Below are 72,089 nucleotides of genomic sequence, written 5' to 3'. Positions count from 1 at the left end.
GGTATAACTTGAGGAAAACTCACTTTGAAGGCAAGGTTAACAGTGAACTTTCCCAAACATCTCTAGTAGAAAATATATCAGATGAATACTGGAGGGGCCTCGTTAAACACTGGTCTGATCCGATGTATCGGGTACATTATATATATATATATATATATATGTGTGTGTGTGTGTGTGTGTGTGTGTGTGTGTGATCAGATCACATGTTGAAGTCCTATTTACGCATGTGCCACACAAATCTATCTTCTTGTAGGTGAACTATTCAAAGAACAAGGCCAACCGTATGAAAGTGAAATTCCATCAGACGACATGATCTCGTAGGTATATTGCACACTGTGAGGCTCGTGTAATTAGCTGCTATTTCACTCTTTTCGCTATACCATATTATCAGATCTATATTGACTTGTTCCAAATGCAGAGGAAAGCCCGCAAGGACCAAAAAGTACCTGAACCAAATGCTGTGGAAATCTTCAAGGACTGTCACACCAGCAAGAAGAAGGGCATGACTACACCAGTCAAAGCCGCTGTTGTAAGTCCTTAATCCTCATGCCTTTTAACTACTACTTACTCTGACTTGTGCCTTGAACTGCATGGTTTGCAGCCAATGTCTATTACTCTTTTCAATTTTATACACAATTGTCTTAGCGTATCATTGCACCTTACAAGGTTTAAAAGAGAGGAGTGATGTTCCTTTGATCTTGACCCGTAATCTAGTTCCGTGCTGGACTTGCCCACACAATGTTACAAATGCATATTTGTCTGTTCTCAGTTGTTTTGTGATATGAATGATGTCATAATATGCTTGCCGTATTATAAACTTTGTCTCTTTATCCTTAGCCCTCAATACAATGTGAAGAAATAGACAATACATTAGCGATGGTACATGGTCATATGTTTGGAACCTGGTTTTATTATGTACTTTGCAATAAAATACAACTAATATTTTACATGTGTTCACCAGAATAAGTTCTGTATATAGACCAAAGCTATTTTGTTTGGTTTTGCTGCCTCCTTAATATCTTCTGTTCTGGTACTACTAATGTAAAAACTCAACTTTTCAGCGAGCTATGGAAAAAATGGTGGACCCGCTGCCTTCTGAAGGTGGCGAGGCAACTATAACCGCAATGTCAGCTCTTGGTGCAGTGGGTCAGTACCTATCCACTAACAGTCCAAAAGCACATTCCTGCATAATACTGGGTTGGTTGTTAAGGCAATCTCGTCCAAACTGCCTCATGATCAAGATATGCAAGCTCAAAGCAATGTTGTATCTCCACTCCAGACACAAGTCCATTCCCTAACAGAGACCCTTTGTGAAACAAGGAGAGACATTGTTCGATGTCGTCAAGATATGCATGGTTTTGAAACCAGACTATCAGACATTTGCTATGTTGTTCACGAGCCTAGGAGAAATGAAGGCGAGGGTTATGGTGCTCCATCGGACAATACATCATGAAAACGTATCAGTCAGGTCAAATGAACTGAGCTTCTGAACTTCTGGTGGTGCATTTATCTGCTAGACTGTTAAGTTTTATGCCAACCTTCCTTTTGTTATATAGTTGTAATTTGTTTTGGTGTGATACAAAATTTGTTCTTAACATGCAGCCACCGGCTGAAGAAAACAGCAAGCTATTTTTGTATAGTGTAGGGTGTTCCCTATATTTGCACTGGTGGCGATCTTTGATGCCGAGTGGATGTAATCTATGCAATTGCCTTAATAGCCTAGCGTTAGTTTCGGCCTTATTTATTTCCTAGTCTTCTTTCCCCCTGGTTTGCTAGTGGCTGCAACAACCATGGGCCATATACGGGCCATAGGATCCATGGGTCTCCTATGGGTCGTCGATAAATGGGCCTCCAACAGGGCCGTAGAATCGTTGGGCCTCGTGCCGTCGGATAAATGGGTCTACATGGGTCGTAAACGGGCATAATTGGTATCGGCCCAGCACGGTAACGGGATGTTAACAGGCCGGAGGACAACAAAGGCTTAATTCTGTCACAGGCATAACGGGTCGTTAATGGGTCAGAATATAGGACGGACTGGAAACAGCGCAACGGGTTAACAAGCCAGAAACGGGCCGACTCATGCCATGAGCCGAATTTGGCCCATTAGGGGAACAGGCCAGTAACGGGCCGGAAGTAATCAAGGGCTGGAAAGGAGCCCAAGAACGTATGGGTCGTCAATAGTCCGAAAGCTAACACGGGCTGGAAACGGCCCATGTGAATCATGGGCCGTTAACGGGTACAAAGAAAATTACTGTTCATTATGGGCTAGAGTCACCGTGGGCCTCTAAAGGGCCTAAAGATATGAAGGCCTCATATGGGCCGAAAGACGTCATGGGCCATACATGGGCTGAAAGTGAAATGGGCTGGTGTTATATTCAACAGCCCACATGACGTTGTTGGGCCGATTTCCGTTAGGGCCTAACTGGTCGTGAGTTACCGGGCTATAAAATGGGCTATTTGCGAAGAGATTGTTAACAGGCTTTTCATGGGCCACCCTGTTAACTTTTGACCAAGTAAAACGGGTCGGCTTTGTAAGCTAAATGGGCCAGTGGTGGGCCATGGCATATGTAGACATATCATAGGTGCCTATCTGACCCACTGACAAGCTAACATGTGTTTCGTCCGGCCAATAAGAATTTTACACGTGGAAATTTCCCATTGGTCTGGGCTGTTAACGGGTTACCGGATCCAAAAACCGACCTGATAGCTTAACGGTGTTCCGTTACAGTGGATGCCACGTGTCAGTCACCCTTGACGAAAGCACTTCTGTGATGCGCGATTTATCATCATGGAAGTGGACACTTCCGTGATGATAATTTTGGTAATGTCATGGAACACTTCTATGACAGCACAGGTATGACTATCTTGATTATGTCATAAAATTGTCATGGATGTACATGCATGACAAAAAACGCGACCTACTGTGACAAACACGTATCATCATGGAAGTGTATTTTTTTGTAGTGGAAGAAGGATACATGCCGGCCAGCCTAAGTGTTTCGAGGCAGTAGCAAGCCGCCATGGCTCAGTGGAAGCACTAGGAGACATTTCCCCATAAGAGAGGCTACCAAGAATAAACAACTAGGTTGTTGGATCCCACACATATCAAGCATTTCAATAACATACACATAATATGCTCGATATGTGCAAATACAACATGGCATCACAAAAAAAACTCTAGACTCAGAGTATTTATTCAATAGGCTCTGAGGAGCCAAGTATTACAAACATGGGTCTCATGACCCAACATTCAGAGCATACAAACAACGGAAGCATAACATGTCTAAGTACAGACAAATACAAATGAAAAAGGCTGAGAAGCCTGACTATCTACAAGACCCTCCCAAGGGTACAAGATCATAGCTGAGTAACAAGCTAAACATCGAAGTCCAGGCGGAACTACTAGTGAGACTGAAGTCTCTCTGCAAAAACATGAATTAAGCAAACAGGAGTACAAATGCACCTAGCAAGACTTACATCAGAACTAGCTACATATGCATCAGTATCAACAAAGGGGGGTGGTGGAGTTCAACTGCAACAAGCCAGCTTTCACTTGGTGGCTATCCTGTAGTACGACTGTTGGTAACTCTTTTGAGGTGGCGCACATGAGTCCACATATTCACCATATCAATACAGCACTATGGATTCGCTCCCGTCACCCTACGAGAAGGCCATCCATAGCACTCATGCTTATCTTGCGCATTTTAGAGTATCCGCTTTCACTTGTCTATGAACTATATAGGGAACCCAGAAGTCCTTTACCGCGGACGCGGCTATTCGAATAGATGATGTTAATCCTGCAGGGGTGTACTTCTTCACACATGCTCTTGCCACTTACCGCCGTTTACATGTCATGTATCTCGGCAACCTTCAAGCGGAAGCCTGGCGAGGGTGTCGACCACGACCTGACTAACCACACAAGTCTCTAGTCCAGGTTTATCGCCTATTCAGGTTCCATCCGCAGGGAGTCCAGCTGAGGTTTCCACTATGGCCCGAATGATGTGTGCAGGGTTCCCGAGCCCACCAACGGGTGCCCCTTTACACCGTGCCACGAGCCTACCGCATCACAGCCCACCCCTAGGGTCAGCGCTGCGCACAACCTCCAGCATACTACAAACACAAGAAACTACTTGCAACTCCTGGACAGAGGACAAGGGCGGTCAATAAGTTGAGAGAGTCAATTAAGGATCCCAATGTGTGGTAATAGCTATTCATGGATCACAAACACAGAACTCAGTTCCTGAGGACGGTTTCAATGAGACAACCCACCATGTACTCCTACATGGCCTCTCACCGCTACCTTTACCAAATCGTGTTCACACACTTAGCTCTCAACAGTAGGACATGTTCACAACTTTCCAATTCATCCCTGATGAATCAGACCTGACACAACTCTAAGCAATAACAGGAAGGACGAACAAGCAAGAATGAGTAGGCACATCATGGCTCAAACAAATACTACTCATGCTAGTGGATTTCATCTATTTACTATGGCAATGACAGGTCATGCAGAGGAAAGGGGTTCAACTACTGCAGCATGTAACAGATGAACCGTTGGTGTCCTAATGTAGTAAAAGAGAGCAGGAGCGAGAGAGTGGGATTGTATCAGAATGAAAAGGGTTTTTTTTTTGCTTGCCTGGCACTTCTAAAGATAGTATAGCTCTTCATTGGTGTCATCGAACTCATCGTCGGAACACGTCTACTGAGGGGGGACAACCACAGGCAACAGAGAACAAAACACAACCAATGCAATGCGCAATATGATGCATGCATGGTGAAATGCTGTGGTTTGAGCTAATGCAGCTAGCAATGATTAAAATGAACTTGGTTTCAATGCAAGTTTCAAATCCGAACTCCACATGTGAAATTCCAATGCCATTTATATGATTTGTCCTAAACAGCAGCCATAAGTTGTTCTAACATGCATGAAAATGGTACAAATGGAAAGATTGGGTTTTTTTCTGATCATTTTTCATATATAAATTATTTCATTTAGAGTTATGGTTGAATTTCTCTGAATTTTTTGAAGTTTATAACATTTTCTAGAATTTCCTGAATTATCTTTAATCCAGAAAATGGTTAACTGCGTCAGCACTATGTCATTGTGACATCATCAGGTCAACAAACCGATCCGGGTCAAACCTGACCAGTGGGGCCCACACGCCAATGACACAAGAGGTTAAACAAGGTTATTTTTTTGACAGAAAGACTATAAGGGAACCCCCTACAGTATAATTGGTGCAACAAACCCAAATTGCAGGTACCATGCCTTGAACCTGGGTGGGTGGGAAAGGATCAGCCCCTTCCACCACTAGGCTATGCCTTAGTCTTCTTAAACAAGGTTAATTAACATTAGATGAATCCTAAACTAATTATGTCAGTGGCAAGGCCACATGTCATCGACATGGGGCACTAACTAAACGCGATTAACACCTAAACTAATGGTGCCACATCAGCCAATGGCGTTGAACCGCCGGCGACGACAGACCACGGCGGTGCCCGCGTCGGGTTTGCTTTATGGCCACCGTTTGATGCGCGGAAGGGCGCGTTTGAAAGAGGGGAGTGAGATGCATATGTGGGTGGTCGTGGTTCGAGCGGGGGGTGGCTGGAGTCAATGATGGCGAACAAAATGTTGGCGGTCGGAGTCGAGATCGAGCGGGTGTGGGGCTGCGGTGCTCGAACGAGCAAACGGGGTGGCTATCCAGCACCTACGGGGCAGTAGAAGCACGCCAGAGCAACTGGTCTAAGCGGAGGGGCTCGTGAGCATGGAGCTGGCCGGCCATGGCAGACGACGGCGTCGGCTGCTTGCATGGTGGTGGCTAGAGCGCAAATTAGAGCATGGTGAGTGAGGGGGAAGATGGAGGAGCTCACTCGAATTCCAATGGAAGACTCAATGGGCTCGGGGAGGCACCGTAGACGACGAACGGGCGTCGGCATTCTCGATTTCTCAAGGTAGAAGACGACCATGGTGACGGTGTTCGGGGGCGTCCGGTGTCAAGTGACTCGGCGGAGATGACGAGGACATCGTCACGGAGCTCGTGGACCAGTCTAGGAAGCGAGGGGGAGGAGGTGGACATGATGGTGCTCGTCGGCGTTCTTGGTCACCCATGGCAGAGAGAAGGGAGGGAGCAGGAGGGGAGAGTGCTCGAGGCAGAGAGAGGGAGAGGTGTAGGGGGTCGAGGCGGTCCTGGGCGGTGATGCAGGACGTGGGGAGCAGCTACGTGGCTAGGAGGAGGTGGCCGCAGCTCGGCTGTGCGCACGCCACGTACAGAGCCAGAAGGCACGGGGAAGACGATGCGTGAGGAGGTGGGCTGGGCCGCCAACTGGGCCGGCTATGTAAGTGGCCCAGGTGGGCTTCCTCTCTCTTCCTTTTTTCTAGTTTACTTTTATCTGTTCTGTTGTTTGTATTTCTGGTTTTTTTTAAATGCCAGAGCACCTCTAAAAATCCTGAAAATAATTGAGGGCACTATTTGAATTATTCTCAACAGCCCCCAAATATTTTCGGAATTATTTGAACATTTGAAAATATTTGTAGTATTTAAATGTCCAAATGCAAATACTTATGTTTTAATTCAGTGACCCCAAATGACCTAGAAAAATGTGCACTCTTTTTGGCAGAGGTTCAAGACCAATCCAGAAAAGATGAACATTTTGTGAAGGGCATTTGGGTTTATTGAGACAATTTTCAAATGAACCTGTTATTATTAGGGGGGTGCTAGGGTTTGTCAATCCCCATTTCAAGTTTAAAAAGAATTTAAACATGATGCAACAAACAAGTGTTAGCCTAGTGCAAGGTAGAGCTAGGGCTGTGACAGCATAGATCTGGAGCTAGCCCTGTCTATTTATCTGTTCCAGGGATGTTCTTACCAACGCCTATTTCTCTTGTTTTATTTTCTTGCGGTAGATCTTTAGGATTCTCTAAGTTGTGACTGGTATGGTATGTAGATTTCCCTCATACTAGCTATCTGAGATCTAGGGTTCATGCGTGTTAATTCGGAAGATTAGATGAGTTATTACTCTGCCTTATGGTTTGTTGCAATTCTATCAATGATATCTTCCAAAAAGTATGCCATGGATTCCTTTGCTGCTCTCAAAAAACTTTCCGTTTTTAGTCAAAATGCTTTTGTGCATGTTTGTGACCCATTCCCGTTTTCCCTCGCATTGTTCTATTTTTCTCTTAGGTTGGTCATGGCACAAAGCTCGGAATAGCAGTTTGGTTCTGAAGTAGAAATCCCTCAGGTGCCTCAAATGGCTTAACAAAAGAGATTGACTGGTGTAGTAAAACCATCAAAGCCACCAAAGGTACTGAAGAAGAAATTCGAGTGAGGATCTGAAGAAGAGGAAGATGATATTCCCTTTGCTCATAGCCAACCCGAGGATGAACAGATGAATGATTCAAAGACTTTTTCTGATGGAAACCCCAAGAAGGGTGGTTGTGGTAGAGAAAGGAACACCGCAGCTGAGATGTCTAATCCTGAAACTTATAAAACTCCACCTAGAGTTGAAACCGCAACCGAACAAAATAACAGGCTACAGAGGATTCACTATCACTGGGCAAAGAAATGGTTGAACTATGAGAGTGTCAGAAGGAAATATCAGATCCTATTTGTATTCACTCCTCCATAGAATGACTGCATTGCTGAAGGCTGGCTAGGCCCATATGATGAAAAAGTCAGGCCACCTCCTCCGGCAAATGCTCACGCTGACTCACTGAAAACAACTACTGATTTTTCCAAAGAAGTGGAAAGGAGAGCCAAGGCCAAGCGTGATGCCAAGGCTGCGAAAAAAATCAAATTGAACAAAAAAACCTTGAGTTGACCCAGCAAGATGTTCGAGAGAAGAAGGATCGGGCCTCTGACCGAAAGGAAAGGAAAGCAAGAAAGTCAGTTTCCCCTCGAGCCTCCAGAAAGAAATCTATCGCCGGAAAATCCAAGAAAGCAGCTTCTGCCTCATTTGATGAGACCTCCGATGAAAATGTTGCTGATGAAATACCAATGTATGATAAACGGGCTCTTCTTGACAAGCCATACCAAACTCCCTCGCCAGCAAAAGTTTCACCTCCGTTGAGAATGTCACCAAGGATTGCACAAGCTCTAGTCTCAGATAAACATTTGGGTTCTACTGCCCCGTCTATAAAGAGAAAGCTGTTGCCCGAGGAGAAAGCTGTTGTTTCCATGAAGAAAGAAAAAAACAGTGCTCCTGCTTCCACTGAGGAACAGGAATATGACTTCAGCCTCAAGATTGATCTTATTGAAAGTGCTGCCTATGATGCTAAATCAGCTAACTTGAGAAGTTTGGGTCTTCCTGATGATGTTACCAAGCTGGTAACAAAACATTTCGCTGAGCTAGGAGAGATTACCAAGGAACTGAACCAAGTTGTCGAGTATAGGAAAACCCTCAAGAAAATGAGGAAACATGCCAGCATAGAATCTGAAAGGAAAAACCTGAACAAGGAAATTCTCGAGCTCACTAAATCTCTTACTGTTATGAGGAATAATAAGATTGAGTGGCACTCAAGGATGAAGATGGATGTTTCTCAGCTATGTGACCAAAGGAATGATGAGATTAAATGTCAAGTAGATCTTGCTCAATGAAGAATAAAAGAAGAAAAGCGTCAGAAGGCAAAGTCAAGAGCCAGCAAACCGGAGGTAATCTCAGATCGCCGTATTCAGAACATTGCAACCGATGCACCTATCGACTCAAGTGCTCCTCTGCAACAGATTCCACCATCTCCTCTTCACGAGGATGATCCCATGCAACAAGCTGAGCATGCGGTGGTTATCATTCCCCCCTCTGCTACTCAAGAGACTGATGTTATTGACATCTTTTTGAACAACCCTGATGAAGGAAATGTCCAACCCGAGCAACAAGCCCCATAAGAGAAAATTGATGAAGAGACTGAGGTTGAGAAGACAGGTCCATCGCCACTGAAGGATATGCAGGTTGAGCCCTCCGGATCCAATAAGAAGGATAATACGATTGAGGGGGAGCTAAATTCTTCCCGAGGAAATACTACCCCGGTCACCTGATATGGTGCCCCAACCTAGATGGAGGTTGATCCTGCTCCTGCTTCTGTTGCTTCGTAGCCAGAACAGAAAGAAAAGAGATATGAAGAGCCCGTGGCTCACAAAGGAAATGTTGCACCCGTTGTACCTGAGGAACTAGAGAAAGAAGTTGTTGTGACCCAGATGTCCAAAGAGGTTGTTGTTCCTCCGTCTATTGAAAATGCACCGAAAGAAAAGGCCCTAGTGCCTGGAAGTCAGAAAAAATGCTGAAGGAGTTCTAGCACAGGAAATTGAAGGTCAAATTAGTGCTTCAATGCCATCTACTCCACCGAAGATGAAAAGACCCCTTGATCCACTCAAGCCAATTGATGAAGATATGCCATCATCTGTGATGTTCGGCCCATGGAAATGTGTGATGAAGAAGTGCTAAAAAATCCCCAGGAATCATTTCCCCTATTCCTTGCTGAATTTGGCCCAAATGGTCATGCATTCAATGGGTAGCTTCATCTTTCAAAGCTAGCTTTCTTTGGAACAAGCCCGTACGAAGGAGAAAGAACTTCACTGTCATCAAGGTTTTGGACTGAAGAACAGGATGTGTACTATGCCCAGATTTTATTCAGAAAGAATCGCATTTTTAGTCACAAGATTCTGAACTTTGCTAAGCTGAAAGAAATACCCTGCTTCCACCATGCCATCGAGCATTTTGAACATGCATTCCTAAAGGGTTTTCTTCGCTTCAATCGCGGATGGAATTGAGAGGCAATCCATCAGTTCTATGCTACTTTGTACATCTCAGGAGAGCTTGAAGATAGCTCAACATGGATCCTCAAATGGATGACCGGAAGTGAAAAGATCAAATGCTCGGCAGATCAGTTTTTAGCTTTGCTAAATCTTCCTTGGTGTGAGTTTGAAAAAGGTCGTGAACACATGATGCAATACTGGGAAGTGTCCGAAGAACAACTTCACATGCTGATGGACCCCAACTTGGTTGGACATGAATGCGTTGATGTAGATCCCAAGAAGTTGGCCTATGACAACAAAGTGATGTTCATATCCTATGCAATTCTCTCACGCCAAAGAACATACCAAATTCTATCAATGGCATCATGTGAAATGCTCTTCTGGCCATCTCTCAAGGAGTTCGTGTGATGCCCCCAATTCAATCGTACACTAATCATACAAGCAAACGTGTACGATCAAGATCAGGGACTCACGGGAAGATATCACAACACAACTCTAAAAAATAAGTCATACAAGCATCATATTACAAGCCAGGGGCCTCGAGGGCTCGAATACAAGTGCTTGATCATAAACGAGTCAGCGGAAGCAACAATATCCGAGTACATACATAAGTTAAACAAGGTGACATAAGATGGCTAGCACAAACTAGGATCACTACAAAAAAAGATACATATGTGACATTTTGGGCCGAACGAAACTTTTTCTGTCATACTAATGATGCTTCTATGACGATAATTATGACAAAACCCGGTATCATCATAGACATGGTGGGCACCTACTTCTATGACAAAAAATCATGATAGAAAAATGGGCTTTTTGTCCTGGGCGGGCTGGAGATGCACCTGCATGACATTCTTTGGGTCGTCAATGATGGAAAAAATCGTGGTAGAAGCGAGGGCGAGGAAAATTTCGGGGAGTTCCTGGTTACGGCGGGTGGTCAGGGCCGAGCGATGCACGCAAGTTTCCGTGTGTCTCTCATGATGCGTATGTGCGAGGCGTTGGCTAACTAAATGTGGCACCCTGGCTCAGAGAAAACCGGAACGCCCCGCATTCCAGCCTAAAGATCGAGGAGAAGTCTTCTAGAATATGGCACTGCTTAACATAGAACAAACCAGCCTTCTATAATTACAAGAATATTAATACAAGGTCTCCGATATTACAATGAAGAACATCGGTACAGCGTCACTACGCCATCCTCGGTTGCTCTATGCAAGCAGCAGAACAACTTGATGCAGCGGATTAACTCTAGCAGCGGAACAACGGCGACGGTGGTGAACTCCACTCCGCAGGGACTCTGGCTAGAACGCTTATCCTAGCTCACACGAACGGAAACCACAACAAGCAAGCAATCAAATCCGGCATGACACTACTAGGAAAAGGCCTACTAATGGCGCACCAGTTTTGCCTACTAATGGCACACTACTGGTGCGCCATTAGTATCACGCCACTAGTATTTTTTACTAATGGCGCATCAGGGGTGCGCCATTAGTATCTGGTATACTACTGGTGCGCCATTAGTATAGGCCATGGTGCGCCATTAGTATTTTCGAATTTTGAAGGCGGGAAAATAGTAGTGGCTCACCGTCTAACCCCCACCGTGCACCATTGCTATTTTTGAATTTTGAATTTGGATCTGGATCACGATTTTTTTGCCCATTTTTTGCTCGTTTTTTTTGCACGATATTATTTCAAATTTTGTTCCCGTTTGTGGATCTTGTACGTTCTTTTGCCGTGTTCTTTTGTCAGAGAGGAGTTCGCCGGATAGGAGGAGGAGGAGGTGACCGCAGAGGCGCTCTCCTACATCGCCGGAGAGGAGGAGGAGGTCGCTGGAGAGGAGGAAGGAGAAACCGTGAGGGGATGGGAGGAGAGGAGGGAGGAGGAGCTCACCGGAGAGGAGGGAGGAGGAGCTCACCGGAGATGAGGGAGGAGGAGCTCACCGGAGATGAGGGAGGAGAAACCGTGAGGGGAAGGGAGGGGAGGAGAGGAGAGGAGGGAGGAGGAGGTCGCCGAAGAGGAGGAGGAGGAGGTCGCCGGAGAGGAGGAGGGTAGTATGGTGGAGGAGAGAAGGGAAGATGGAGTGGAGGAGTGGAGGAGAGGTGGAGTGGAGGAGAAGAATGAAGAGGTAAGGAGGAGAGGACACGCCTAGCCATATATACGGCATAGTAATGGCGCACCGTGGGCAGGTGCGCCATTACTATTTTTTTATTTTTTTTTATTTCAATTTTTGAAGGCGGGAAGATACTAACGGCGCACCATGGGCAGGTGTGCCATTAGTATTTTTTTCATTTTTTTTGATTTATTTTGAATTTTGAAGGCGGGAAGATAGTAATGGCGCACCATGGGCAGGTGCGCCATTAGTAAGTTTGAATTTTTTTTTGAATTTTTTTGCCTCTCCAGATCTTAAAAGCCCCGTATCTTTTTTCTGTTAGGTTTTTGAGGATTTTGAAAATGTTTAGCGGGGTAAATTCGGATGTAACTTTTCGAGTAGATGATTTTTCATATAAAAAACTTTTTCATCCGAGTTCGTATGCAAAAGTTATGCCCATTTTTACAAATTCTCGAGAGATTTTGCAAAAAAGTCGAAAATTCATGTTTGTAAATTTTGCTAACAACTAGACCACATATCACATGGGAATCTTATTTTCTTTTATTTTTTTAACATTTCTATCATTTTCTTTTATTTTTTTTGAAACTAAAAAGGCGGTCCACGGGGGGGGGGGGGGGGGGGGGGGGGTGCATTCGGGTGAATGTTTGGGCCAAATTACTAATGGCGCACCGTGGGATGGTGCGCCATTACTAGTTCAACTATTAATGGTGCACCACTCCCACGGTGCACCATTAGTAGTTTTGAAAAAATATATTAAATTTTTGTTTACTAATGGCGCACCGTGGGATGTGGTGCGCCATTAGTATTTGCACATTAATGGCGCACCAACACATGGTGCGCCATTAATATTTAGTAATGGCGCACCACATGTACAGTGCGCCATTAGTGTCCATCCTATCTATAGCCCTTTTCCTAGTAGTGTGACCTGCAAGCTGGCATGACACGCCAGGTCAGTACATTGAATGTACTTGCAAGCTCACAATAAACCAGAAGCATAGGCAGACAACAGCATGGCAATTACAGGTTAAACAGGAATTATCATGAGATCATCAGAATAACATGGCATGAACAACATAAACATGATACAACTATCCCAACATGAGCATATTACTCCTACAATACTAGCATGCAACATGATGACACCATATGCACCACTTATCCTGCTCGGGCTACCTTGTAACCATCAAATGCATCACTTACCGACCTCGGACATCACACGATCATCTCAGAATCAAATCAAGCTTGGTATAAACAATACCGTAGCAATCAGTAAATGAATACAAGGAGCTTGATCTTTACGCATGATTCTCGCACAACATCACGAATATACAACGACTCGGTATCCTTGATACCCTCGTGATCCTTATGGCGATCACAACCACGACCAACACTTAATCTCAAATTGTGATCCTTACAGCGATCACAACCCGACCAATACATGGCCCGTGATCCTTACGGCGATCACAACCCAACCACTAAATGGCCCGTGATCCTTACGGCAATCACAACCCAACCAATACATGGCCCACTTATCTCACTGTTATTATGCACACTATTATTATTATTAATGTTGACTCATGGTGTGATTCGAACTGGGCCCTTATCCGCGGGCATGGCTATCGATAGATTAATATACACTCTGTAGAGGTTAGTACACTGTACCCACACTATGGAACCCATGGCCTTGCACTCCCAATCGTGTGGACCAACGGCGTTCCGACAAAACCGATCTACTGCTATGACACTCTCCCGGCCACTCCGACTCACTCCTCACTGAGCTAAGTCATGGGTGGCCCCGTGCCTACCTCCAGACACAATGACCACCATCGTGGCCCAAAACATAAACGATCCCACACGGGGATCCGCCGACTATAACAACCACGGGCACACAAGGTTATGCTCCGCCTACCTGATCAGGGTAGCACGCGCCCATAACCTTCCCTCGTTGGAGGCACCGGCGAGAGGCACAACAATAGACCCAGTTAGGACCGTCCCATACCAGTAAGTGTGGTTGCACTGGTCAGCATCGATTCAGCGGCACCATGACTCAGCCAACATGTGTTCAAGTTCAATTTAATCCGGTTAACTTGAATGCAAATATGCTGAGCCATGATAAAATAACATGATGCCAACTATAATACATGAACATGATATCAACATCACCATGAGAGTATCACATAACTTTCCACCATATCAACAATAAATCATATCCGCTGAGCATCGCATACTGACTAGCATGACCATCTCCAACATCAACATGTACTACTAACAAGCATAAACATATGAAAGTTAATACTAGCAGGTATAACATGATCACAGAGTATAAGACAACATAGCACAAAAGTGAACATGCGAATCTGAACATCACCGGAACAACGATAACCATCTTTTTAACAAGCAAACATTTATTAAATATTCAAGTTGAAAACCATGGCTACTGCATGACTATCATGCAAGTGGGTATTGTGGCTTGCCTGGGGATGAAGAAGGCACCAGCGAGAAGTGCGGTGAAGCCGTGGAAAGATTCGCCGGAAATCGTTCTCTCTCGGAGGGGGCTTATCCATAACAACAGTGGCGGGGCTGACACGTGCGGGTCCCACAGGTGGGGCCCGGCACTTATCCACTTGGCGGGGCTCGGTCAATGCCGGATTGGCTGACCGGTGGGGTTCGCGGGCAGGGGGGCCCACCTGGCTCGTCTTCTTCTTCGTCCCGACGCCGCCCGACGGAGCAGAGGACGGGGCGAGCTCCGGCGACGACTGTCGATGCTATGGGCCACCATTCGTGGTGCTCGGACTACCGGAGAGATCGGGCAGAGGAGCTGCATCCATCCCGTCGGGGCACGGACGCTGAGAATGACCGGAGCGATGAGGGAGCGGACTCCGGCGGAGATGCTTCGGGAGGAGTTGGGCATCGTGGCTAGAGGAGCTCCGGCGAGGGGGAGAGGGATTGGGGATGATCGCCGGAGTCGTGGTGGTCTAGTGGTGGAGGAAGGAGTGAGGGAGGGGCTCAGACTCGAGCTAATCTAGCCGGGCCAAGGCGGCAGAGAGAGGTGGCGAGGGGCTCTGGAGCTCCAGGAAGAGGCCGGGAAGATTGTTGGAGGTGATGTGAGGCTGGTGGTAAGGTAGAACGGCCTCGGGGGTGTCTTAAATAGCCGCGGGGCGAGGAGATCGAGCTAGCACTGCCGGCGACGCGTGGCCAGTGCCACGGACGCATGCCCGCGCGCATGGGCTCGGGGGAAAACGATGCATGAGGCACAGGGGGAGAGCTCACGAGGCAGAGGAGGCCAAGGGGGCGCAGGGAGGAAGACGACGGCGACGAACGGATCCAAATCTCCACTGTGCTCTCATGGGCGTGCGGCGCTTTGTGTCGGTGAGGATGCTGCCGGAGGGGAAGAGGGGTCCATCGGAGCGGCGACGACGAGAGCTACCTACCGGCGCGAAGGCAGCGAGAGGGGGAGGGGTCCGAGCACAAATGGCCACTGGACGCGCTCATGGCATGCCAAACCGATGGTCACCACCAGTGCTGGGATGTCCGTGAGGCAAACAGCTGGCAAATGATGTCTAGTGGTAAGTCCTTCGAAGATGGGTTTCTACTAAGGTGGTAACTAGGTGAAAGAGGCTCTGGTTAAAAAGAAATAACCCTCTGAAGTTTACTGCAGTAAACTTCATTAGCTCAATGAGATCAACTGAGAATTACTGGAGGCCAAACAACATGTGTGGGATGTTTAGCTATTGAGGGACTATGATCCTGGGGGTTTTGGGAAGAAATGGACCAAGATAAATCATAGTTGCTTTGCAACTGCCAAACTGGTCCAGAGAAGAAGATCATGATGGTGCACCCACATGGAGTGTCCACTCGAGCTCAAATTGGGCACAACTTAGTGATTAGGTCATATGATGATGCTGTAAAAGGCTCATGCCAAATGGCCAAGCCAAAATGGCACTTGCTTCACAAACACCTCTGCTGACCAGAAACTTGGAATAATTATGGTGGTCAAATGGCTCAATGAAATGATGCAAAAATGGGTGGAGAGATGTTTTATGGGTAGAAGAAGGATCTGGTAATGTATCAGGATTTTTGAAGCAATATAAAATATACTTGATTCACAACCTGAAAATTTTGCCAGAAACAAAGATTTTCTCCTGTGCTCACATAGATGATTGGATGGGGCTGCAAATGGGTGGATAGGAGTAATATGAGCACATTAAGGAGTTTTAAAAAGTTCAACTCATGTGGGTACTCCTAGCTAGTACTTCCTTCACAAAGCTTTCTGTCTGACAAAAACTTTGAAAATTCATAGAGGAAGATTGGCTAGGAAAATAAATTTGAACCTGTGCATGAGACAATTATTTGGACATATAAACATGCCCAAAAAGGTTGTGACTCAATGGGAGAAATATAAATTGCACTTCCTTCATAAAGTGCCATTTAGGGTAGAATAGGAAATGAATTATTGGGGAATTATTTTTGAACATGGCAATGAAAAGTTTTGACATATTTGATCAAGATATGACCCAAACAATTTATGAGAATTATTTGGGAATTTTAGGAGTGATGGAAATATAGGTTGCTTCACAACCTAGGGTAATTGGAGTTATTCCTTTAATAGAAAAGGAATATTCCCAATAAAAAGAATATTGGGATATGGGCTAGGATGGAAACGACAGGGTCTAGGGAAATATTTGGGATTGACAAGCCACTCTGGAAACAAAGAAGAGGGCATCTTCTTCAGTTTCCAGACCACAATGCCACGAAAAAGAAAACCTCAGGCAAAAACCTCGTAAAAACAAAAGAAAAAGAAAGGGCCAAAAATCAGGCTGTGACAAACCTTACCCCCTTAAAGAAATCTCATCCTCAAGATTTGGTTGCTCAGGGAATAAGTATGAATATTTTGACTTAAGGAAACCGTTTCGAACTCGGGTATCCTTTTTCCTTTATTGTTGTTCCCATTTATCTGACTGGCCCTGGGGTGGTTTGCTTTACTGTATCCACATTCTGACAGATCCCGCCTGGCTTGCTCATGCTTATATAGGCTCCAAATTCTTTCTAGAGCTGCCGACTAGCTGAGTGTGATTTAATTATCACGGGTGAAATATACGTCCGTCTCACAAATCCAAAAGTGATTTTCGCTGGGTGTGCTATCCAGCATTGACAACCTTTCATGTAATGATGATCAGAATTTTCTGATGAAAACTCAAGCTCTGACTCATTGCATTGGGTCTCTCCACTAAATGCAGGTCCTTTGGGTGCCAAACAGTGAGTTAAAACATAACCATTTCCTGACAGATTCTGACTCATCGCAGAAGTTTCTGAATCATCTTAACTGGTTCCACTGCCGTGAGTATCGGATCCGTCCCAAATATTTGATTCTCCTGTCGTGGCCAGCATAAAGGGTTTGGCCTGTATGATAATATCTGCAGACTTGACTGACGGTGCTTCTGACGGAAAATTTTTGTTCACGATAGGCTATGCATGAGGATTCATAAAAGTGAGGACTCAGGCTTCCAGAGTGTCATTCCTCATGCCGATTACTCATGCTGTAGGCATATCCATGTGGATCAATACTGACTTAGGCTGTCCGGGGGATCTGCACCATGGGGTCGTGCAACAATTTTCATACCTGCATCACTGGTTTTGTTCTTTCATTATTGTTTTCTTGGTCTGGATCTTTGGCTGAAAGAGCTGGGCCATATTGCTTCTGCATATGACCATAGGTACTGTCGGTGCAATTTTTCGGCAATTGTAGTTTATCCTCATTTTTCTGACAGGGTAACCCATTAAATGGCAGGTTCAACACCTCTCATTTTCTGATCGTTGGGAAATGATCATCCGAAACCCTTGCAAGAAATCGGCAAATAAATCAGTAGCCACCAGAACGGTCTTTACAACTCAGATCTGGGACATTACTGAAATGACTCAACCACGTCTGAAGACGGCCGAAAAACAGCTCAGAGCATGAGACCGGGTCGATAAGAAGAAGGCGGCAGCTCCCTAAAATAGTCAAAAAGCAACTATAGGGCTATTGTCACAAAAAGAAACTCAACAGCTGTACGAGACAGCCGAAAAGCAGCTCAGACTCATGACAGTCGTTGAAGAGGGAAACAAAAATCGGCATCCACCCCGGATAGCTAGAAACAGCTCATATCACAAGCGTGGTGCCGTCATTGGAGAAAAAGGGGACAAGGGCTCCTCAGGATCATTTTCCAGGTTCCCGGGTACTTGTATTTATGTAGCGACCCGACCTCAGACGGTCAAGCCTCTGTGTTACTGTGCCATCCCTGGATCAGTATGCTGGCACACACAGTACATCAATGTATATATCAAAGTGCAATCACATGTATAAATAACGTAAAATGATATATACCTCATAATACTCAGCGGAAACAATCAAACGGGTGTGGAGTCCCATCAACGCCATCGGCAGGTTGAGTGTAGACCGTAACCCTGTATCGTAATTCTTACTCGTCGAGGAAATATCTGCAACATGATACGTTGCAGCTGTGTAGGTCAGTACATTGAATGTACCGGCAAGATCACAATAAAAAGAACAGATGATAAAACTATACTATATGCATTATGGCTTTGTGGCTTTGTATCTGAATTTTGTTTGCGTAAAAGCTGGTTTTATTTTACCTACATCAAAGGCAAAAGTGAAGTCTGTACTATGGAGTTTTCTATCATGACATGGTTCCGCCAACCGATGTCTCATAGCCCAAAATCATCATAGGTTGCCCACAATTAAGTTATCAGTCCAGTGTTGAGAGTTCCGAGATAGATCCAAGTCCAGATGCTCAAATTGTCCGTAACCGGGGACACGGCTAATCGATTAGGTTTAAACCCTCTGCAGAGGTTTGTACACTTTACCCGCAAGATTCGATCCCTCTCTTTACGTTCTCGCACTTCAGGGTGTTTGAGAACAAGATGACCGAAACATGGTCTTCCGAAGAGTTCCTCTGACCACTGTCCGGTGCTCATCCAATCCTACCGTAGTTCTACATCTGCTAGTACCGTCCCAGCCAGAGTCACAACTAAGGTCAACCAAGCCAGAGCCCATAATGACTTGCGGTTGCACAGGTAAGCTTCGGGGCGTGAAGTATTCTTCCGTCTCTTTGAGTCTGGGTGAAGCTTTCCGCAAGATGTCATGGCGCTTCTCCATGCATCCCGGCCAACCACTGGTTTCTCCAGGGTGCCCGTCAACCGTCCTTCACCCAGTAGTGTGTATTGAATTCTTGTCTTGAGTCTTGAAGTCTTGAGGCCTTGAAGATGCAGTCCTTGCAGATTCCATCATGGAGTTGTCGTCATTGACGTAGAGCCTCCGTTCTCACACCACTCCCGAGCACTCATACCAAACCCCGTCTACTATAGCGTAGCATTAAAATAATTAACGTCCCGGGCTTGGTAACAGGGTGATGGGTTCCTACCTCATGCATACTACTCAACTACAAGGATTTCAATAACACTACTGAGGGGTGGTTGTAAAGGTGCCACTAAATGCAATAAAACATAGGTAAGAAAAGCATGGTCAAAGTGAACTTGCGTGGTAATACTTGATGAAGATAACAACGCTGTCAGAAAATGACTTGGTAGAACTAATCGTCACTCCGTTTAAAATCTATATAGTCAAACATAGCATTCACATAAGCAAACATCCTAGCAAACAATTTTAGCACTCGAAATAAAAATCAAAACAGCAAGGAAAATCGATAATAAAACTCAAACAAAAATCAAAAGAAACTTCAAATAAAACTACAAAGAAAAACTACTAACGAAGATCTATGACTTTGCTACAAACATCTAATATAGTTTTGCCGTAAGTAAAAATTTAACAACAATTAAAATACTAAACTAATAAATTAACAGAAAATAAAATGTAAAATAACTAATTTAACAGAAAGTATTTTTTTCCATAAAATTTTATTTGCAAAAAGAAACAAATAAAAAGCTTTTATAAAACACTAACTATGACCTAAACAAGTTTTCATACAAAACTAAGAATTTTTTTTAAATAAAAACAAAATTTTCTTTTGTTGACTAACAGAAACAAAACTAAATTTTTCAAGAGTGAAAAAAAAGAAATAATTTGAAACTAATAAAAACAATAAAGAAAAGACTAAACCAAAACTATAACTAAAACAGTACTGTTTTGCTAAAAACCTAATTTAAATTAACCTGAAAATAAAATACTAAATACTACTGGATAAACAAAGGTCCTAGAGACCAGGAGCAAAAAGAATCGGTCGAAAATAATATTCCTAACTCAAAATATCTCAAATCTAGTGATTTGAGAAAATTCATACAAACACAAATTTAAACTGCTCAAATATGAAATACAATTGAACTAACAGAAACTTCATAAAATTTGTGATCCAAGGCAGTTGGAATCACTCAAAAATACCTCGTAGATAATTAACTATGGATTTTACAAGATTGAAACTATTCTGAAAAAAAACAGAACGAAAAAAAAAGTAGGTCGGGATTTACTGTAGCAGTTCCGATGATGGGGTTCTGGTGGAGCTCCGGTGACGTCCTCCGGTGGCCCTCTGGCGTCGGGGAAGGGACGGTAGGGTCGGTGGGTGGCTAGGATGGCCGGAGGTGGTGGGGCGGGGCGGCAATGGCGGCGGTGGTCCGGCGAACTCCGGCGAGGTGGCGCAGCGACGTGGGGTGAGGAGAGGAGAGGAGAGGTGTTGATTTGATGTGCTAGAGGGGGGGGGGTGCTTGGGTATTTATATTGGGGAAGGGAGGGTTTTGCTTGGGGTAGGGGACAAGAAATAGATTAGGATTAGGAAACAAAAGGGAAAAGATCTAGAAACAAATCGGAATAAACGAAACGGGATCAAATCCTACTAGTATTAGGAAAAAAAAGGAAAAGGAGCGGCTCCCTGGCTCCCTTGGTGCGGCGCGTGTGATGGCCTTGTGGCTGGCCGGTGGTTTTGGCGGCTTGGGCCTTTGGCCCAAGGCGCTGCGGTATTTTTTTTTAAACAAAAATTTCAGAGAACTAAAAAAAATGACTAAAACTTTTATATAAGCATATAATATACCAAAATTTGCAGAAAAAGATTTTCTACAACATGAACATTATTTTAGCTTCAAATAAAATTCACAAAAATTCTAATAATTCACACAGTGTTACTGGTCCAATAAAATCCAATAAAAATCATTTTTAACATACCAAAATGACTTCAAATTAATTTCTCTCCAATTTTCTGATGTAGGGAATCATGTTACCCTATTTTCCATATATTTTGTTTTTGGAGAAAAATAATTTGAATAAAACTCAAATAACTCCAAATTGAAAATAAATTCAAAAGAACTTTGAATTTAATTCTTTGAAACTCCCAACTCATATTTCATTTAATTTGAAGAAGTCATTTTATCTTCGCTCGTGAAAATCACTGAGTTGCATGAAGTTTATGAATTAGAAAATATTTCCAAATGAAATTCAAATATTTTCAACACCCCTTTTTCATTTAAATGGAAGAAGTCATGTTATCCTCTCTCCAGGGTTTTGTGATGAGAAATATTTGAATTCACGGAGATCAGAAAGCAAAAATGAAAGTTTGGGAAAGTCCTTTTATTCCCTCTCATTTAACTTTCAAAAAGTTTCAAATTTCACTCAATCAATCACACAACAATTCAAACAAACAAACGAATCTATCTATTTATTATAACATTCCAAAATTTAGAATTTTGGGATGTTACAAATCTACCACCCTTAAAATGAATCTCGTCCTCGAGATTCGGAGAGGCTAGCAAGAAATAGGTTAGGGTTTGGGGGTCTTCAAAAATCCATCGATCATCTCCGGGGTCTCGGGTGCTACCACCCTTAGAAGCATCGTTACAATTCCATCAAAACTCATATACTCCATCCTTATCGTTAACAGTGTTGGTCTTCTCAGATTGTAAGGATAAATCCTTCTCTGGGCTCTTTCGGTAGTGGCATAAGCTTTTCCTCAATTCTTTTGTCCTTTCATCTTGGTAAGGTTATTCCGAGATTGGGTCTTCATAGCCGATAGGTCTGGCGCCAATTCTAAACAACTATCGATATCTCATGGTGGTCAACGATTTATGGTTTCTCCTGCAGAAAACGGGTCTGGTTTGAACCTCACCGTATTTTCTACGGTTGGCAACAACTGCCTTGTACAAGGGGAAAAGAAATACCTATACCATTCTAAGGTTTAAACAAGGTTTTGATCGTTGTCTCTTTAAACAAGGCTCTGATACCATTTCTGTAGCGACCCGACCTCAGACGGTCAAGCCTCTGTGTTACTGTGCCATCCCTGGATCAGTATGCTGGCACACACAGTACATCAATGTATATATCAAAGTGCAATCACATGTATAAATAACGTAAAATGATATATACTTCATAATACTCAGCGGAAACAATCAAACGGGTGTGGAGTCCCATCAACGCCATCGGCAGGTTGAGTGTAGACCGTAACCCTGTATCGTAATTCTTACTCGTCGAGGAAATATCTGCAACATGATACGTTGCAGCCGTGTAGGTCAGTACATTGAATGTACCGGCAAGATCACAATAAAAAGAACAGATGATAAAACTATACTATATGCATTATGGCTTTGTGGCTCTGTATCTGAATTTTGTTTGCGTAAAAGCTGGTTTTATTTTACCTACATCAAAGGCAAAAGTGAAGTCTGTACTATGGAGTTTTCTATCATGACATGGTTCCGCCAACCGATGTCTCATAGCCCAAAATCATCATAGGTTGCCCACAATTAAGTTATCAGTCCAGTGTTGAGAGTTCCGAGATAGATCCAAGTCCAGATGCTCAAATTGTCCGTAACCGGGGACACGGCTAATCGATTAGGTTTAAACCCTCTGCAGAGGTTTGTACACTTTACCCGCAAGATTCGATCCCTCTCTTTACGTTCTCGCACTTCAGGGTGTTTGAGAACAAGATGACCGAAACATGGTCTTCCGAAGAGTTCCTCTGACCACTGTCCGGTGCTCATCCAATCCTACCGTAGTTCTACATCTGCTAGTACCGTCCCAGCCAGAGCCACAACTAAGGTCAACCAAGCCAGAGCCCATAATGACTTGCGGTTGCACAGGTAAGCTTCCGGGCGTGAAGTATTCTTCCGTCTCTTCGAGTCTGGGTGAAGCTTTCCGCAAGATGTCATGGCGCTTCTCCATGCATCCCGGCCAACCACTGGTTTCTCCAGGGTGCCCGTCAACCGTCCTTCACCCAGTAGTGTGTATTGAATTCTTGTCTTGAGTCTTGAAGTCTTGAGGCCTTGAAGATGCAGTCCTTGCAGATTCCATCATGGAGTTGTCGTCATTGACGTAGAGCCTCCATTCTCACACCACTCCCGAGCACTCATACCAAACCCCGTCTACTATAGCGTAGCATTAAAATAATTAACGTCCCGGGCTTGGTAACAGGGTGATGGGTTCCTACCTCATGCATACTACTCAACTACAAGGATTTCAATAACACTACTGAGGGGTGGTTGTAAAGGTGCCACTAAATGCAATAAAACATAGGTAAGAAAAGCATGGTCAAAGTGGACTTGCCTGGTAATACTTCATGAAGATAACAACGCTGTTAGAAAATGACTTGGTAGAACTAATCGTCACTCCGTTTAAAATCTATATAGTCAAACATAGCATTCACATAAGCAAACATCCTAGCAAACAATTTTAGCACTCGAAATAAAAATCAAAACATCAAGGAAAATCGATAATAAAACTCAAACAAAAATCAAAAGAAACTTCAAATAAAACTACAAAGAAAAACTACTAACGAAGATCTATGACTTTGCTACAAACATCTAATATAGTTTTGCCGTAAGTAAAAATTTAACAACAATTAAAATACTAAACTAATAAATTAACAGAAAATAAAATGTAAAATAACTAATTTAACAGAAAGTATTTTTTTCCATAAAATTTTATTTGCAAAAAGAAACAAATAAAAAGCTTTTATAAAACACTAACTATGACCTAAACAAGTTTTCATACAAAACTAAGAATTTTTTTTTAAATAAAAACAAAATTTTCTTTTGTTGACTAACAGAAACAAAACCAAATTTTTCAAGAGTGAAAAAAAAGAAATAATTTGAAACTAATAAAAACAATAAAGAAAAGACTAAACCAAAACTATAACTAAAACAGTACTGTTTTGCTAAAAACCTAATTTAAATTAACCTGAAAATAAAATACTAAATACTACTGGATAAACAAAGGTCCTAGAGACCAGGAGCAAAAAGAATCGGTCGAAAATAATGTTCCTAACTCAAAATATCTCAAATCTAGTGATTTGAGAAAATTCATACAAACACAAATTTAAACTGCTCAAATATGAAATACAATTGAACTAACAGAAACTTCATAAAATTTGTGATCCAAGGCAGTTGGAATCACTCAAAAATACCTCGTAGATAATTAACTATGGATTTTACAAGATTGTAACTATTCTGAAAAAAAACAGAACGAAAAAAAAAGTAGGTCGGGATTTACTGTAGCAGTTCCGATGATGGGGTTCTGGTGGAGCTCCGGTGACGTCCTCCGGTGGCCCTCTGGCGTCGGGGAAGGGACGGTAGGGTCGGTGGGTGGCTAGGATGGCCGGAGGTGGTGGGGCGGGGCGGCAATGGCGGCGGTGGTCCGGCGAACTCCGGCGAGGTGACGCAGCGACGTGGGGTGAGGAGAGGAGAGGAGAGGTGTTGATTTGATGTGCTAGAGGGGGGGGGGGTGCTTGGGTATTTATATTGGGGAAGGGAGGGTTTTGCTTGGGGTAGGGGACAAGAAATAGATTAGGATTAGGAAACAAAAGGGAAAACATCTAGAAACAAATCGGAATAAACGAAACGGGATCAAATCCTACTAGTATTAGGAAAAAAAGGAAAAGGAGCGGCTCCCTGGCTCCCTTGGTGCGGCGCGTGTGATGGCCTTGTGGCTGGCCGGTGGTTTTGGCGGCTTGGGCCTTTGGCCCAAGGCGCTGCGGTATTTTTTTTTAAACAAAAATTTCAGAGAACTAAAAAAAAATGACTAAAACTTTTATATAAGCATATAATATACCAAAATTTGCAGAAAAAGATTTTCTACAACATGAACATTATTTTAGCTTCAAATAAAATTCACAAAAATTCTAATAATTCACACAGTGTTACTGGTCCAATAAAATCCAATAAAAATCATTTTTAACATACCAAAATGACTTCAAATTAATTTCTCTCCAATTTTCTGATGTAGGGAATCATGTTACCCTATTTTCCATATATTTTGTTTTTGGAGAAAAATAATTTGAATAAAACTCAAATAACTCCAAATTGAAAATAAATTCAAAAGAACTTTGAATTTAATTCTTTGAAACTCCCAACTCATATTTCATATAATTTGAAGAAGTCATTTTATCTTCGCTCGTGAAAATCACTGAGTTGCATGAAGTTTATGAATTAGAAAATATTTCCAAATGAAATTCAAATATTTTCAACACCCCTTTTTCATTTAAATGGAAGAAGTCATGTTATCCTCTCTCCAGGGTTTTGTGATGAGAAATATTTGAATTCACGGAGATCAGAAAGCAAAAATGAAAGTTTGGGAAAGTCCTTTTATTCCCTCTCATTTAACTTTCAAAAAGTTTCAAATTTCACTCAATCAATCACACAACAATTCAAACAAACAAACAAATCTATCTATTTATTATAACATTCCAAAATTTAGAATTTTGGGATGTTACAATTTAGCTCATTGATGTCGTCAATCCTCATAATCCTTTGTCACACTGTGGTGTATACTGGCTTTCTTCTATTAACCATACTCATGTGGTTGTCAGATCCTCACCCGAGTGACTTGTAAGATCTTGGTGGTATGCTCCTTGCATATATATGAGGACCTGATTCCGAGACAGACGTGTATTCTTGACTGACCAAAATGTTGCGGATTTGATTCTTGGGATTCACTGCCACATGCTATCAATTCACAGCGTACTACCTTGTACCAATGTCTTACTGAGGAATATTTGCTAGGTTGTGCTCAAAACTTTCATCGGACAGCTTGCTGAAGAAGACTGGGTATCGTGCTTCAGAAGCTTACCCCCTTAAAGACTTTACTGGGGAAATACTCAGTACCTTACACTGGAAGCTTTTGCGGTTGCTTACTGAAGAAGGCAGAGTATCTTGCACGGAAAATCATCCATGTATCATACTGAGGAAGATAGATGAATCTTGCCTCGGAAGCTTCTCTGGTATCTTGCGAGGGAAGATTGGGTTGCTTGCACCAAAAGCTTCTTATTGTGACATGCGGACCGATTTCCAAATATATAACCATCTAGATATTTTTGCTATTGATTTCTTGTATGAAACCGGGTTTTACTGGACTATCCTCCTTTTTGAGTATATGTCATATTTTTGCTTGCTTCCAGGTACATCGAGTTCCAAAATCATCCTCAAAGAAAATTTAAACTTGTATCTGAGCCATACCTTTGATAATATTCTGTCAACCTTGCACACAATTTATCTTCTTGCTGATTTAATCACTTTGTTGTGATGTACGCTAATGCAAACTTGATAGTGACGGTCCATCCGGGATTTCTTTTGCATCCAGACGAGATATTCCAATTTTTATTGCAGTCTGTTGATAACTCCATTCTGTTTAGCTGAATTTCCAAATATATGCATTTCTTGCTGACTCTTCGGGTCCAGTGTCGGCTGACGAGCAACTTTAATAGGGGAAAAATTTGTAACACCGAAGGCCCAAAGAAAAGAACAACAGAAGCAACTAAAACAAAAACACACAAGCATTCTACTAATATAATTAATCAAGCAATCATCACATATTACTGCTACTCACACAATAATATGCATGCACAGCTAAGCACACAAATCTCGCGGAAACTCCGGCATTGCGGTCTAATATGCTGTGGTGGTGTGCACGAGGACAAATAAATGTGTGGAAGAATTGGTGTAAACAGCGCTACACCAAGTGCTAGCTTAGCCAGGTGGCAACCTGAACTAGATCGGAGGCGAGGGCGTACTTGGTAATCATGAAGTAGGACACGAAGGTCGCAACCACATTATTATCAAGCAGACGGAAAAAGATCCGTATTCGTCCAAGAAATATGATAGCGGGGGAAACTAAGGCTGCTGACATTGCCCTTTTTGATAACTGAGATCATTAAGGGTTGCCAACACGATAAAATAAAAGAACGATCCGGGATAGACACATGTCCATCACCGAAAAGATAGACGGGACTGAAGGAAAGACATCGATGTGATACCTGAGCACCATTTTTGCAAACAGTGTCGGGATCACTTGGCATCACTCTGCTGGGACAGAAATGACACCAAACACCGAAAGAAAAAGGAACTGGAGAAATGAAAAGGTCGATCTGTAGTGGATCCGAACCGATGCCAGCTACACTCAACAGATAAACCGTTAGTGCAAATACTGAGGCTATATGCATGCTATGAGACAAACAAATACAGCAATCAAGTGCAATAAATCAACTGGGGTCTATACTACCGCTTTCTAACGTTCGCGCGGTCTAGGGCATCCTACAGCCACACCTGCTTTGATACAAAGCCTGTGGCACCCCAGCTCAGAGAAAATGGGAACGCCCCATATTCCAGCCCAGAGATCGAGGAGAAGTCTTCTAGAATACGGCACTACTTAGCATAGAACAAACCAGCCTTCTGTTATTACAAGAATACGAATACAAGGTCTCCGATATTACAATGAATAACATCAGTACGGTTGTTGGGGAAGGTAGCAGAAATTCAAAATTTTCCTATGTGTCACCAAGATCTATCTATGGAGAAACCAGCAACGAGGGGAAGGAGAGTGCATCTACATACCCTTGTAGATCGCTAAGCGGAAGCATTCAAGAGAACGGGGTTGAAGGAGTCGTACTCGTCGTGATCCATATCACCGGAGATCCTAGTGCTGAACGGACGGCACCTCCGCGTTCAACACACGTACAGCCCGGTGACGTCCCCCATGCCTTGATCTAGCAAGGAGAGAGGGAGAGGTTGAGGAAGACTCCATCCAGCAGTAGCACAATAGCATGGTGGTGGTGGAGGAGCGTGGCAATCCTGCAGGGCTTCGCCAAGCACCTGCGGGAGAGGAGGAGGTGTCACGGGAGGGAGGGAGGCGCCCGGGACTCAGGTGTAGCTGCCCTCCCTCCCCTCCACTATATATAGGGGCAAGGGAGAGGGGGGGGGCGCAGCCTTGGCCCTTCCTCCAAGGAAGGGTGCGGCCAGGGAGGAGTCCATCCTCCCTAAGGCACCTAGGAGGTGCCTTCCCCTCTTAGGACTCTCCCTTTCCCTTATCTCTTGGCGCATGGGCCTCTTGGGGGGGGGGGGGCGCACCAGCCCACCTGGGGCTGGTCCCCTACCACACTTGGCCCATGCAGCCCTCCGAGGATGGTGGCCCCACTTGGTGGACTCCCGGGACCCTCCCGGTGGTCCCGGTACATTACCGATAAAACCTGAAACTTTTCTGGTGACCAAAACAGGACTTCCCATATATAATTCTTTACCTCCGGACCATTCCGGAACTCCTCGTGACATCCGAGATCTCATCGGGGACTCCGAACAACATTCGGTAACCACATACAAACTTCCTTTATAACCCTAGCGTCATCAAACCTTAAGTGTGTAGACCCTACGGGTTCGAGAACCATGTAGACATGACCGAGACGTTCTCCGGTCAATAACCAACAGCAGGATCTGGATACACATGTTCGCTCCCACATGTTCCACGATGATCTCATCGGATGAACCACGATGTCGAGGATTCAATCAATCCCATATTTAATTCCCTTTGTCTAGCGGTATTATACTTGCCCGAGATTTGATCGTCGGTATACCGATACCTTGTTCAATCTCGTTACCGGCAAGTCTCTTTACTCGTTCCGTAACACATCATCCCGCGAGCAACTCTTTGATCACATTGTGCACATTATGATGATGTCCTACCGAGTGGGCCCAGAGATACCTCTCCGTCACACGGAGTGACAAATCCCAGTCTCGATTCGTGCCAACCCAACAGACACTTTCGGAGATACCTGTAGTGCACCTTTATAGCCACCCAGTTACGTTGTGACGTTTGGTACACCCAAAGCATTCCTACGGTATCCGGGAGTTGCACAATCTCATGGTTTAAGGAAAAGATACTTGACATTAGAAAAGCTTTAGCATACGAACTACGATCTTTGTGCTAGGCTTAGGATTGGGTCTTGTCCATCACATCATTCTTCTAATGATGTGATCCCGTTATCAACGACATCCAATGTCCATGGTCAGGAAACCGTAACCATCTATTGATCAATGAGCTAGTCAACTAGAGGCTTACTAGGGACATGGTGTTTGTCTATGTACCCACACATGTATCTGAGTTTCCTATCAATACAATTATAGCACGGATAATAAACGATTATCATGAACAAGGAAATATAATAATAATAACTAATTTATTATTGCCTCTAGGGCATATTTCCAACAGTCTCCCACTTGCACTAGAGTCAATAATCTAGTTCACATCACCATGTGATTAACATTGATAGGTCACATCACCATGTGACCAACATCCAAAGAGTTTACTAGTGTCTTAAACTAGTTCACATCACCATGTGATTAAGTCTCAATGAGTTCTGGGGTTTGATCATGTTTTGCTTGCGAGAGAGGTTTTAGTCAACGGGTCTGTAACATTCAGATCCGTATGTACTTCGCAATTCTCTATTTCATATTGTAAATGCTGCTTCCACGCTCCACTTGAAGCTATTCCAAATGGTTGCTCCACTATACGTATCCGGTTTGCTACTCAGAGTCACTCGGATATGTGTTAAAGCTTGTATCGACGTAACCCTTTACGCCGACCTCTTTATCACCTCCATAATCGAGAAACATGTCCTTATTTACTCCAAGGACAATTTTGACCGTTGTCCAATGATCCATTCCTGGATCATTCTTGTACCCCTTGACTAACTCATGGCAAGGCACACTTCTGGTGCGGTACACAGCATATCATACTATAGAGCCTACATCTGAAGCATAGGGGACGACCTTCGTCCTTTCTCTCTCTTCTGCCGTGGTCGAGCTTTAACTCTTAACTTCATACCTTACAACTCAGGCAAGAACTCCTTCTTTGACTGATCCATCTTGAACACCTTCAAGATCACGTCAAGGTATGTGCTCATTTGAAAGTATTATTAAACATTTTGATCTATCTTATAGATCTTGATGCTTATTGTTCAAGTAGCCTAATCCAGGTTTTCCATTGAAAAACACTTTTCAAACAACCCTATATGCTTTCCAGAAAATCATTTCTGATCAACAATATGTCAACAACATATACTCATCAGAAATTCTATAGTGCTCCCACTCACTTCTTTGGAAATACAAGTTTCTCATAAACTTTTGTATAAACCCAAAATCTTTGATCATCTCATCAAAGCGTATATTCCAACTCCGAGATGCTTACTCCATTCCTTAGAAGGATTGCTGGAGTTTTGCATATTTGTTAGCGTTCTTCAGTATTGTCAAAACCTTCTGGTTGTATCACATACAACCTTTCCTCAAGAAAACTGTCGAGGAAACAATGTTTTGACATTCTATCTGCAAGATTTCATAAATAATGCAGTAACTGCTAATCCATTTCCAACAGACTCTTAGCATCTCTACGAGTGAGAAAGCCTCACCGTAGTCAACTCCTTGAACTTGTCGGAAAACATCTTAACGACAAGTCGAGCTTTCTTAATGGTGATTCTTGCCATCAATGTCTGTCTTCCTTTTAAAATCCATCTGTACCCAATGGCCTTATGACCATCAAGTATTTCTTCCAAAGTCATGGATCCTTTCTCGGATTTTATGGCCTCGAGCCATTCATCGGAATCCGGGCCCACCATCACTTCTCCATAGCTTGTAGGTTCATTGTTGTCTAGCAACATGACCTCTAAGATAGGATTGTGTACCACTCTGAAGTAATACGCATCCTTGTCACCCTACGAGGTTCAGTAGTGACTTGATCCGAAGCATCATGATCACTATCATTAGCTTCCACTTCAATTGGTGTAGGTGCCACATGAACAACTTCTGTGCCCTGCTACACACTGGTTGAAGTGATGGTTCTGTAACCTCACCAAGTCTCCACCATCCTCCCACTCAATTCTTTCGAGAGAAACTTTTCTCGAGAAAGGACCCGATTCAAGAAACAATCCCTATTGCTTTCAGATCTGAATTAGGAGGTATACCTAACTGTTTTGGGTGTCCTATGAAGATGCATTTTATCCGCTTTGGGTTCGAGCTTATCAATCTAAAACTTTTTCACATAAGCGTCGCAGCCCCAAACTTTTAACAAACGACAACTTAGGTTTCTCCAAACCATAGTTCAAACGGTGTCGTCTCAACGGAATTACGTGGTGCCCTATTAAAGTGAGTGTGGTTGTCTCTAATGCCTAACCCATGAACGATAGTGGTAATTCGATAAGAGACATCATGGTACGCACCATATCCAATAGGGTGCAACTATGATGTTTGGACACACCATCACACTATGGTGTTCCAGGCGGTATTAATTGTGAAACAATTTCCACAATGTCTTAATTGCGTGCAAAGCTCGTAACTCAGATACTCATCTCTATGATCATATCATAGACATTTTATCCTCTTGTCACGATGATCTTCAACTTCACTCTGAAATTACTTGAACCATTCAATAATTCAGACTTGTGTTTCATCAAGTAAATATACTCAGTATCTACTTAAATCATCCGTGAAGTAAGAACATAACGATATTCACTTCATGCCTCAGCACTCATTGGACTGCACACATCAAAATGTGTTACTTCCAACAAATTGCTATCTTGTTCCATCTTACTGAAAACGAGGCTTTTCAGTCATCTTGCCTATGTGGTATGATTTGCATATCTCAAGTGATTCAAAATCAAGTGAGTCCAAACGATCCATCTGCATGGAGTTTCTTCATGCGTATACACCAATAGACATGGTTCGCATGTCTCAAACTTTTCAAAAACGAGTGAGTCCAAAGATCCATCAACTTGGAGCTTCTTCATGCGTTTTACACCAATATGACTTACATGGCAGTGCCACAAGTAGGTGGTACTATCATTACTATCTTATATCTTTTTGGCATGAACATGTGTATCACTACGATCGAGATTCAATAAACCATTCATTTTAGGTGTAAGACCATTGAAGGTATTATTCAAATAAACAAAGTAACCATTATTCTCCTTAAATGAATGACCGTATTGCGATAGACATAATCCAATCATGTCTATGCTCAACGCAAACACCAAACTTGATGGTAGAGGGAGCGTGCGATGCTTGATCACATCAAGATTGGAAAACACTTCCAACATATATCGTCAGCTCACCTTTAGCTAATCTCCGTTTATTCCGTAGCCTTTTATTTCGAGTTACTAACACTTAGCAACCGAACCGGTATCTAATACCCTGGTGCTACTAGGAGTACTAGTAAAGTACACATTAACATAATGTATATCCAATATACTTCTTCGACCTTGTAAGCCTTCTTATCTACCAAGTATCTAGGGTAATCCTGCTCCAGTGGCTGTTCCCCTTATTACAGAAGCACTTAGTCTCAGGCTTAGGTTCAACCTTGGATTTCTTCACTGGAGCAGCAACTGGTTTGTCATTTCATGAAGTATCCCTTCTTGCCCTTTCCCTTCTTGAAACTAGTGGTTTCACCAACCATCAACAATTGATGCTCCTTCTTGATTTCTACTTTCGCGGTGTCAAACATCGTGAATACCTCAAGGATGATCTTATCTATCCCTGATATGTTATAGTTCATCACGAAGCTCTAGCGGATTGGTGGCAATGACTTTGGAGAAACATCACTATCTCATCTGGAAGATCAACTCCCACTCGATTAAAGTGATTGTCGTACTCAGACAATCTAAGCACAAGCTCAACGATTGAGCTTTTCTCCCTTAGTTTGCAGGCTAAGAAAATCGTCGGAGGTCTTATACCTCTTGACGTGGGCACGAGCCTGAAATCCCAATTTCAGCCCTCGAAACATCTCATATGTTCCGCGACGTTTCGAAAACGTCTTTGGTGCCTCAACTCTAAACCGTTTAACTGAACTATCACGTAGTTATCAAAACGTGTATGTCCGATGTTCGTAACATCCACAAACGATGTTTGGGGTTCAACACACTGAGCGGTGCATTAAGGACATAAGCTTTCTACTGTCCGCATAATCGCTACTGTCAACTTTCAACTATATTTTCCCTAGGAACATATCTAAACAGTGGAACTAAAGCGCGAGCTTACGACATAATTTGCAAAGATCTTTTGACTATGTTCAGGATAATTAAGTTCATCTCATGAACTCCCACTCAGATAGACATCCCTCTAGTCATCTAAGTGATTACATGATCCGAGTCAACTAGGCTGTGTCCGATCATCACGTGAGACGGACTAGTCATCATCGGTGAACATCTTCATGTTGATCGTATCTACTATACGACTCATGCTCGACCTTTTGGTCTCTTGTGTTCTGAGGCCATGTCTGTACATGCTAGGCTTGTCAAGTCAACCTAAGTGTTTCGCATGTGTAAATCTGGCTTACACCCGTTGTATGTGAACGTAAGAATCTATCACACCCGATCATCACGTGGTGCTTCGAAACGACGAACTTTCGCAATGGTGCATAGTTAGGGGGAACACTTTCTTGAAATTTTAATGAGGGATCATCTTATTTACTACCGTCGTTCTAAGCAAATAAGATGTATAAACATGATAAACATCACATGCAATCAAATAGTGACATGATATGGCCAATATCATATTTCTCCTTTTGATCTCCATCTTCGGGGCTCCATGATCATCATCGTCACCGGCATGACACCATGATCTCCATCATCATGATCTCCATCATCGTGTCTCCATGAAGTTGTCTCGCCAACTTATTGCTTCTACTACTATGGCTACCGGGTAGCAATAAAGTAAAGTAATTACATGGCGTTGTTCAATGACATGCAGGTCATACAATAAATTAAGACAACTCCTATGGCTCCTGCCGGTTGTCATACTCATCGACATGCAAGTCGTGATTCCTATTACAAGAACATGATCAATCTCATACATCACATATCATTCATCACATTCTTTTTGGCCATATCACATCACATAGCATACCCTGCAAAAACAAGTTAGACGTCCTCTAATTGTTGTTTGCATGTTTTACGTGGCTGCTATGGGTTTCTAGCAAGAACGTTTCTTACCTACGCAAAAACCACAATGTGATATGTCAATTGCTATTTACCCTTAATAAGGACCCTTTTCATCGAATCCGATCCGACTAAAGTGGGAGAGACTGGCACCCGCTAGCCACCTTATGCAACAAGTGCATGTCAGTCGGTGGAACCTGTCTCACGTAAGTGTACGTGTAAGGTCGGTCCGGGCCGCTTCATCCCACAATACCATCGAAACAATATTGGACTAGTAATGGTAAGCATATTGAACAAAATCAACGCCCACAACTACTTTGTGTTCCACTCGTGCAAAGAATCTACGCAATAGACCTAGCTCATGATGCCACTGTTGGGGAACGTAGCAGAAATTCAAAATTTTCCTACGTATCACCAAGATCTATCTATGGAGAAACCGGCAACGAGGGGAAGGAGAGTGCATCTACATACCCTTGTAGATCGCTAAGCGGAAGCGTTCAAGATAACGGGGTTGAAGGAGTCGTACTCGTCGTGATCCAAATCACCGGAGATCCTAGTGCCGAACGGACGGCACCTCCGCGTTCAACACACGTACAGCCCGGTGACGTCTCCCATGCCTTGATCCAACAAGGAGAGAGGGAGAGGTTGAGGAAGACTCCATCCAGCAGCAGCACAACGGCGTGGTGGTGGTGGAGGAGCGTGGCAATCTTGCAGGGCTTCGCCAAGCACCTGCGGGAGAGGAGGAGGTGTCACGGGAGGGAGGGAGGCGCCAGGGACTCAGGTGCGGTTGCCCTCCCTCCCCTCCACTATATATAGGGGCAAGGGAGAGGGGGGGCGCAGCCTTGGCCCTTCCTTGAAGGAAGGGTGCGGCCAGGGAGGAGTCCATCCACCCTAAGGCACCTAGGAGGTGCCTTCCCCTCTTAGGACTCTCCCTTTCCCTTATCTCTTGGCGCATGGGCCTCTTGGGGGGTGCACCAGCCCACCTGGGGCTGGTCCCCTCCCACACTTGGCCCATGCAGCCCTCCGAGGATGGTGGCCCCACTTGGTGGACCCCCGGGACCCTCCCGGTGGTCCCGGTACATTACCGATAAAACCCGAAACTTTTCCGGTGACCAAAACAGGACTTCCCATATATAATTCTTTACCTCCGGACCATTCCGGAACTCCTCGCGACGTTTGGGATCTCATCTGGGACTTCGAACAACATTCGGTAACCACATACAAACTTCCTTTATAGGGACAATTGCATTTTTACCCCTAGTTGGTTCCTACCCACGGGTTTTGCTCTTACTTTTCAAGCTAGCTCAGTTTTGCCCTTACTTTTTCCATCGAGGTCCCTCGAATGCCCTTTGACCGTTGTACCAAAACTTTGAAAATTCATAACTAATTCATACGAACACAGAAAAATGCAAATAAGATATCAAAATGTTCAGATAAACATTACCTTTATGGGCATATCATTTGCATTCAGGACAAAAGCATCATTTAAACTACCCGAGTTAATTAATGTTATTGACATTATAAAAAATAAATAGGTATAAACAATATTTTTCATGAATAAAAATTACATGCAAATGTAGGTGATGTTTTCTGAACATCCTCATAACTTATTTGCATTTTTCTGAGTTTGTATCAACTTGTTATGATTGTTCTAACGACTTTGAACATTATTTGGAAACTTCATAACAAGTTGATACGAACTCAATAAAATGCAAATAAGGTATCAGGATGTTCAGAAAACATCACCTACATTTGCATATAATTTTTATTCACGAAAAAATATTGTTTATACCTACTTATTTTTAATAATGTTAATAACATTAATTACCTCGGGTAATTTAAACGATGCTTTTGTCCTGAATGCAAATGATATGCCCATAAAGGTAATGTTTATATGAACATTTTGATATCTTATTTGCAATTTTCTGAGTTCATATGAATTAGTTATGAATTTTCAAAGTTTTGGTCAAACGGTCAAAGGGCATTCGAGGGACCTCGATGGAAAAAGTAAGGGCAAAACTGAGCAAACTCGAAAAGTAAGGGCAAAACCCGTGGGTAGGAACCAACTAGGGGTAAAAATGCAATTGTCCCTCCTTTATAACCCTAGCGTCATCGAACCTTAAGTGTGTAGACCCTACGGGTTCGGGAACCATGTAGACATGACCGAGACGTTCTCCGGTCAATAACCAACAGCGGGATCTGGATACCCATGTTGGCTCCCACATGTTCCACGATAATCTCATCGGGTGAACCACGATGTCAAGGATTCAATCAATCCCGTATTCAATTCCCTTTGTCTAGTGGTATTATACTTGCCCGAGATTCGATCGTCGGTATACCGATACCTTGTTCAATCTCGTTACCGGCAAGTCTCTTTACTCGTTCCGTAACACATCATCCCGCGATCAACTCTTTGATAACATTGTGCACATTATGATGATGTCCTACCGAGTGGGCCCAGAGATACCTCTCCGTCACACGGAGTGACAAATCCCAGTCTCGATTCATGCCAACCCAACAGACACTTTCGGAGATACCTGTAGTGCACCTTTATAGCCACCCAGTTACGTTGTGACGTTTGGTACACCCAAAGCATTCCTACAGTATCCGGGAGTTGCACAATCTCATGGTCTAAGGAAAAGATACTTGACATTAGAAAAGCTTTAGCATACGAACTACGATCTTTGTGCTAGGCTTAGGATTGGGTCTTGTCCATCACATCATTCTTCTAATGATGTGATCCCGTTATCAACGACATCCAATGTCCATGGTCAGGAAACCATAACCATCTGTTGATCAACGAGCTAGTCAACTAGAGGCTTACTAGGGACATGGTGTTTGTCTATGTACCCACACATGTATTTGAGTTTCCTATCAATACAATTATAGCATGGATAATAAACGATTATCATGAAAAAGGAAATATAATAATAATAACTAATTTATTATTGCCTCTAGGGCATATTTCCAACAACGGCGACACTACGCCATCCTCAGTTGCTCTATGCAAGCAGCAGAACAACTCGATGCAGCGGATTAACTCTAGCAGCGGAACAACAGCGACGGTGGGGAACTCCACTCCGCAAGGACTCTGGCTGAAACGCTTATCCTAGCTCGCACGAACGAAAACCATGACAAGCAAGCAATCAAATCCGGCATGACCTGCAAGCTGGCATGAAACGCCAGGTCAGTAAATTGAATGTACTTGCAAGCTCACAATAAACCAGAAGCATTCAAGGCAGACAACAGCATGGCAATTACAGGTTAAACAGGAATTATCATAAGATCATCAAAATAACATGGAGTGACCAACATAAACATGATACAGCTATCCCAACATGAGCATATTACTCCTACAATACTAGCATGCAACATGATGACACCATATGCACCACTTATCCTGCTCGGGTTACCTTGTAACCATCACATGCATCACTTACCGACCTCGGACATCACACGATCATCTCATGATCAAATCAAGCTTGGTATAAACAATACGGTAGCGATCAGTAAATGAACACAAGGAGCTTGATCTTTACCCATGATTCTCGCACAACATCACGAATATACAACGACTCGGTATCCTTGATACCCTCGTGATCCTTACGGCGATCACAACCACGACCAACACTTAATCTCAAACCGTGATCCTTACGATGATCACAACCCGACCAATACATGGCCCGTGATCCTTAAGACAATCACAACCCAACCACTAAATGGCCCGTGATCCTTACGGCAATCACAACCCCACCAATACATGGCCCACTTATCTCACTGTTATTATGCACATTATTATTATTACTGTTGACTCATGGTGTGACCTACTTTCAAACTGGGCCCTTATCCGCGGGCGCGGCTATCGATAGATTAATATACACTCTACAGAGGTTAGTACACTGTACCCACACTACGGAACCCATGGCCTCGCACTCCCATTCGTGTGGACCAACGGCGTTCCGACAAAACCGATCTACTGCCATGAGACTCTCCCGTCCACTCCGACTCACTCCTCACTGAGCTAAGTCATGGGTGGCCCCGTGCCTACCTCCAGGCACAACGACCATCGTCGTGGCCCAAAACATAAATGATCCCACACGGGGATCCGCCGGTTATAACAACTACGGGCACACAAGGTTATGCTCCGCCTACCTGATCAAGGTAGCATGCGCCCATAACCTTCCCTCGTTGGAGGCACCGGCGAGAGGCACAACAATAGACCCAGTTAGGACCGTCCCATACCGGTAAGCGTGGTTGCACTGGTCAGCATCGATTCAGCGGCACCATGACTCAGCCAACAGGTGTTCAAGTTCAATTTAATCTAGTTAACTTGAATGCAAATATGCTGAGCCATGATAAAATAACATGATGCCAACTATAATACATGAACATGATATCAACATCACCATGAGAGTATCACATAACTTTCCATCGTATCAACAATAAATCATATCCACTGAGCATCGCATACTGACTAGCATGACCATCTCAAACATCAACATGTACTACTAACAAGCATAAACATATGAAAGGTAATACTAGCAGGTATAACATGATCACAGAGTATAAGACAACATAGCACAAAAGTGAACATGCGAATCTGAACATCACCGGAACAATGATAACCATCTTTTTAACAAGCAAACATTTATTAAATATTCAAGTTGAAAACCATGGCTACTGCATGACTATCATGCAAGTGGGTATTGTGGCTTGCTTGGGGATGAAGAAGGCACCGGGGAGAACTGCGGTGAAGCCGCGGAAAGATTCGCCGGAAATCGTTCTCTCTCGGAGGGGGCTTATCCATAACAACAGTGGCGGGGCTGACGCATGCGTGTCCCACAGGTGGGGCCTATCACTTATCCACTTGGCGGGGCTTTGTCAACGCCGGAGGGGCTGACCGGTGGGGTCCGCGTGCAGGGTGGCCCACTTGGCTCGTCTTCTTCTTCGTCCCTACGCCGCCCGATAGAGCAGAGGACAGGGCAAGCTCTGGCGACGACTGCCGGCACTACGGGCAACCATTCGCGGTGCTCGGACCATTGGAGAGATCGGGGAGAGGTGCCACATCCATCCCGCCGGGGCACGGATGCCGAGAATGACCGGAGCAATGAGGGAGCGGACTCCGGTGGAGATGCTTCGGGAGGAGTTGGGCATCGTGGCTAGAGGAGCTCCGGCGAGGGGAGAGGGACTGGGGATGGTCGCCGGAGTCCTAGCAGTCTAGTGGTGGAGGAAGGAGCGAGGGAGGGGCTCGGTCTCGAGCTAATCTAGCCGGGCCAAGGCGGTGGCCATGGCAGCAGAGAGAGGTGGGGAGGGGCTCTGGAGCTCAAGGGAGAGGCCGGGGAGATTTCTGGAGGTGATGTTCGACTGGTGGTGAGGTCGAACGGCCTCAGGGGTGGCTTAAATAGCCGCGGGGCGAGGAGATCGAGCTGGCACCGCCGGCGACGCGTGGCCGGCGCCACGGACGCGTGCTCGCTTGCATGGGCACGGGGGAAAACGACGCAGGAGGCACATGGGGAGAGCTCACGAGGCAGAGGAGGCCAAGGGGGCGCAGGGAGGAAGACGACAGCGACGAACGGATCCAAACCTCCACTATGCTCTCGTGGGCGTGCATTGCTTTGCGTAGGTGAGGATGCTGCCGGAGGGGAAGAGGGGTCCATCGGAGCGGAGACGACGAGAGCTACCTACTGGACATGCTCACGGGCGCGAAGACAGCGAGAGGGGGAGGGGCCCGAGCACAAACGGCCACTGGACGCGCTCATGGCATGCCAAAACGGTGGTCACCACCAGTGCTGGCATGTCCGTGAGGCAAACAGCTGGCAAATGATGTCTAGTGGTAAGTCCTTCGAAGATGAGTTTCTACTGAGGTGGTAACTAGGTGAAAGAGGCTCTGGTTAAAAAGAAATAACCCTTTGAAGTTTACTGCAGTAAACTTCATTAGCTCAATGAGATCAATTGAGAATTACTGGAGGCCAAAAAATATGTCTGGGATGTTTAGCTATGGAGGGACTATGATCCTGGGGGTTTGGGGAAGAAATGGACCAAGATAAATCATAGTTGCTTTGCAACTGCCAAACTGGTCCAGAGAAGAAGATCATGATGGTGCACTCACATGGAGTGTCCACTTGAGCTCAAATTGGGCAAAGCTTAGTCATTAGGTCATATGATGATGCTATAAAAAGCTCATGCCAAATGGCCAAGCCAAAATGGCACTTGCTTCACAAACACCTCTGCTGACCAGAAACTTGTAATAATTATGGTGGTCAAACGGCTCAATGAAATGATACCAAAATGGGTGGAGAGATGTTTTATGGGTAGAAGAAGGATCTGGTAATTTATCAGGGTTTTTGAAGCAATATAAAATATACTTGATTCACAACCTAAATTTTTTGCCAGAAACAAAGATTTGCTCCTGTGCTCACATAGATGATTGGATGGGGCTGCAAATGGGTGGAGAGGAGTAATATGAGCACATTAAGGAGTTTTCAAAAGTTCAACTCATGTGGGTACTCCTAGCTAGTACTTCCTTCACAAAGCTTTCTGTCTGACAGAAACTTTGAAAATTCACAGAGGAAGATTGGCTAGGCAAATAAATTTGAACTTGTTCATGAGACAATTATTTGGACATATAAACATGCCCAAAAAGGTTGGGAGTCAATAGGATAAATATAAATGACACTTCCTTCATAAAGTGCCATTTAGGGCAGAATAGGAAATGAATTATTGGGGAATTATTTTTGAACATGGCAATGAAAAGTTTTGACATATTTGATCAAGATATGACCCAAATAATTTATGAGAATTATTTGGGAATTTTAGAAGTGATGGAAATATAGGTTGCTTCACAACCTAGGGCAATTGGAGTTATTCCTTTAATAGAAAAGAATTATTCCCAATAAAAAGAATATTGGGATATGGGCTAGGATGGAAATGACATGGTCTAGGGAAAGATTTTGGATTGACAAGCCACTCTGGAAACAAAGAAGAGGGCATCTTCTTCAGTTTCCAGACCACAAAGCCACGAAAAAGAAAAACTCAGGCAAAAACCTCGGAAAAACAAAAGAAAAAGAAACGGCGAAAAATCAGGCTGTGACACTAAACCCGAGCAATCGCACGTTACTAAACTAGAGCGATCGATCCCTTGGCTGTAGGGACGGAGCCAGGATTCTACCATAGGGGGGGCGAAGACAATGACACAAGAGATTTTTCTTCCACTAGGTTAATCCGCTATTCACTAATTTCTTAACAGAATTAACTAGCCTGTTACAACAATAAGAGAAAAAAGAGATAGCAAATATGAGTACTAATAGAAAGACAACGGCATAAGAGATGTAGGTTCATAAAATTTTACTAGTGACATTTTTTTTATTCGAAGCTTGCATATCAATTAAATTATGATCCGGCTATTACCTTGATTCTTGGAATCCTCATATTCACCATTTACTCTAAAAGGACATGCTTGAAACATTAACCGCTGATGCAATCAACAGAGTATTATGTAATAAGAAATTTCGAGTGTCTAAAAAATAAATAATTCTTGCTTACCTCATAGCGTCAATGGAGGTCTTTAGCCTTAGTTAGGATTAGTTTGGTTTGCTTTGCCAGATTGCGCAGTAGCATCATGTTCTGATGGTGAGAGCTTGAACCAATTGGTTTGAAAAATTTATGAATCAACCGCCGTGTGCCCGGGCTGCCGGCTGCGGCGCCGTGTCCATGGATCGGCGTAACGGCGCCTGCCTGTACCAGTGTCTCCTTTCCTTCTCTGCTTCTTGATGGCGGCGGCGCGGCGCGGTGGAGAGATCCCATCGGAGTGGATCGCAGCACGGCTTGGAAACGAACAGACGTCCAACGATATGCGTGGTTCGTGCTGTAACAAACCGGGCCTCCTTGTGTTTCCACCTTGGCCTGCTTGGCGTTTTTGTGCTCCATATCTAATGGGCTGTACCAGTACATGGGCTGAGAATTCACGCTAATTACCACGGCCGAGCGGGATAGGGGGGCGAAGCATGTTACGTACATGTACGCAAGCAGAAATATCAGGGAAAACCCGATCGCTATCATGGGACGACTCGATCGTTAGGGGGGGTCTCGCCCCCCCTCGTCCCCCCTTAATCTGTCCCTACTTGGCTGTTAACTGAACCCGAGCGATTCATTCGCTGCTGACTAAACGCGAGCGATTCCTTATCTGCTGTTGCTAACTGAACCCGAGCGATCAATCACTGCTGCTGCTTATTGAAGCCGATCAAGCCCCCATGCGAGATGTAGCCAGCCGGTGTTGCGTTGCCTCTCGATGAATAGTGATTGTTGCTACCGTGCGTGCGCTACATAGAACGAGTCAAGACCTGGTGAGTCGAGCCAGTTGGTTGGCTGTGGATGAACAGTTCCTGGTGGGGGTTGGATGAACAAGACCCCGTGGTAGTAGGCCGTTGCCGCTTCATGAACAGGACCCCGAGGAGGCCGCCGCACCCCAGCCGGTTGGGGTTGGATGAACATGACCCTATGGAGGCTCTATGAACAGCAGCCGGTGGAGGCTGGATGAATAGTAGCCAGGGATGAATAGTAGCCCATGGAGGCTGGAGGAGGTCGAAGGTGGATGAACAGTAGCCTGTGGAGGCTGGAGCGAGGCAGTGGACGGTGGATGAACATGACCTATAGGCGCTCCAACACAAGTCTGTTTCCTCTATTTTGCAGTACGCCACACCCCTCCTGATGAACAGGACCCCGTTTCAACCGTAGGCACTCAAACAGAAGTATGTTTCCTCCGTTTTGCGGTACACCAGACCCTTCCCAATGAAAAGGACCCCGTATCGACCATACGCGGTTGAATAGAAGGCTCATTTCCCGTTCTGCGGTACGCTGGACCTTGCTTCAGCTGTTCCGTCCAAGCCGGTTGGCTCCTGATGAACACAACGTATTCCGACCCAGTCGGTTGCCTCCCAATGAACACGACATTGTTTCCTCCGTTCTGACCCATCCAGTTGGCTGCCGATAAACAAGATGACATCGTTGTACGCCTTCCAGAGCACGTCCGTATGTATGTAAGTAGCCGTATTTACTTTCTTGCAGCGTGGCTGTATGTATGTGTACAAGTTATAGACGGGACTACGTAACATGCTATGTCTACGGCTCTACTACGACACGTGCTAGTCCTTACTCGGCCACAGTTCATCACTGTAGAGAGACTGATCGACCAGTATGTACGTACACGTTCGCGACCAGACAAACAACGCTTCGTACGCTTCGACCGGGTGGGTCAAGGCTGTCAGGGAGGATAACAACGCACTTCCTTGCGTGTGAAGATATAGCTAATGGGTCCCAGCTGTCAGGGGGGGTCTTCTTTCGTAGTATGGATGCACTTCCTTGCATGCGAAGATGTAGCTGGTGGGTCCCGACTGTCAGGGGGGAAACAAATTTTTCGCGAAACATGGTGGCCCGTCTGGTGGGTCCCTACTGTCAGGTGGAGGAATCATTATTTTTGCACGTAATAAGGAGGCACTTCCTTGCTGTGGTCGTGGACCCAGCTGCCAGCTTCTCCATGTACAGTATTCTTCCGATGGAAGTCGTTCCTTGAACACATTGACCATGCTGCACCGAGAGCACCAAGGCGGTGGACGATGGCGAGGCCTAGGAAGGGGACGATGCGGAGCTGGGGAAGATGCAACAGTGGATGCCCGCGCAGAGAGGAGTACGAGGGTTGACTGGTTTGACTACGGTGTAAGGTTGTCGTTGCCGCAGAATAACATGGGTTGTGGGTGACTAGAGGGATGGCCTGGCGAGCGGTTGGAGTAGCAGGGGGCGGTGAGGCCTGCGTGGCAACACAACCGGCCACGAGAGGTAGGAGCAGGCGGCACGACCCACGATGGTTTGGGCGGCTGGAGCAAGTAGACCAGAGCTTGAAGAAGCACGACAACCATTAGATCACCATCGTACGGCCACTGCAGCTAGAATCATTTATATTGACTACGTTGACAAAGCCCTACGTCCGCGTCAACTTAGCAGGCCCACAAGTCAACCTCCAAATATGGTGGCTACCACCTAGCAGCAAGGGTCTTCATTTTTTGTGCGTAATAAGGAGGCACTTGCGTGCAAAGAGATATAGCTGGTGGGTCCAAGCTATCAGTGGTGGGAATGTTTTCTTCAGGAAATACAGAGGCCCTTCCAGTGGGTCCCTGCTGTCAGGTGGAGGAATCATTATTTTGTGTGTAATAAGGAGGCACTTCCTTGCTGCGGCCGTGGACCCACCTATCAGCCTCTCCACGTACAGTCCTCTTCTGATGGAAGTCGTTCCTTGACCACGTTGAGCACGATGCGTCTGGAGCACCAAGGCGGGGACGACAGTGAGGCCTAGGAAGGTAATGACCAGGAGCCGGGGAAGACTCTGCAGTTGTTTCCCACGCGGAGGGGACTACGGGTGTTTACTGCTTCGGTTGTAGTGTGAGGCTACCGTCGCCGGAGAACAACAGGGGGTGTGGGTGAGTAGAGGGAAGGTCTGGCCAGTCGTAGTATGGTTGGTCCATGACTCCTGCACGGCAGCACAACCGGCCACGGGAGGCTGGAGCAGGCGGTACGACGGGCCTGGTTTGGGTGGCTGGAGCAAGAAGACCAGAGGTTGAAGACGCAACACGGCCATTGATTTAACATCCAACGGTCAGTGCAACTAGAATCATTTTGACTAAGTTAACAAAGCCCGTATGCGTCAATTTAGTTGGCCCACAAGTCAGCCTCCAAATCTGGTGAGTCCCAGCTTGTAGGGGGATCATTTTTTTGCTCGTAATAAGGTGGCACTTCCATGCGTGCGAAGGTGTTTTTTGGGTTTTTTTAATTTCTTCTTTTCGAGTTAGAATAAAAAAACAATTTAGCATCTTTGGTACAATCTATATTTTTGCGAAATGGATCATAATAAAGCTAGTGGGTCCCAACTGTTAGGGAGAGGTAACTTTTTTCCACGTAATAAAGGAAACACTTCCCTGCGTACGAAGATGTAGCTGGTGGCTCAAACCTGTTAGGGGGAGAAATCATTTGTTTTCGCATAATAAGGAGGGACTTGCTCGCGTGCGGCAATGGGCCATGCGGGTCGCTACTGTCAGCCACTCCACGTTCATGCCTCTTCTGATGGTTGCCGTTTGTTGACAAAGTTTACCATGCCACGTCGAGATAACCAATGCGGTGGACAATGGCGAGGCCTAGGAAGGGAATGACTCGGAGCCGGTGAAGACACAATAGTGGATGCCCACATGGAAGGGAGTACGAGGGTTCACTAGTTGGCCTGTGGTGTGAGGCTATCGTCGCCGGAGAATAACAAGAGGTGTTGGTGAGTAGAGGAATGGCCTAGAAGATGATGGGAGTAGGGTGGGCCGGTGAGGCCTGCGCGACAGCACAGCCGGCCACGGGAGACAATAGCAGGCGGTACCGCCGACGGTGGTTTGGGCACCTGAAGCATGAATATCAGAGATTGAAGAAGCACCACAGCCGTTAGATGGACATCCAACGGCCACTGGTAATAGAATCGTGTGTTGACTATAAGTTGACAAAGCGTTGCGTACGCGTCAACTTAGTAGACCTACAAGTGACCATCACATCTGTGGCAGAGAACATATAGCCCATTTGTGATTTTTTATAATGTACATCCCATTTTTTAATTATAATGGAATTTACTCAGCCCATTTACTGTTTGTTAAAATTACAACCCATTTTCTGGCCAGGACTTTTTTAATAATTTCAGCCAACAGCTCAAAAAAATTCAACAAAATTTCTAACATTTTGATGGGATCCAAAATATTTTTTAACCCGAAATTTAGGGTTAGATTAAATATAATTTCAAAATAATTTTGTATTAGGTAAAAACCCAACGAAATTTGGCGTGCGCAACAAGTAATGAAATTAAAAAAATACCTTTTTTGAGAAGAATAAAAAAATGTACCTGTTCGGTGCGTTTTTTATATTTATAGCCAATTTTTTTAATTACAACCCATTTACTATTTCTTAAAGCCCATTTTCTTGGCAAGTCTAATGCGGCCCGGAGAATAACAAGTTAACCTGGGTTGGGTATTCCGAAAAAAAAGAATAGCTGGGCTAGCCATTTTCAAATTTAAATATTAATATCTGGGCTGGATATTTGGTCAACATAAAATAATAGCCTAGGCCAGACGGTCCACAGCTCGCCCAGTTGATACCCTGCTCCTCTGAACAACAAGAAAAACATTGCTTAAGAAAAACTCTCCTCACACCTCAAAAACACAAATACTGCTAGAGCTGCTGGGTCCCAGCTGTCGGCCGCTCCTTATGCTATTCTCTCATGTATTGGCTATATAGGTTGACGATGGTGCAGGACCATGATGTCAGGAAACCAGGAGGAAGGAAAAAATATAGTTGTATATATATATAATAAGGAGGAACTTGCGTACGTATGGCTATGGCCCTGGTGGGTCCCTACTATCATCCTCTCCAAGTAAAGTCATCTCCTGATTCCTCATGTTCGTTGACCATGTTGACAAGGCTCGGTGCCACGATGAGCGCAACAACTCGAAGGATGACGGAGGGGGCCTCGTGGGCCCTACGATTGCCTAATACAGTGCCCGCTGCTCATTCAGGAAGCCAGGATCATTGGACGCCTATGAGCACCTTTGAGAGACTGAGTCGGCATGAAATGGTAAGGCCGCGCTTGGGAGCTCTGGATTGTTGCACACCTGTATTAAGATACAAGTGTAATTTACTCGTCACCGGATACAATGCGTAAAATACAGGCGTAATGAAACCAACGGCCCGAGGTCTGTAACAAAAACCAGCGAGTTACGCGTGTAATTTGAGAGATTAGTGTATATTTTACAAGTCGAAATTGACCAACCAAGCGCTTTGCCCAAGACCATATGCTTTTATTTACAAGCGTCAGTTTTACAAGCGGTTTTGGTTGGAGAGCGACAATCCAATCATGGCCTAAGATGATGAGTTGGTCGGGAGATCATATGGTTTCACCTCTAACCTACCCGAGTTGTCATATAGGCTATGAATGAAACATAAGACGATGAACTTCTTAAGCACAGAAACAACAGAAGAAGATGAACTTAACATGCAAATCACTGGCATTAGATCAACATACAAAACAATATGAAGCATTATTCTCAGGAGGCACGGTGAACAGCTCGTGATGCTGCATGCCACAACATTCCAAGCTCAACTTTGCAATCAAACTCACAAGGCCTGGCATTACATAGACAACATTCAGAACAAAATCTTAAATTACCTTACATAAGTCAACATTCATGTGACTATGCATGTCAGCAGAGTAAATATTTACTTCTAAACTGAACACAAGAATAGGAAAAAACGATCGACGCTACTCATAGCAAAGGGCGTCCCACTAAAAAATATCAAATGCATGTTTTCTGGCTAACGTCAATGAGCAAAATTTGACAAGGTTTTCCAATTCCAATATATTAAACTAATGTCCTCTAGCTAACATCAATGACTAAACTTTGACAAGTTTTTCCCATTTAAAATATGTAATGCCTATGATTGTGGAATGGGCAGGGTCTTCATCAGTTTGTCATCTGATAGTCTGATGGCTCAAGGTGACGACGAATGATTAGAGAACCATTCGATGTATTGTGCATGATGAAGTATTGTGGAGGACACGAACCATCTGAACATTTTGTGTAGTTCCACTAAAATCAAGCTGAGCATCCTTGTGGATTTCGTATTTATATGCTGCAAGAAAACAAAGACACATCAGCACACACATGAATATTGGCCCCAGTGTCAACCCACCAATTGGTGGACTGACAAACTGAAAGTACGGTAAACAGATTACCATACCCAGATGCTCCATTGTTGTTGCTTAAAGTGACATTGATAGACATGGAGTCCTGGCTTCTTGTACTTGTTTGGGCACTTGTTTGCCTAGTGTTCCTCTGAATCACATGTAAAGCAGCAATCTCTCTTTCTGTATTTCTTCTTACCCTTCTTAAAGGTAGTATTTTGCTAGACAAAGTTCTTTCCCTTGAAGTTGGGGGAATTCTTCTGCCTTGGAGACGTTGGTAGCTGCATTCAGACGAGGACGGTTTGTCATCAGTTTGCACATTGTAATGGTACATGGGACGGATTAACTAGCGTATCTTTTTATGCAGTACCACTGAAATCAAACAATGATTGGAGAACCACTCGATGTATTGTGCATGATGAAGTATTATGGAGGAATCGAACCATCTGGACATTTTGTGCAGTTCCACTAAAATCAAGATGAGCATCCCTGTCTACATAAATACAAAAAACGTGATGAATATAATAATGGTACTAGTCGATTAAACATACGCTTACAACTTTAATCATCTTCATTATCTTAACAGGAAAATATAGCAATACAATAGCTTGAATTAAACATTTATTCAACACAATACAACAATATAATCAACGCAACATAATAAAGCACGATCATGTGGATGAAGGCCGATACCGACCTCGTTTGTTACAGCTGCGTAGGTGACTAACTTGGTCATATCATTCCTTGTGGAGTGAATTTTGCACCCCACCTGCTATTGACTTGAGTTTTCCTTGGTCTGCAGACTAGTCATGTCACTAGCGTCTACAATACTCTAAAGCTTCTCGATCATTCCTTCTATCATGTAGCACAAACAGTGACTACTTCTTTGTGCAAAATAAGACCAACTAGACCTAGTAATGAAATAGTTTACCTTAATCACATTGGCTCCTTTTGTGCAGTTCAACTAAAACTAAAGTCGAAATAAAACCGAGCAGAAGTTTTGATATCCCTGTATGCAACAATAGGTATAAGGGAAACAATTACTGAGAAATAACGGTTGATGCCTTATACTCCCAGAAGAATAACATCTACTAATCTACCTTATCTTAATGGGAAACAAAGCAGGAGAGTAGCAATTCTCAATCAGTGTGATTCATTCATATTAACTGAGGCATTATTTTAACAATGCCTTATTTCAACATGTATAAAGAACGACAAAGCAGAAAAGTACCATTCCTAAAACAATGCGACTGATTCATATTAATAGAGACATTATCTTAATAATACCTTGGTTAAACATGCAGAAAGAACTACAAAGCAGGATAGTACCATTTGTAAAACAATGTAACTGATATATAATAACAAAGACATTGTCTCAACAATACGTTTTTTAAACATGTACTCCAGCCGATCCCTAATAGAAATGGTACTCCCGCTGATCCCTAACAAGTGTTGCAGTTTTGAACTAAGATTCAGTAGTTAATTCTGAGAGTGGCATTGCTTAATTTTACCAGCGGCATTAGATTAACAAAAAGCATAAACAGTTCCAGGGGAGAGTGGGTGCAACAACACCATGTGCTTCCATCTACTTATAAAGGGGGTGAGGTAGAGTTTTGTTGTAACAAAGAAACAAGCATCATGTCTGGGTTGGAACAATTTTTGCTCACTTAAGTGGTAAATGATAGCAGTTCAATAGCTTCAATTCAACATTTATCCAAAACAATACCAATACAAGTAGCACAACATCTCAAAGCACACTGCACCATCATGTGGATGAAAGTCGGTACTGACCTTTCTTGACCAAGATTTGAAACAACTCGTGAGGAGGACTTTAAAGAAATCTCAACACATATATGGAAATCCGATCTCCTTTTGTGTAGTTCCACCAAAATTAGGCAAAGTCGTCGGTGTGCCATTCAAGTTGAACTGCACAAAACACTCTTAAAACAAAAGTGTTAATCGTAGCGTAGTACACAATAGCAACACGTTGAATAGATATCCATGTTTTAACAGAGGCAAAAAAGGAAACAATTACTAGCCAATAAAGGAGGATGAAACATGCGACCACAAAAAGAAGCACCTACCTTATCTTGAAGGAAAACAAAGTATAATATAGTAGCATTTCTAAAATCGTTGCATTGATTCATATTAACAAAGACATTCTCTTGAAATAACATTAGTTAAAAATGTAATTTACTTTTAACAGTGGCATTGATTCAATTTTCCAGCAGCATTCTTAGATTTACAACAGCAAAATAGTTGTATGGAACATGGGACATGGGACATGCCAGCACCATGTGCCTCCAAACGTATAAATGGGTGATGCAGAGTATGTTGCCAAGCAGCATATCTGCGTTGGTCCCATATTTGTTCTCTTTGAACCTTTTTCCTATGCGAGGGTAGCAAATCTAGTCCTGGACAAACTACCCAACCCCCAGTTTCTTTCCTTTTTCAACAAAGAGATCGGTTCCTTACAGATGTGTGTACTTGGTTACCCCCCTTTTCCCTTTTCAACCAACAAAGCGGTTGGATAGCTAGTCTATACTACTTTCCCTCCCTCATTTCCTCATTGAACCATGTCATAGATTCATGCTCTACCCCACCCCACTATTCTTTCTTCTTTGAACCAAGAACTAGATTCGACTACAGAATCGAAAAAGATCCACATGCAGCTAGAGCAATGACGGTTTCAAAGAAAGTTATACCTTAGGGTTGTCGGGATGTGGCTAGGCATGCGATGGGAGGCCGGATCTGCCCACACTATGTACGACAGTGAGGAAGAAGGGGTCGGTGGCCCTCCCGCACAAGCGTTGGGTGAAAGAGAACAGCGCAGCCTGTAGTGGATTGTCTCCCTCGCTGAAGGTGACAGAGTGAACGTTGCACCTTGTCTCCTTCCCAGTGCGACGGGATCCGAACGACTCCTTCACCAGTTGTGAGGGGGGAGAGACACAGAGACCAACATAGTCTTGTTTAGATCTGGTGAAGAGGGTGAGAGACAATGAATATAGCAAACCCTAGCAAAGGAACACTGAGCCTCCATCGTGTGTATATATATATGTAGTGTGGCGAGAGTGTGGAGAGTGCAAACCCTAGCGAACAAGCGCTGAGGCTCCAACTTATATAGTACTCATGTATACTACTAATATGTAGTGGAGTGGTTTTCTTTTTCTCTCCATAACAATTGTTTTAAATTGTGTAAGTACAAAATGAAACTCTTTATATTATTTAATGTACCAGTGAAGAAAACTACTTACGATGAACTAACGATCCACGCGTCCTTGTCGCACTTCCTGTCCTTCACTTGTAGTACACTACCCTCCGTTAAGTGAACAACCACACATGGGCCAAATTATCAAAAAGGTGTGAGAGTGTGTACAAATAAAGAATTTTAATTTCAATTATCGGAAAGGTTGAGAGTATGTGCAGTTTGCCCTCTCTCAATAATTATGGTTTGTTGTGTTCGGCCTAAACTTAGTCAAACTTCATGAAGTTTGACTTCAGTCCAATCTAATATGCAGAGTAAATAAAAAACAGAGGGCTACTACATCCATCTAGGATTTTAGTCCACACCATATTTTTAATCCTGATCACATATTTAGTTAATAGCCAGACAAATAAAATTACAGGGGAGCTGAAGACAAAGTTGTGAGAAGGCTTAGAAATCAATACAAAACTTATGCTCTTAGTACCAACGTCGATGCTTCTTCAAGGAAACATTTGGTTCATAGCCACTCGTGTGATAAAATTGCACCAACGTGAAAGACGACTGCGTCTCCAATGCAACGAAGGTGAATTGATGAAGGATATCATCTTAGTGGGTAACAAGCAAAGAGCACTGATGGAAGATAGCTTGTTTTTCATCGAAAATCCATCAACTTCACCAGCCGATGCAACCATGAGATGCAACCATGAGCATTGATAGGTCATCATGGTGATGCAGCATCTATTTGGCATCAAGTTTGGGTGAGGCACCAATGAAGTTCGACAAATCCTCACTGTGGTCTGTTTCTTCTCGGTAATCAAGCTCGAGGAAGGAAGAACCACGTGCCAGAGGACAGTGAGGCGGAACAACAATGGCCGTCCAATTTTGTGCAGTTCCACTAAAATTGAGGAAGACATGCCCGGGTATGGAGATACACATCGCTGTTTGCAAAAATATAAAAAAAGGGATATAGTGTTGTTACTTTGTTTTGGAAGTGGTACAAAATCAACAGCGACATCTGATTTCTCAATAAGAATTAATGAAAAGTACACCAACAAACAGAAGCATCATGATTATCTTGATGGGAACTAAACCAGGATACCCGAGAAAAAAAGCAAGACAGAAGCATTTATCGATGCCTCTGGATTGACATCGGCATTACTTGAAAGGGACGTCACTTTACCATGGGCATTGCTTCATTTAACCAATGATAGTATTAGATTAGCAGCAGTAGGAGGAGCATATGAACAATGACCGCACAACCACCATGTACTTTTTGTCGAAAAAACATGTATACTCCACCGAGGCATAAACCAAGACAACTTTTCGAGTGGCCTTTCCTCTATAATAGTAAAAAAAATAGGTGATGTTGGACCAGCCGATGAACCCTAGATACTGTACATGGGGAGGTGGGGAGTAATGACATAGAAGAAAAGCCGCATGAAGCGACCTGGGGAGCTGAAACAGTACAATGAAGCATGAAATCCAAAAGAAGTTATACCTCAGGTGGGCGAGATGTCGCTTAGGCGGGTGGGTGGGATCTGCCCACATGACGACAACGAACAAGAGCACGGAGGACCTTTGTCCGTGCCAGCACCGTCTCAGAGAGGACGGTACGCGTCGGCTTCCTCCATCGCCGACGGCGACAACATCAACACTGCATCTCCTCACCTCCCGCGCCGGACGGGATTCGGCCGGATCTGTGACCACCGATGAGGAGAGAGATAGAGTGGACATTGTCATCTTGTTTAGATATGGAGAGGGTGAGAGAGATACACGAGAAACCCTATCAAACAAGAGGCTATATATACAATGGAGTAAAAAAATCTCCATAGTAGTGGTTTTAAACAGAATACGCGTGTTACCCAAAAAAGAAACGAAAACTGGCCGACAAAACTTTTTTTAACGTACCAAGAAAGAAAACTCGATCAAAAACACGCCCCAGCTTCTAGGTCATAGTTTGTATCGCTCACTTGCGGTCCCCGACCCTCCATTATTAATGATCAAACTAAAGGGTAAAATTATTACGTACGTAAGCTGCCTCTTCGTGTACAAATGCGCTCCATCGTGTACTCGCGGGTATCTCGGAGGCAGAGTGAGTGCGTGTACATTTCTTCTTGTACGTCGTACTCCATTTATCTCACTTCATATTGTTTCCTACTCCTATGATATTGCTATCCTAGGAACAAAATGAGGTGGTACTAAGTTTGTGTGTGTAGGGAGAACAAGACATCGATGGTGTGTACAGGTAGTCGTAGAGTCATCGCGCACACACACATAGACATAGACATGCATATCCGTGTTTACGTAAAATTCCATCTCCATCTCCATCTCTATCTCCAATAATATTTGTCCAACTGGCACATTATTTACAATATTAATTATACACGCAGCAATATTTACGTACAACATCTCTTGTTTGCGGGCATACGGACGGCTACCACGCCCACTCCTGACCAACCCGAACCCTCTTCATCACCCGCGCTTGCTTCCTGCCTGAAACGGTCAGTGTCACATTCATGCCCGGCTAGAGGCAGACGTGACCTCTCACTGGCACTGGCATTGAAGCAGCGCGTCGGCCGAGAGAGCGCATCTTGTGCCGCTTCCCGGTGCATGCAACTGCTCCATGTTCAAAGGTCGCCACGGCCGGCCATAACATGCACGTAAAAAGTTCTTGGGAGTCCGTGCTACACGTAGCTGTCCTCCCCCTCCTTGTCAATCTCTTTCGTAGTTATAGTACTCCATGGCACGATCCAGCGACAAGCAGGCCGGAAAGTTATCTTATAGTCGGTTTGTGGTGAGTGGCATGCTGAGCGACCTTGTGGGGTGGAGCTGTGGAAGAGTGTGAGACACGAACACAACAGACATGATTTAGGCATTCGTTTTGCTTGATGGTGTGATCCAACGAAACAAAACGTTGGTTTCTCTGTGTTTCCATTTTTTCTTCAGAAAAACAGAAACTTTCCGCTCCATTTTCATTCCTACTCCAAGGTTGCCCCGTTACAACATTCCACCAAATACAAAGGAAAACTAACACGCATGCTGATGCATCTCAATGATTCATAGATCATAGCCAATACTTAATTCACAACAAAAGACAAAAGTTGTAAGAGTGTGTACAAAAAAAACTACTAATGGGGTCACTACGACGTAAACCATAAACACTAAACATGATTTAATTTCCTGGCTAGGTAGAACTTCTCGAAGGAAATACGACTGGCACCCTCGGATCATACGATGCTTTTGTGCAGTTCCACTAAAATCTAGCTGAGCATCCCTATTAGCAAAGATATTGAAGAAGTGTGATTAGAATAATAGTACTGGCACTAGTTCATGAGACATAAACACACCACAAATAGAAGCCGGTAGAAGTAGAGAAAGATCCACATGGATATGGAGCTATGTGGGGAGCTGCGGGAGTGGAGCAAGCCAGCTCCAAAAGGAAGTTGTACCTGGGATGTTGGGGTGTAGCTAGAAGGGAGGTTGGGAGGTGGCATCAGCCCATACCGCGGGGACCCCCAATTGGGACGCAACAAGAGTGGGTTTTCTCCCTCGCCACTGTCAACCATGTCTACGCGGAACATCGTCCCCTTCCCCAGCGGCCGGATCAGGTCGGATCTGTGACCGGCGGTGTGGCCACCGTTGTTCTATGCTTGTGAAGAGACCACTTCGAGTAAGCAGGCTTGTAGCTTATGCTCCTGCTAGTGTATATATAGTGGAGTGGTTTCCTTTTTCTCTCCATATCAACCATTTTATATTGCGTATGTGTGATTGAAGAGTGAAATGATGGTTGCTTCTTCCGACTAACTTACTGTGTGATCTGACTGCTCATGAGTGGACCCTACACGTACTCCCCCTACGTGCATGACCGTTCCTGAGTCTCACTTGTACTTATCTCTATTTTCTTGCATGACACGTAGACAGGATGCGCATAGAGGAATTTTGTTACTGCACGTTGTTACGTAGTACTACTAGTACCTACTCCCTCCTTCCGGATCACTACTAGTACTCCCTCCGTCCTGGTTTATTGGTCCCCTTTGTACTTGATACGTCTCCATCGTATCTATAATTTTTGATTGTTCCATGCCAATATTATTCAACTTTCATATACTTTTGGCAACTTTTTATACTATTTTTTGGGACTAACATATTGATCCAGTGCCCAGTGCCAGTTCCTGTTTGTTGCACGTTTTATGTTTCACAGAAAGCCAATATCAAACGAAATCCAAACGAGATAAAAACGGACAGAGAATTATTTTGGAATATTTGGGATTTTCCGGAGGAAGAATCAACACGAAACGGTGTCCGAGGTGGCCAGGAGATAGGGGGGGGGCGCCCTCCCCCTAGGCACGCCTGGCACTCTCTTGGGCCACCCGTAAGGCGGTTGACACTCTTCTTTTGCCACAAGAAAGCTAATTTTATGAGAAAAATCTGGGCGAAAGATTCACCCCAATCGGAGTTACGGATCTCCAGATATAAAAGAAACGGTGCCAGGGCAGACTTCCAGAACGCAGAAATAGAGAGAAACAGAGAGATAGATCCAGTCTCGGAGGGGCTCTCTCCCATGGGAGCCAAGGACCAGAGGGAAAACCCTTCTCCCATCTAGGTAGAAGGTCAAGGAAGAAGAAGAAGAAGGGGGCCCCCTCTCCCCCTTCCTTCCGGTGGCGCCGGAACGCTGCCGGGGGCCATCATCATCATCACGATCTTCACCAACACCTCCATCATCTTCACCAACATCTCCATCACCTTCCCCCATCTATATTCAACGGTCCACTCTCCCGCAACCCGTTGTACCCTCTACTTGAACATGGTGCTTTATGCTTCATATTATTATCCAATGATGTGTTGCCATCCTGTGATGTCTGAGTAGATTTTCGTTGTCCTATCGGTGATTGATGAACTGCTATGATTGGTTTGAGTTGCATGTTTTATTATAGGTGCTGTCCTATGGTGCTCTCCGTTTCACGCAAGAGTGAGGGATCCCCGCTATAGGGTTTGCAATATGTTCATGATTTGCTTATGGTGGGTGGCGTGAGTGAACAGAAGCACATACCCGAGTAAGTAGGTTCTTTGCGTATGGGATAAAGGGGACTTGGTGCTTTAATGCTATGGTTGGGTTTTACCTTAATGATCTTTAGTAGTTAAGGATGCTTGCTACAGTTCCAATCATAAGTGCATATGATCCAAGAAGAGAAAGTATGTTCGCTTATGCCTCTCCCTCAAATAAAATTGCAATAGTGATTACCGGTCTAGTTATCGATTGCCTAGGGACAAATAACTTTCTCGTGACAAAAAGCTCTCTACTAAAACTAACTTAGTTGCTTCTTTATCTAAACAACCCCTACTTTTTATTTAGGTGTTCTTTATTATCTTGCAAGTCTATCCAACAACACCTACAAAGTACTTCTAGTTTCATACTTGTTCTAGGTAAAGCGAACGTCAAGCGTGCATAGAGTTGTATCGGTGGTCGATAGAACTTGAGGGAATATTTATTCTACCTTTAGCTCATCATTGGGTTCGACACTCTTACTTATCGAAAGCTATTGCGATCCCCTACACTTGTGGGTTATCAAGACCTTTTTCTAGCGCCGTTGCCGGGGAGTCATAGCGTGTGGTGAATATTCTCGTGTGTGCTTGTTGGCTTTATCACTAAGTAATTTTTATTTGCTGTTCTTAGTTGTTCTCTATCTTTAGTTATGGAGATGGAACACAAAATACCAAAAAAATAGGTGTACTTGCTTCTCATGGAGATGGGGAACCTCCTAAAACCCTTGATGCTCGTTATGTGACAGAAATTATGTACTACTTTGATAATCCTGAGAAAACCCCACTCAACTTTGTTACGGGAGACACATTGGATCAACGTGAATACTTGAGGGATTATCGCTTGACACAAAAAGGGAAACTGTTATGGGACCAAATTTCCATGTTATGTTGGTATGCTCGTCAACTATGCTTGAGTTATGATTATACTTGTTGCTCTAGGATGAAGGCTCCACACCTTCCCTTTTCATGCAAATTCAATGATAATAAAACCTTAGATTCTTATGCTAATGGTGTATATATATGATTACTATGATGTTCAACAAATTAACGAATTTGTTGCTTTTAAGGGTGCTTATAAAATTGCTTCTTTGATTGAAAAGTATGATGCTACTCTCTATAAATCTGAAATTTTTGCCATACTTGAATATTGTTATGATAATTATGCTTCTAATGCCTATGTTAAACTATATATTGAGAAATTCTCCGCTGTCCAAGAAGAGGCTAATATTTTGCAGGAAGCTATGGAAGAAGAAATTGATGAAACTGTGAGCTCATTGGATGAAAAAGATGATGAGGAGAGCGAAGAACAAAAGGAGGAAGAGCGGATTGATCACCCGTGCCCACCTTCTAATGAGAGTAACTTTTCAACTCATACATTGTTTAATTCCCCTTCATGCTTACCGAAGGATGATGGCTATGATGATTGCTATGATCCCGTTGATTCTCTTGAAATATGCCTTTTTGATGATGCTTGCTATGCTTGTGGCCAAGATGCCAATATGAATTATGCTTATGGATATGAACTTGCTATAGTTCCTTATGTTAAACATGAAATTGTTTCTATTGCACCCACGCATGATAGTCCTATTATCTTTTTGAATTCTCCAAACTACACTATATCGGAGAAGCTTGTGTTTATTAAGGATTATATTGATGGGTTGCGTTTTACTACTTTACATGATGATTTTAATAGATATAATATGCATGTGCTTGCTGCTCCTACTTGCAATTATTATGAGAGAGGAACTATGTTTCCAACACGATAGAATTGCAAGAAACTACTTATACTATGCATTGGCCTTTACTTGGTGTGCATGAATTGTTCTTTTATGACATGCCGATGCATAGGAAGAGAGTTAGACTTTGTTGTTGCATGATATATGTTACCTTGTGCTCACTACTAAATTACAAATCATTGTTAATTAAAATTGGCTTTGATATACCTTGGGATCCGGGTGGATCCATTACTTGAGCACTATATGCCTAGCTTAATGGCTTTAAAGAAAGCGCTGCCAGGGAGACAACCCGGAAGTTTTAGAGAGTCATTTATTTTTGTTGAGTGCTTTTATATAGTTTAAAAACAAAAAAATAAATAAAGAGGGGAACCTAAAACTTTTCAAAAAGGAAAGTGAAAGTGAGAGAGACAAGCATTGTTGAAGTGGGAGAGCTCCTTGAACTTTGTTCATGCTCACGGAAACTTTGTGGATCTTGATTACAGAAACTTTTCATCAAAAATAATTATCCCCTTGTAATTCCATTGTATTATAAAAATAATGTGCCAAGGTTTGCCTTTAGGATGTTTACAATGCTTGTTGGTTTGTACGGTGCAGGACAGAAACTTTGGCTGTAGTGCATGATTTTAAATTTTCAACTGGAACGTCAAATGGTTCTGATTCTTTTTGCACTGTCATTCTACTAAACTTCTTTATTTTTCCTAATTTTTGTAGAATGTTTGGGGTAAGAGATGTATGGTGGATGTTCAGATTGCTACAGACTGTTCTGTTTTTGACAGATTTTGTTTTTTGATGCATAATTTGCTTGTTTTGATGAAACTATCAATTTATATTAGTGGATTAAGCCATGAAAAAGTTATATTACAGTAGACACAATGCAAAAACAAAATATGAATTGGTTTTCTACAGTACTTAGAGTAGTGATTTGCTTTATTATACTAACGGATCTTACCGAGTTTTTTGTTGAAGTTTTGTGTGGATGAAGTGTCTAATCGAGGAGGTCTCGATATGAGGAAAAGGAAGAGAGGCAAGAGCTCAAGCTTGGGGATTCCCGAGGCACCCCAAGTAAATATTCAAGGAGACTCAAGCATCTAACCTTGGGGATGCCCCGGAAGGCATCCCCTCTTTCTTCAACAAGTATCGGTATGTTTTCGTATTCGTTTCGTTCATGCGATATGTGCAAGTCTTGGAGCGTCCTTTGCATTTAGTTTTGACTTTTCTTTTATGCACCATGCTGGTATGAGATATCGTTGGTTGATTTATAGAATGCTCATTGCAGTTCACTTAAATCTTTTGAGTATGGCTTTATAGAATGCTTCATGTGCTTCACTTATATCATTTGAAGTTTGGATTGCCTGTTTCTCTTCACATAGAAAACCGCCATTTGTAGAATGCTCTTTTGCTTCACTTATATTTGTTAGAGCGTGGGCATATCTTTTGTAGAAATAATTAAACTCTCTTGCTTCACTTATATCAATTTAGAGAGATGACAGGAATTGGTCAATCACATGGTTAGTCATAAAATCCTACATAAACTTGTGGATCACTGAATATGATAAGTTTGATTCCTTGCAATAGTTTTGCGATATAGTGATGATAATATGTGGGAGGTACTAGTAGATGGTTGTGTTTAGTAAGGATGTTGGTGTTAAGGTTTGTGATTCCCGAAGCATGCACGTATGGTCTATTAACTATGTAATCAAATTGGCGCACATTGTATTTTGATTGTTTATCTTTGCGTGAAGGTCGGGCGCGCGCAATGGTTAACTCCTACCAACCTCCCCCCTAGGAGTATGCGTGTAGTACTTTGTTTCAAGGGCTTTTAAATTTTTGCAATAAGTACGTGAGTTCTTTATGACTAATGTTGAGTCCATGGATTATACGCACTTTTACCTTTCCATCATTGCTAGCCTCTTCGGTACCGTGCATTGCCCTTTCTCTTCTCGAGAGTTGGTGCAAACTTCGCCGGTGCATCCAAACCCCGTGATACAATATGCTCTATCACACATAAGCCTCCTTATATCTTTCTCAAAACAGCCACCATACCTACCTATCATGGCATTTCCATAGCCATCCGAGATATATGGCCATGCAACTTCCATCATCATCATATACATGACTTGAGCATTCATTGTCATATTCTTTTGCATGATCGTAAGATAGCTAGCATGATGTTTTCATGGCTTGTCAATTTTTTGATGTCATTGCTACGGTAGATCACTCCACATCCCGGTACACCACCGGAAGCATTCATATAGAGTCATATCTTTGTTCTAGTATCGAGTTGTAATATTGAGTTGTAAGTAAATAAAAGTGTGATGATCATCATTATAGAGCATTGCCCCATGAAAAAAAGAAAAAAAGAAAAAAAAAGAAAAAAAAGGAAAGGCCAAAGAAGCCTAAATAAAAAAGCGGGCCAAACAAGCCCACCCAAAAAAAGGAAAAAAAGAAATGGGGCAATGTTACTATCCTTTTACCACACTTGTGCTTGAAAGTAGCACCATGTTCTTCATATAGAGAGTCTCTTATGTTTCACTTTCATATACTAGTGGGAATTTTTCATTATAGAACTTGGCTTATATATTCCAACGATGGGCTTCCTCAAATGCCCTAGGTCTTCATGAGCAAGCAAGTTGGATGCACACCCACTTAGTTTCAGTTTGAGCTTTCATACACTTATATCTCTAGTGCATCCGTTGTATGGCAATCCCTACTCCTCGCATTAACATCAATTGATGGGCATCTCCATAGCCTGTTGATTAGTCGCGTCGATGTGAGACTTTCTCCCTTTTTGTCTTCTCCACATAACCTCCATCATCATATTCTATTCCACCCATAGTGCTATATCCATGGGTCACGCTCATGTATTGCATGAAAGTTGAAAAAGTTTGAGAACACTAAAGTATGAAACAATTGCTTGGCTGACACCGGGATAGGCATGAGGGGTACCTTGTGTTAAGAAAAGGGAGCATACAAGACTATATGATTTTGTAGGGATAACGTTATGGAAGCATTGATATTTTGAAAGACATGATTGTTTGTTGGGATGCCCTAAGTATTATTGTTCTTATGTCAAATGATAGACAATTGCTTTGAATCACTCGTGTCTTAATATTCATGCCATGATTAGATACATGATCAAGATTATGCTAGGTAGCATTCCACATCAAAAATTATCTTTTTTATCATTTACCTACTCGAGAACGAGCAGGAATTAAGCTTGGGGATGCTGATACGTCTCTATCGTATCTATAATTTTTGATTGTTCCATGCCAATATTATTCAACTTTCATATACTTTTCGCAACTTTTTATACTATTTTTTGGGACTAACATATTGATCCAGTGCCCAGTGCCAGTTCCTGTTTGTTGCATGTTTTATGTTTCGCAGAAACCCAATATCAAATGGAATCCAAACGGGATAAAAACGGACGGAGAATTATTTTGGAATATTTGGGATTTTCCGGTGGGAGAATCAACACGAAACGGTGTCCGAGGTGGCCAGGAGGTAGGGGGGCGTGCACTCACCCTGGGCACGCCTGGCACTCTTCTGGGACACCAGTAAGGCAGTTGTCGCTCTTCTTTTGCCGCAAGAAAGCTAATTTTATGAGAAAAATCTGGGCGAAAGATTCACCCCAATCGGAGTTACGGATCTCCTGATATAAAAGAAACGGTGCTAGGGCAGAATTCAGAACGCAGAAACAGAGAGAAACAGAGAGATAGATCCAATCTCAAAGGGGCTCTCGCCCCTCCCACACCATGGGAGCCAAGTACCATAGGGGAAACCCTTCTCCCATCTAGGGATAAGGTCAAGGAAGAAGAAGAAGAAGAAGGGGGCCCCCTCCCCCTTGCTTCCGGTGGCGCCGGAACGCTGCCGGGGGCCATCATCATCACTGCGATCTTCACCAACACCTCCATCATCTTCACCAACATCTCCATCACCTTCCCCCATCTATATTCAGTGGTCCACTCTCCCGCAACCCGCTGTACCCTCTACTAGAACATGGTGCTTTATGCTTCATATTATTATCCAATGATGTGTTGCCATCCTATGATGTGTGAGTAGATTTTCGTTGTCCTATCGGTGATTGATGAATTGCTATGATTGGTTTGAGTAGCATGTTTTATTATTGGTGCTGTCCTATGGTGCTCTCCATGTCGCGCAAGCATGAGGGATCCCTGCTGCAGGGTTTGCAATATGTTCATGATTTGCTTATGGTGGGCGTGAGTGAACAGAAGCACAGACCCGAGTAAGTAGGTTGTTTGCGTATGGGATAAAGGGGACTTGATGCTTTAATGCTATGGTTGGGTTTTACCTTAATGATCTTTAGTAGTTCCGGATGCTTGCTAGAGTTCCAATCATAAGTGCATATGATCCCAGAAGAGAAAGTATGTTAGCTTATGCCTCTCCCTCAAATAAAATTGCAATAGTGATTACCGGTCTAGTTATCGATTGCCTAGGGACAAATAACTTTCTCGTGACAAAAAGCTCTCTACTAAAACTAACTTAGTTGCTTCTTTATCTAAACAGCCCCTACCTTTTATTTACGTGTTCTTTACTATCTTGCAAGTCTATCCAAGAACACCTACAAAGTACTTCTAGTTTCATACTTGTTCTAGGTAAGCGAACGTCAAGCATGCGTAGAGTTGTATCGGTGGTCGATAGAACTTGAGGGAATATTTATTCTACCTTTAGCTCCTCGTTCGGTTTGACACTCTTACTTATCGAAAATTGTTGCGATCCCCTACACTTGTGGGTTATCAGTAATCAATTCATGGGCTCGTTTTCCTCAAGAAATTGTCTTTATCAACGTATTAATATCGGGAATGCGTGCATGAACAAGGAATGATTAAACCTTGCATGCAACTTTTTGACAAAGCACTGACTTATGAACATGTGAATGTGAGGGACTACAACCTCGTGGATGCATGCAACAGTCACACGTACACATGGACGCAAAACACACGCGCGACGCCCTAATGCATGCATCTCCGAGCACACGGTGGAACACATAGGATCACAGTCAAGTGCTCAACCTACACGTGCATGCACACACATACTCAGCCAGGGTGAGCTAGTGACCGTATAAACACCGTAAAATGTATATATTGAGTGCAATGAGCATATTATGATGTCCACTGACTGTATTTTTACAAATATACAATTACAGACTATGTATTTATCTCATTTCAAATTAATCCATATTAACCGGAAAGGAGGCAGTATGGACTAGCATTACTTTGCTGTGTCCCGTCTACTTGCCGAAGGAGGAGAAGCTTGCAGGACGGGAGGAGCTTGCGCACATTGGCTCACAGGACAAGGAGAAACTTTTGACTAATGCAAGATCTCCCTCGCTCAGGCGGTTGACGTTCAACAGTTAAATCGGTGTCAAATTGCCAGAAGCATACACCGCACTAGTGCCATTATTGTTTGACTTCTCGAAAAGGTGAACATCCAAGCACAAAGTTTACAACTAGTACTACTACTATATAGGTATGTACTACTAGGAACCGGATGGTGGAGCGTCTGCAGTCTTATTTTATTCTAATCTGTGATAAAGCAATCTTTAACACATTTGGTTCTCTTCGAGGGTTCTCGCATGTGATAATGGAAATTGATTGCATGGAACACTCGCCACAATTCTCTCTTAATTCTGGTTCCTATATCTTGTTAGAAATAGGAGCGCTTGGTAATATTTTCTGTTTTTTTGTTATTCAGCATGTTAACAGGGCAGCAAACCTTGCAGCGCATCTTTGTGCGAATAGTGCTTGCTGCACTTTGAATGTGACCAAGAGTTGGCTTCATGAAACACCTCACTTCCTTCTATTTTTTTGGGATACCTCGCTTCCTAGTGACCAGTCTCTTGGCTGATCGTCCTAAGAATGCTTATATATGAATAAAGCTCTCTCATTTACCTGCAAACAAGATTAAGCCATATTTACTGGAAAGGAGGGAGTATGGACTAGCACTACTTTTTGGTGTGTCCCGTCACTCGCAGAACGAGGAGAAGCCTGCAGGACAAGGTGAAGCTCGCTTACACCCTCTTCATCTACCTTAAGCCTGGTGGCTCGTAGGACAACGAGAAGCTTTTGACTAATGCAACCTACCGTCGCCCAGGCGATGGACGTGCAACAGTTCATTTGGTGTCAGATTGCCAGAGGCATACACTATAGTAACATCATTGTTCGACTTCACGAAGAGGCAAAGATCCAAGCGCAAGGTTTAGTAGTACGCGTAGTACTACTACTAGTATACAGGTACTAGGAACTGCATGGTGGAGCGTCTGTACTGTTATTTTATTTTAATCTCTGATAAACACTACAAAAAAATACACTTCCGTGATGATACATGTTTGTCACAGTAGGTCACGTTTTCTGTCATGCATGTACATCCATGATGATTTTATGACAGAATCAAGATAGTCATACCTATGATGTCGTAGAAGTGTTCCATGACAGTACCAAAATTATCATCACGGAAGTGTCCACTTCCATGACGATAAATCGCCCGTCATAGAAGTGCTTTCGTCAAGGGTGACCGACACGTGGCATCCACCTTAACGCAACGCCGTTAAGCTATCGGGTCCGGTTTTGGATCCGATAACCCGTTAACAGCCCGGACCAATGGGGATTTTCCACGTGTAAAATCATCATTGGCTGGAGAAAACACGTGTCGGCTCACCGTTGGGACAGATGTCATCCAGTCATTGGACCGAAGGAGCCTATGATACGTTGACACGTGGCATGGCCCAACAGAGGCCCATTCCTGTGAAAAGGCCGGTCCATTTGACTTGGTCAAAAGGTTGCGGGCCAGCCCATGGAAAGCATGTTAATGGCATGTTCGCATATAGCCCATTTACAGCCCGCTAACCCAGGGCCCATTACGACCTATCTGAATTAGGACCAGTAGCGTCATCTGGGCCGTCCAATATGATTCCAGCCCATTTTAACTTTCGACCCATGACGTCTTTCGGCCCATATGAGGCCCTTTGTAACTCTTGGCCCATTAACGGCCCGTGGTGAAACTGGCCCGTAATGAACAATGTATCACTTTATACCCATTAACGGCACATTATTCCATTGGGCTGTTTCTAGCCCATGTTATCTTTCGGCCTTCTCAGGGCCCATTTATTCTTGGGCTCATTTCCAGCATTCGGTTACTTACAGCCCGTTACTGTCATTTTCTGCTTGTGGGCCAAATTCAGCCCATGGTTATAGTCGGCCCGTTTGTGGCCCGTTAATACGTTGGGTCATTTTCATAGCGTCATCAAATACGGCATATTAATGACGGCTCGTTATGGTCGGCCCATGAACGGATGATTCCAACTCTAGCCCATTTACGGCCATAATGCGGTCTGTTATTGGCCCATGTTTGGCCAATCAATCATACGGACCGTATAAGGCCCATTGATGATACGGCCCATAGATGGCCCATTGTGTCTAAGGCCCATAGAAGGCCCATTGTTTCTATGGCCCGTAGAAGGCCCATTGTTTCTACGGCCCATAGGAGGCCCAGTGTCACTACAGTAAATATGTAGCCCATGGTTATGGTGGCCTAGTTTCAAAAAATAGGTTATTGCGGCCACTAGCAAACCATGGAAAAAGAACCGCACTCACTACAAGCAAACAAATAAACAAGACAACAAGGAAATAAATAAGCAAGCAACTTACGCTAGGCTATCACAGCTATTACACATATTACATCCACTAGGCATCAAAGTTCGCCACCAGTGCAAATATAGGGAACAAAGCAGCATATAAACGCCGCAGCAAAACAAGTCCAGAACTAAAACGACTTCAGAAGTACTCAAGAAACAATATCCTGGGTAACCCATAATGCTGGCAAGATGCTTAGCAAGCTTATTAACTTTCTCTTGTTTGGCGCTTAAATCATCCAGCTCTTGCTATTCCACAAGAAAGTATGCATCTGAATTCTGCAGGGACTTCCTCGGTCCTTCGGCTTCTTGCCGCAGCATAGCTGACTGATGCCTTTCAGCTTGTAGCTGAGACTGAAGAAGCCGAAGTGATTCAGGCAGCGAGTTCGAAGAGCTTGTGCCAACGGTACTGGCCAGTAACTCGAACACTACATCAACGCAGGACTGTGGGATTCTCTCACTGTCTACAAGATCGTTTTTATCACCTTTCTTGGAGACCAACAGGGTTGTCTCACTATCTTGAACCTTATCCGCATTACTTTCTCTACATTGCATAGTGGGGTGCTCTTCTCCAATATTCTGTTCACGTACTACAAGAGAAACAAGCAGACACATCACAAGTTTAGCATGTAGTATACGAAACTCATTTTGGTAAACCAGTTTGGTAGTAAGGTGCACAGGATAACAACATAAAACAAACATATATCTATGTACTATGGTCATTGTATTATCCATATCATTCTAGTTTATGTTGCCTAATCAAGATAGAGACACAGTTCAACTCATATATTTTTAAGACACAGCAGCATAGACAGAGTATAAGTGTGAGAAACTACACAACATTGGCAACACTTGTAATGTGCATCACATGAGAACATAACTGTTTATACAACTGAAACTGAAATCAACATAGATAAAGAAGTTAGAGCCGCAATCTAGTTAAAGAAATAGGTTTAAAACATACCTGTTGCACCATTAAATTTTCAATTGGATCCTTCAAATTCGAAAGGAGTTGGTATGAGTAAATACAGTGATGCAACAACAAAGGAGTATGGACCATAGCTACGGAATCTGACCTGAGAACAGTTGCTCTTATGCTTTAAACGTGGAGTTTGGGTTAGCTGTGGTGGTCTTCATGCTTTGGGCACTGCATTTGCTTCACAAACTGCTCGTGTGGGGGTACTCTGTGGTGGACATGGTGCTTTGTCAACTAGAAGTGGGTTAGTATCCTCTGGGGTTGCGTTTATATGGGTTGTAGCTGGTTCTCTGCCCAATGTTGTAAGTGTGCAATCTGGAAGAGTCTTGATTATGTGTGATGGGGATAGTTTGTGGGCCAGTACAACCATGGTTCTATCTACATCGACGGGTAACAATGTCTTTTGTGAAGAACGGGTTTTTCTCCCTTAGATACTGCCATCACCCCCTCCAATTCAAATGGCTGATAAACAAGAAAAGAAAACATACAAACATTGTATGATAGATAGATGTCATAATTCACATATATGTTGTCTAACCAAATAGGACACCATGACACAATTTCACATATATGATGCCTAACTAAACATGATAGCATGACACAGTTTCAGATATATGATGGATAACTTAACAGGATATAAGGGCATAGTTCAACATATGATGAGTATCTAAACAGGATGACATGACAAAACTATATGATGTCTTTCTAAAATAGGTTGGGATGAAATAATTCACATACATGTTGTCTAACTATACAGGATGCCATGATATAATTGACATAATTGATTCATATACTAAGCAGCTGGCACTCACATGTATGATCTCTAAACTAAGCAGATGGAATTCAATATTGTGCATATGATGTCTAAACTAAGCAATGCAAGACACCATATGCATGATATGAGAAATATAAACATTGCAACTTAGAGCATACACCTCAGGTGGGATATAGGACTAGTCATATGTCTCTGAATCCTCCTCTGAGGAGCTCCTTGTAACCATCGAGATATATGCTTTAACAGGTACAATTGCCTGCTCTGAAGACCTTGTTTTCACTCCAGATTTTTCCATAACCGGCTCAAATGGATGGTACACATGAAGAGTAGTTCAATATACACAGATTGTCGACAAATGGAATATGTAATGAAAAAAAGATGGCATGAGATAATTCACATATATGATGCCTGGCTACATGGCGGTGCATAATTCACATATATGATAACTGGCTGAAAATATGGCATTGCATAATTCACATATCTGATATAGAAAGCAAACACGAGGCATTCACACAAAGCATGTCTAATCTAAGCAGATGGCATGGCAATGCAAGACACCATATGCATGATATGAGCAATATAACCCTGCCAAGTTAGAGCATGCACCTCGGGGGGGGGGGATACGACTGGTCATCTGTCTTTGAATGCTCCTCCGAGGAGCTATCTGTAACCAGCAAGAAATCTGCATTGACAGGTAGCACTGACGCTCAGAAGACCTTCTTTTCACTCTAGATTTTCCCATGACCGACTCAAATGGCTGATGCAAAGGAAGAGTAGATGAATGTATAAACATTGTTGACAAATGGAATACATTATGAAAAAAAATATGGCACGATACAATTCACATATACGATGACTGGCTAAACAGGATGGCATTGCATGATTCACGTATATGAGGCCTGGCTAAAGAATATGGCATTGCATAATTCCCATATACTCCCTCCATTCCTAAATATTTGTCTTTTTAGAGATTTCAAATGGACTACCACATACAGATGTATATAGACATATTTTAGAGTGTAGATTCACTCATTTTGCTCTGTATGTAGTCACTTGTTGAAATCTATAAAAAGACAAATATTTAGGAACTGTGGGAGTATGATATGGAAACCAAACAGGTGGCATTCACATAAAGCAAATCTAAACTAAGCTGATGACATATAAGATGTATAATGTAAGCAATGCGAGGCGCCATATGCATGATATGACCAACATCAGCATGCCAGGTTAGAGCAAACACCTCAGGTGGTAAATAGGAGTGGTCAGCTCCCTCTGAATCCCCATCTAAACAGTTATCTTCCTCTGGAATACAATCTGGAATGGCGGGAGGGTGGCACTTTGCCCACCATGGAGCAGCATCTACATGACATTTTATTCCCACGCAACGGTCTTCTCTTTTTCTCTACATGTTCGGTACGATTGTGTACAATAACTGACATGCATAATAAAAAAATAGTTAGATTTTGTAAGACCTAAGGGGTGCATGCAGAAATCAAGGATGATGATAGCAAACGAGTGGATAGATCCAAAACTAATGATAGCAGGTAGATTATAGCTTTAGTTTAAAAAGATAGACAATGGATCATCTACTGTTTGTTGCCCACCCAACATGAACCACATAGAAGACCCCAAATGAACCAGATAGTAGACAAATACTATTTGTTGCTACCTCGATATGAGACCCACGGGCATTTTAAAACTCAAGTTTGAATGATAAAGTAGCAGGTAATAATAATTTATGTATAACGTAAGCAAACACAAAAGACTGTGACCTATCTTCCGGAACTGTGTAGTCCTCAGGTTCATCTGCTCAGTCGATGATGGTAATGCAGTTGGCATGGCTGCCGGCAACGGGGAAGATAATCTGAGGCGGCGAAAGAAAGTCTGCAGGGGGAATCTCTGCTGCAGTGAACGCTTCTGTCGATGGTGCACCTCAGGTGGGGTGGATGACGGCACGGCAGAAGCAGGACATAACACACAAAGTTTCTTTGACGCCTATTTGAAAAAGAAGTAAATCTGTAAGGGCTCCTTAGAATTGGAGGATTCTATAAATGCAGGGACTGGAAAAACACAGGAATAGGATAGGAATGCACGTGCAAAACAGAGCATTTGGAAACATAGGATTTCTGTCAACCTGGGTGTTTGGTTCACATGAATTGGAAGAACACAAGAATGGAGAAACATGGTCAAATTAAAGTCAAACCATGTGAAAATGAAATAAATAAGAATCTTATTATGCCAGTAATGCAATTAGTTCTATTCTTCATGCATATTAATTTGAAAAGGACGTCCAAGTGAATATTAAAATTCCTATATTTTTTCTTTGAAAGAGACACCAAAGGAAAAAAAAGCCTCCAGTTTTGCTTTGCTCCACTCCTTCTAACCAAATGCACGAATAGTAGTACCATAGTAGTTCCATAGCAAAGGATCCCTGAGGGATCGACATGAATGCAGAGTAACAAAGTGATGCGACGAGTGTACAACCTCTTTGGCATAGCCTTGTGGACCTCAGCATCATTGGGTTGCACGTGGAGGATGGTGATGCTGGTGTGACTGTCGGAGGCGGGGAAGAAGATCTGTGGCCTCTGGAAACGACACCGAGGGTACTGCTCTGCTGTGATGGATGGTTCCGTCATTGGAGCAGCTTCGATGAGGTGTACGGCGGCGAGGCTGAAGCAGGATAATACAGACAACGTTAATCTAAAGTGGGACTCTAATATCATCTGCAATAGATTATGTAAAATACATCACCAAAAAGTGCTAGATGTAAAACGCATCAGCCGCGCCACAGCCGCTCCGACAGATGCTGTAAGTACTGTTCACTCTGAATTTAACTGAAGAAACTGGACTTTACAGTCGAAACTGAATTTTACTGTCGAAACTGATTGAACTAGAAGTAGAGCATTGCAATATATGTTTAGGGTGTTCGAGCAGTAGTAGAAGAGAAGAAGTGATCTAAATCAGCTGACGCTCGAGCAGGGAACACACTAGCAGAAAGCAAGTCGTGCAGTAGCATCGAGAGTGAGTGCTAAAGTAGCAACTCCTGTAGCTGCCGGAGGTCGTGCAGCAGCAGTAGCAGTGCGAGCGAGAGCAAGAGTAGAGCAACAGCATGAACGAGAGCAAGAGCGGAGCAACAACGTGACTGACAGCAATAGCAGAGCAGAGCAGCAGCACGAACGAAAGCAAGAGTAGTGCAGCAGCGCGACCAGCAGCAAGAACAGAGCCGCAACGCAAGCGAGAGCCGGAGCAGCAGCAGCGCGAGCGAGAGCCGGAGTAGCTGCATCTAGTGCCGGTGTGTAAGTTGCCGCCGAGGAAGCAACAACATGGGGGAGAGACACCATGGATGAAGTGGCCGGTGACGGCGCCGTCAATGGAGACCCGCCATGGCTGCTCAGTATCGAGCACCGGCAGCCCCGTGAGATTGAATAAAAGATAAAATGCAGCGGTGAGTGCAGAACCTCCTTGGTGGCACCGAGTTTGCCTCGGCCTCTTTGGAGGAATTGGTGAGGGTGGTGAGGTTCCGGTGGGGCAGGTCAAGACGGTGCTGTGGGGATGGAGGTGGCGTGACAGACGAGGCGAACATCGGGGCGGCTCCTTGGAGGTGGAGGACGGGGCGGCTGATCCAGTGAGACGACGATATCCATGACGGATCCTCATCTGGTGCGGTGGATGAGGAACGGTGAGCTCTTGTGGTGGACGACATCATCGTGGAAGAGTCTCCAGCTGGGCAGCGGTCAGGAGGCTGACGGAGGACTGTGGGGTTTCGCGTCTTTTGGCGGCCTTGGTGTATGAATGGGGGGAATGAAGGGGAAGGTAGGGGGAGCCATGGCTTAGGGACGCGCTTGTCCGAAATGTAGGGTAAGTTACCAGCGTACCCCCACCAGTTTAGACACCGCGACATCGAGCCGACATTTCTGGCTAAGGGGTAGAAGGGGGATTTCATGTGTCTCGGTTGCGGAACCGATTTCGTATGTGGGGGGAGTTTTCGCGCGTTCGAAATTTCAGGAAACAAGGTGCGGCGCGGGTTGAAGAGGCGGGACTTTCAAAGCAGGTTAGACAAAAGATACTCGAGCTTGAAAATTTCGGGATAACAAGGTGCAGATTGCTTGTTCGGTAGAACAAACTTAACGTGTACAAAAAATAACAATTCATACAAGACAAAAGAGATTCATGTCCCCTTTTACTATATTGCTATAAATGCCATTTAAAAACCTACAAGAAAAATGTAAAAAAATCGGGAGAACAAGATTACGCTGTACAGTACCAAATCGATTCGCACTTCCCTCAACAACAACAAAAAACAAATCAATTCCCACCAAAAGAAAGAGTAATGTCCATTTTTATATGATTACAAATGCCAGGATCTTGAATTTCAGTTTTTGAATGCACATTATGTTGAATTCGAATATATCGTTAGGTGACCTTGCGATTTATAATTGATGTAGTCATACATTTTGATATTCCAACATATATGAACATTTTACTCCACCCTATGAACATATATATTGTCGTCTACCATATGGACTAAATTTGAATCATTTTTCCTTATTTGAATATGATTGTTGTCAAGTTATACAATCATTTAAATATTATATTGATAACAAAAAACATGCATATAGCAGTAAACATATTTCACTATGAACTACCTGTACCATATGATTTCCAATTCAAATATTTGTATCCATTTTATGTTGAATTCAAATCATAGTACATTGGTCTAGGTAGCGAGATGTTCTGGATAATCTAAACCCTATTTTCATATGTATAATTTTGGCTAAATTGGGACAAGTTTTGGTATAAGCTTCTTGCAAAACCGGAGATTCTCTCAACAAGCCTCCTGGTTCAGAGAGGGAATGTGTCACCTTTATGTGCGAAACAATATACGCTGCCTCCCCCTTCATTTTCTTTACAAAGGCAAC

The sequence above is a fragment of the Triticum aestivum genome, chromosome 4B (assembly GCF_018294505.1).
Source record: "Triticum aestivum cultivar Chinese Spring chromosome 4B, IWGSC CS RefSeq v2.1, whole genome shotgun sequence".
NCBI lineage: Eukaryota > Viridiplantae > Streptophyta > Magnoliopsida > Poales > Poaceae > Triticum > Triticum aestivum.
Note: the sequence above shows the minus strand (reverse complement) of the source record.